Source organism: Phoca vitulina, unplaced genomic scaffold (genome assembly GCF_004348235.1).
Source record: "Phoca vitulina isolate PV1807 unplaced genomic scaffold, GSC_HSeal_1.0 scaffold45, whole genome shotgun sequence".
NCBI lineage: Eukaryota > Metazoa > Chordata > Mammalia > Carnivora > Phocidae > Phoca > Phoca vitulina.
In genome coordinates, this window is record NW_022589748.1 from 10,094,687 (window position 1) to 10,161,367 (window position 66,681).

Consider the following 66,681-nt stretch of genomic DNA (forward strand, 5'->3'; position numbering starts at 1 on the left):
TAATTTTTGTTTTTTTAAAGTAGGCTCCATGCTAGGCATGGAGCCCAACATGGGGCTTGAACTCATGACCCTGAGATCAAGACCTGAGTGGAATCAAAAGTCAGACACTTAACCAACTGAGCCACCCAGGCACCCCTAAAATAGATTTTTTATTACAGCAGTAATAAGTGTTTGCTTTTTATAAAAAATAAAATCCAGTATTAAATATAAACCAAAAAGTATGTCCTTTCCTTTACCCTTTTAATTCCACTCCCCAGAAGTAACTGGTGTTAACAGTTGTTTGCATTTGCTCAGGAATTTTCCATGAGTATGTGTGTCTTTTATGCCTGCAAATGATATCATACTATATATATTGTCCTACATTTTGTCTTTTTACACTTAATATATGTGTAACATCTTTCCAGGTTAATACATAAGACTTATCTTTTACTTTTAAATAGCTGCTGAAAACTCACTTGAGTGGATACACCATGGTGTGTAGCTAATTTTGTATTCTGCTGTGATGGCAACCTTGTACACTTATATCTTGAGCTGTACAAGTGAATCTATAAATTCTTTTTCTTTTTTTTTTTTTTTTAAGTAATCTCCATGCCCATAGTAGGGCTCGAACTCATGACCCTGAGATCAAGAGTCTCATGCTCTACTAACTAAGCCAGCCAGCCAGGCGCCCTGTAAAGAAAATTCTTTTTTTTTTTTTTTTAAGATTTTATTTATTTATTTGAGAGAGAATGAGATAGAGAGCATGAGAGGGGGGAGGGTCAGAGGGAGAAGCAGACTCCTTGTCGAGCAGGGAGCCCGATGCGGGACTCGATCCAGGGACTCCAGGATCATGACCTGAGCCGAAGGCAGTCGCTCAACCAACTGAGCCACCCAGGCGCCCTATGCGGCTGACTCTTGATTTCAGCTCAGGTCATGATCTTAGGGTCGTGAGTTCAAGTCCTGAGTCAGGCTCTGAGCTCAGCACGGAGTCTGCTTGAGATTCTCTCCCTCTCCCTCTGCCCCTCCCCCTGTATGCGTGCATGCTCTCTCTCTCTCTCTCTCTCAAATAAATAAGTTAAAAAAATCATCCATACGGTTATGTGTGGCTGTGACTCATTCAAATCTCACTCTGTAATATTTCGTTTGGTCAATGTACCCCCATGTATTTATCCATTCTGTTGAAGGGCAGTTGGCGTTCTTTTTGTTGTTGTTGAGGTTTTTTTTGTTTTTTTTTTGCCATTTATTCACTGCTGTTATGAATGTTCATATACACGTCTCCTCGAGCACACGTGCAAGACTTGCTCCTGGATATTTGCCCAAGAGCGGAACTACCGGGTTTTAAGGTATATGAGTGTTCAATTTTACAAGAAAATGATAAATTGCTTTCCCAAAATGGCTATACGGATGTACATTCCCGCCAGCTATGGACAGGAGACCTATTGCTCTTCTTCAACAGTTAGTGTTATCTGACTTCTTAATTGTTGCCACAGACTGCCTATAAATCGGTGCGCATCTCATTGTGATCTTGATTTGTATTTCCTTGATTACTGGTGATGCTGAGCATTGATCCCTTCGTGAGATTTTCAGCCACGTTTCCTTTTCTTTTAAGTGCATTTTCAAGTCTTTTACCCATTTTTTTTTTTTTACTGGTTTATTGTTCTTTATTGATTTGCAGAAGGTGTTTAGAGTATCTCGAAAGTATCCTTGAATGGTTGTATGTGTTTGCACGTTTCTTCTGCAAATTTATAACTTATCATTTCATTTTCTTTTCTTATATATTAAAATACATAACTCATGCATTAATATTTTCTTTTATGAGTACTCTTTTTTTTTTTAAAGATTTTATTTATTTATTTGAGAGAGAGAGAACGAGAGACAGAGAGCATGAGAGGGAGGAGGGTCAGAGGGAGAAGCAGACTCCCTGCTGAGCAGGGAGCCCGATGTGGGACTCGATCCCGGGACTCCAGGACCATGACCTGAGCCGAAGGCAGTCGCTTAACCAACTGAGCCACCCAGGCGATTCTTTATTGGGTGCCTGGCTGGCTCAGTTGCTGCGACAAGCATGCGACTCTTGATCTCGGGGTTGTAAGTTTGAGCCCCACGTTGAGTGTAGAGATTACTTAAAAATAAAAGTTTTGGGCACCTGGGTGGCTCAGTCGTTAAGCGTCTGCCTTCGGCTCAGGTCATGATCCCAGGGTCCTGGGATCGAGCCCCGCATCGGGCTCCCTGCTCAGCGGGAAGCCTGCTTCTCCCTCTCCCACTCCCCCTGCTTGTGTTCCCTCTCTCGCTGTGTCTCTCTCTGTCAGATAAATAAAATCTTTAAAAATAAAATAAAATAAAATTTTTAAGGGGCGTCTGAGTGGCCCAGTCAGTTGAACGTCTGACTCTTGATTGTGGCGCAGGTCGTGATCTCAGGGTCGTAGGATCAAGCCCTGCGTTGGGCTCTGTGCTAAGCGTGGAGCCTATTTGAGATTCTCTCTCCTCCTCCCTCTGCCCTTCCCAGCTCACACGCTCTCTCTCTGTAAAAATAAATAAATACATTTTTTAAAAAATTTAAAAAATAAAATCTTTAAAATAACTAAATAAATACAATCTTAAAAATGAGAGATTCTTTGTTACCCCAAGTCCAGAAAGAAATTCCCTTAGATTTTCTAAAAGTTGAAAAATTTTGCTTTTGATAATTAAGTTCTTACATCTGGAGCTGGGTTTTGTGGATAGTGTGAGGAAATGATCTAACTTCATTTTTTCCCATATGGATGACAGTTTTTGTTATAGTTCCATTTATTGAACAGTCCCTCCTTTGATGTGCTCTGCCACCCCGGTTTTTTATCAGAACTTTTTATATTCATGAGCTGGTTTTGGTGATTCCTATTGCTACCAACACCACCTTGTCTTCATTACTATAACTTTTTAACAATCCTGGTAGAACAAGTCTTTTCTTTTTATTCTTCTTTAGAAGCATCTTCCTGTTCTGGCCCCTCTACTCCTCTCTCTCTCTCCCTGTATGTATATATATACACACACACACACACACACACGTATATCTCTATATATAATTTATTTATTTGAGAGAGAGAGAGAGAGCACAAGTGGGGGGGGCGGTGGCAGAGGGAGAGGGAGAAGCAGGTTCCCTGCCAAGCAGAGAGCCTGACGTGGGGCTCAATTCCAGGACCCCGGGATCATGACCTGAGCTGAAGGCAGATGCTTAACTGACTGAGCCACCCAGGCGCCCCTATATATATATTTAAAGTTTACTTATTTAGGGGCGCCTGGGTGGCTCAGTCGGTTAAGCACGGCTCAGGTCATGATCTGAGTCCTGGGATCGAGCCCCGCATCGGGCTCCCTGCTCAGTGGGGAGCCTGCATCTCCCTCTGCATGCTGCTCCCCTTGCTTGTTCTCTCTGTCAAATAAATAAATAAAATCTTTAAAAAAGTTTACTTCTTTAAGTAATTTCTACACCCTACGTGGGGCTCAAACTCACGACCCTGAGATGAAGAGGCACATGCTCTTCTGACTGAGCTAGCCAGGCGCCCTCCTCTCTATTTTTTAATTGATTTGTTGAGTTTCATTAAAAAAAATCCTGTTGTAAGTTTTATTGGCTTTGTATTGACTCTTACAAATCAATTTGGAGAAAATTGTATCTTTACAATCCTGAGTCTTCCTCTCCATGAACACAAGATATCTCTGCTTACTTATTAATAATAAATCTTGAAGATTAGCCCAGATCTTCATGTTAGGATCCACCTTATATTTTAAAAAGCCGTATTGGTGGGCGCCTGGGTGGCTCAGTCATTAAGCGTCTGCCTTCGGCTCAGGTCATGATCCCAGGGTCCTGGGATCGAGTCCCGCATCGGGCTCCCTGCTCTGCAGAAGCCTGCTTCTCCCTCTCCCACTCCCCCTGCTTGTGTTCCTGCTCTCGCTATGTCTCTCTCTGTCAAAAAAATAAATAAAATCTTAAAAAAAAAAAAAAAAAAAAGCCGTATTGGTCCATTCATTGGGTGAATGTCAAATGATGTATTTAATCTGTCTCTTATTTTGGACACTGGAATTGTTTTCATTCTCTAGGATCTAGAAGCAATACTTTACTGGATACACTTGTAGTGAATATCTTCACGTATATGAAAAACACTATTTTTTTTTTTTTTTTTTTTGGTATTTCTCTATTGCTTACCTAACCAGCCTGTTCTGCGCCCAGCACCATGGCCCTAGGTGTCCTCATTCCTTATTCCTCACCCAGTTCTTCCCCCATGTCTTCCCCAGGAGACTGACGGCGGCTCTGTGATCCCCAAAGGTTGTGGTCGGCGTCCTCCTGAAGTTAAGCAGGGGGGAGGTTTGGGGTAAAATAAACTGATTTCTTTAGACAAGAAAAATTGCTTTGTTTCTAAGTGGTCCCAGGCTCTTCACACACATTTCACCAAAGCCCCGCCCCCCAGCCCTGAGGGGTTGGCATCCTTTAGCCTGAAACACTGTAAGGCCCCAGTTCACACAGCATTTTAGAGACCTCACCAGGAGTCCAGCCTGGGGTTGTCCCCGCAGGCCTTGGGAAATGTTTATTGACGAGGAGAGCAGGGTGTGAGTATATCAACAAATACTTGTGAACCGATTTTTCTCTTTTCAAACTTTTAAACATTTCCACCGTCTGTGTCAACGAGCTCATTGTTTTGTTAATGAAAAAGTCAACATTCATTTGCATCACTGAGCGCCTCTCCTCCTCATTCACAGTGGGGCTCGGGAGGGCAGGAGCCGCTATTAGGGAAAGAGTTAGAGACCACAAGACCTAGTCTCTCATCTGACCTCAGCACCTAACAGAGGCGACCCCTCGGTCCATAAATATTATTATCATTCAGAATATTTACGGAATAATTACTCTAATAGCAGCTATTTCCTGGACCAAGCGTTATGGGAGGCCTTTCTCTTTTCCAGCAGCTTTTTTTTTTTTTATTTTAAGATTTTATTTATTTGAGAGAGAGAGTATGAGAGAGAGAGAAAGCACATGAGAGGGGGGAGGGTCAGAGGGGGGAAGCAGACTCCCCGCTAAGCAGGGAGCCCGATGCGGGACTCGATCCCAGGACTCCAGGATCATGACCTGAGCTGAAGGCAGTTGCTTAACCAACTGAGCCACCCAGGCGCCCCCTTTTCCAGCAGCTTTTAATCCTTGAAGTCCTGTGAGGTCTGAGGCCTTGCCCCTTTTTGATGGTGTGGTTAACCCTCAGACTGAGAGAGCTAACTAGCCGAAAGTCACAAAGCAAATAGACTGCAGAGCAGGGATTCAAACTCATATTCTGTACGACCCTAAACTGTGCTCATCTTGAATTTTTCACTAAGCTCGAAAGCCCCTTTCATCTTCATGCCTCACTGTACTTACGTACAAAATGGGCATAGTCATATCAGCCTTGCCTGTCTCTCTGTATAGTTGTGAGAATAATTATACTCTTATTATTCAATAGGCAACCCAAGTAGGCAGTGCTGGAGGTAGATTAACATTCGCAGTATTTCTAACTACTTTTAGAACACCGATAATTCTCACAAATCCACTGAGATACGCTTTATCGTTATTCCCATTTTGCAGATGGGGAAACTAAGGTTCAGGAAGGTGAAGTCCTTTGGGCGCCTGGGTGGCTCAGTTGGTTAAGCGACTGCCTTCGGCTCAGGTCATGATCCTGGAGTCCCTGGATCGAGTCCCGCATCGGGCTCCCTGCTCGGCGGGGAGCCTGCTTCTCCCTCTGACCCTCCCCCCTCTCATGTGCTCTCTCTCTCTCTCATTCTCTCTGTCTCAAATAAATAAATAAAATCTTTAAAAAAAAAAAAAAAGGAAGGTGAAGTCCTTTGCTCAAGGGTCATTGCCTACTCCAGACTTGATGGGTCCTGGAGAAAAGGTGGGAGGGGGTGAAAGAAGGCAAGAGAGGACTCCCTCCAAGACCTGGGGCCTCCCCCCAACTCTGGGAGTTGGGAGGAATTGGGAAAATATCTCAATCTCACCCACCATGTAGAAAGTGCCCCACAAATGCTCGTCTCAGTCTGTTCTTTGATCAGTAGCCAGCAACAGCCATGCATGGCCCCTGGCTGATCCCCCAGTCCACCCAGCACATTTCCACTTCAGCCACTGGGCACTCCTGCTCCCTCTGCCTTAAGCATTCCTCTCCCCAGTTATTTTTGTATTTTTTAATTTTTCTTGTGATAATTCAAATGCATGTGTGCATAAAAGTTATACATAAACATATGTATTTTTAAAAGATTTTATTTATTTGACACAGAGAGAGAGAGAGAGCGCGCACAAGCAGGGGGAGCGGCAGGCAGAGAGAGAGGGAGAAGCAGGCTCCCCGCTGAGCAAGGAGCCCGATGCGGGGCTCGATCCCAGGACCGTGAGATCATGACCTGAGTCGAAGGCAGATGCCTAACCGACTGAGCCACCCAGGCGCCCCAACATATGTGTTTTTTAAAAGTAGAGGGGCAACTAGCTGGCTCAGTTGGAAGAGGGTGTGACTCTTGATCTCGGGGTTGTAAGTTTGAGCTCCACGTTAGGTGTAGAGATTACTTAAAATCTTTTTTAAAAATGAATAAAAGTAGGGGCGCCTGGGTGGCTCAGTCGGTTGAGGGTCTGCCTTCTGCTCATGTTGTGATCCCGGGGTTCTGGGATCGAGACCCGCATCAGGCTCCCTGCTCAGTGGGGAGCCTGCTTCTCCCCCTTCCTCTGCAGCTCCCCCTGCTTATGCTCTCTTGCTCTCTCTGTCAAATAAGTAAATAAAAATCTTTTTTAAAATGAATAAAAGTAGAGAGGGTAGAAACCATCAGTAAAAGTAAAACCCTATCTCCACTCCCTAAAAATTCCTGTTAAGAAATTCTCAACTATCTTTCCAGAAATATTCCCTGTGTATGAGTACATACTCTTCTAATACAAATGGTAGTATGCTACACACACAGTTGCTCACCTTCATTTTTAAAAACTTAACAGTCCAGGGGCGCCTGGGTGGCTCAGATGGTTAGGCGTCTGCCTTCGGCTCAGGTCATGATTCCAGGGTCCTGGGATCGAGCCCTGCATCGGGCTTTCTGCTCAGCAGGGAGCCTGCTTCTCCCTCTCCCTCTGTCTCCCCCCTGCTCATGCTCTCTCTCTCTCCGTATCTCTGTGTCTCAAATGAATAAATAAAATCTTATAAAAAAAAAACAAAAAAACTTAACAGTCCATCACAGAGAGCTTTCTCTGTCTCCCACATCTGCAAATGCAGATACACCTCATTCTTTTTAATGTCTCCATGTTTGCCCACTGATGATCCAGAAGTGTATTTAACAGATCCCTGTGGATAGACTTGTTTCCAGTCTTTGTCCTATGATGAACAGGGTTTCTAGGAATGTCTCTTATTGTTGTTATTGAATTACAATTCATATACCATAAATTCCGACCCTTTAAAGTATACAATCCAGGCATTTGTGGTATATTCACAAAGTTGTGCAGCTATTACCACCTACCTAATTCTGAGAACATTCTTGAACACACATATTTATGGCTTTGTACAAAGGCGTCAGCAGGAGGCACTTCTAGAGAGTGGTTGCTGAGCTTTGGGGAGATGAGTCCTTCCAATGGAAAAAAAAAAGGTAGGCTTATTTGTCACCCATGAGCAAAAGCTCTGGGACTAGAGGCTTGGGATCACCTCCTTAGCCCCGCCAAATTGAGCCCATGGTCATGGCAATGACTGCCCAGTCCGTTAGAGAAAATCAGGTCCATCTGAAATTGCACACATTGGATTTGCTTTTTTTTTTTTTTTTTTAAGATTTTATTTATTTATCTGACAGAGAGAGACAGGGAGAGAGGGAACACAAGCAGGGGGAGTGGAAGAGGGAGAAGCAAGCTTCCCACAGAGCAGGGAGCCCGATGCGGGGCTCGATCCCAGTACCCCGGGATCATGAACTGAGCCAAAGGCAGGCCCTTAACGACTGAGCCACCCAGGCGCCCCACACACATTGGATTTGCTTAAAGCAGGCCAGGCTCCTAAATATTCCAGCTGAACAGGCTGATGATGGGAAATGTCCCCAGTGACACGTGTACTGTAATGTCTCAATTCCTAGACCGTGCCACTGTATCGTCCTTTTTTTTTTTAAGAGCTTATTTATTTATTTGAGAGAGAGAATGTGTACAGAGGGAGAGTGACAGGGAGAAGCAGAGTCGCCACTGAGCAGGGAGCCGGATGCAGGACTTGACCCCAGGACCCTGAGATCACGACCTGAGCCGAAGGCAGATGCCCAACCAACTGAGCCATGCAGGAGCCCTGTATGGTTCTTTAAAAAGCTAAATTGGATAATGTCATTCCTCTGCTCCAAAACTGTCCAAAAAAAGAAAAAAAAAAAAGAAAGGTACAGCCAAAATAAACAAACTTTGCAATGGCTAGCACCTCACTCAGAGTAGAAGCCAAAGTCCTTAGAAAGGCCTGCAAGGCCCTGCATGACCTGGTCTCCACTTACCTCTTGAACCTCGTCTCCCAGCCCCTCTGCCTCTCGCCTGCTCTGCTCCAGCCATGCAGGCCCTTGAGCTGATCCGCCAACTCACCCAACACGTTCCTACCTCAGGGGCTTTGCCCTGCTGCTCTCTCTGCTGGAAGAATGCCTCTCGCAGACGACTGCATGCTTCCTTTTCTCACTTTACTCCCATCTCTGCTCCCTTAGCATCCCTCAGAGAATCCCTCTTGAATCCATCTATATAAATTAGCACCCCAGAACTTTCAAGCCCATACCCTACTTTCTCCCCCAACACGTATTGCCAGCCAACATGTATTTGTTCCTTTACTCTCTGTCTACCCCCTCTAGAATTTTAATCTCCCAAAGAAAAATACCTTCGCTCTTTGTGGTCACTGTCACATTGCTAAAACAGAGCCTGATATACAGTAGGTAAATAAATATTTGTTAGTGGGAGAAATGAATGAGTTGCTTTCACTGAGACACACAAAGATTATAAAAGACCCAAAGAGGGCGCCTGGGTGGCTCAGTCGTTAAGCGTCTGCCTTCGGCTCAGGTCATGATCCCAGGGTCCTGGTATCCAGCCCCGCATCGGGCTCCCTGCTCTGTGGGGAGCCTGCTTCTCCCCACTCCCTCTCCCTGTGTGTGTGCTTTCTCTCTCTCTCTCAAATAAAAATAAATAAATAAATCTTAAAAAAAAAAAAAACCACAAAACAAAGAGCAGGGGAGAGGGGAATGGGCAGAAGTTTGAAAAGGCAATTCACAGAAAATGAAGACAAAAAGGATTCGAAGAAACAGATTCAAACTTCTATGAATCACCTTCTTTCACCTGTGGGATTGGCAAAGATCAAAAAGCTTGTTAGTTCTCCGGTTAGCAAAGGTGTGGGGAAACAGGTCCTCTCTTACCTTCTTGGTGAGAGTGAAAACTGGCAATTGGCATGAGGTTTGTGCAGGACAATTTAGCAGCGTCTAAATTTTGAAAGCCTATGCTCTTCGACTCAGCCATTCTCTGCCTAGAAATTTATCCTGCAGGTTTATTTGCTCAGGTATACAAAGAGGTGGGTAGGCACTGCAGCACTCCTTGTTCTAGTAAAAGACTGGAAAGAACATGAATGTCCACTAATGGAGATTGGTTAAATATATTATGGTATAGCCTTACAAAGAAATGCTATAACCTGCAAGAGATAGTTGCTTGAGAAAAACAGCATACAGAACAGTGTGTATAATATGTAAATATTTGAAAGAAGAAAAGAAGGACTGTTCTGGAGACACAAACAAGAAATCAACATGGTATCTCTGAAAAGCTGAAATGGAGCAAGGCAGGAATGATCAGAGGAAGGAAGGAGACTTTTTACTCCACCTCCTTTTTAAAAAAATTTAAAAATATAAATAAAATATTTTAAAAGGTAAAAAAAATAAAATTTTAAAAATAACTTTTATTTAAGTCATCTCTACACCCAATGTGGGGCTCAAACTCGTGACCCCAAGATCAAGAGTCGCATGTTCTTCTGACTGAGCCAGCCAGGTGCCCCTATTCTACCTTCTTTTATCAGCTACAAACTTTTTATGTTAATTACACTGGCAGTTTTTACCTTTTAAGAACAGATAATACATGCACATGAGACAAAAACCGAAAGATACAAAAGGATAAACAGAAAAAAAATCAGCTTCTGCTAAAAAAAAAAAAAGAAGCAAAATAAAACCCCACAATGAAAGGGACACAGGAGCCAACTGCAAACCGGGGAGTAATAAATAAAATAGTACTGCAGTACAATGTAAAGTAGAAAAGAAATATCCATGAATTCATCATAATATAAATGACTGAATAAATAAAGGGTGAAGAGACAAATTTCCTAAACAGAATTCCAAGTAATTTATGTAGCTACTCCGCCCTCAAGGAGGTGGAGCATAATTTCCCAATTCCCACAGTCTGGGCTGCAGAGTGACTTCCTTCCAAAGAGTAGAATATGCAAAAAAGGGGGAAAGAGTAATTTTGCAGTGGAAACTGACAGGCCCTGCCTCAGCCACAAGGATGGATCATCTTGGAGGCATGTACCACTGACTCGATGTGATGAAAACAGCACTTTACCTCTGCTTCCTCCCCAAACCCATAACTCTAGTCTTATCCTAAGAAAAGCAACGTATGAGGGCGCCTGGGTGGCTCAGTCGTTAAGCGTCTGCCTCCGGCTCAGGTCATGATCCCAGGGTCCTGGGATCGAGTCCCACATCGGGCTCCCTGCTCAGCGGGAAGCCTGCTTCTCCCTCTCCCACTCCCCCTGCTTGTGTTCCTGCTCTCGCTATCTCTCTGTCAAATAAATAAATAAAATCTTAAAAAAAAAAAAAAAGGGCGCCTGGGTGGCTCAGTCGTTAAGCGTCTGCCTTCGGCTCAGGTCATGATCCCAGGGTCCTGGGATCGAGCCCCACATCGGGCTCTCTGCTCAGCGGGAAGCCTGCTTCTCCCTCTCCCACTCCCCCTGCTTGTGTTCCCTCTCGCTGTCTCTCTCTCTGTCAAATAAATAAATAAAATTAAAAATTAAAAAAAAAAAGAAAAGAAAAGAAAAGCAACGTATGAATCCCAAATAAGGGACATTTTCTAAAATACCTGACCAATACTCCTCAAAACTCAAGATCATCAAAAACAAGGAAAGTCTAGAAAAGTCATGGTCAAAAGGAGCCTAAGGAGACATGATGACTGAACGTAATGTGGTGTCCTTGTGGGATCCTGGAACAGGCAAAGGACATTAGGTAAAACTAAGGAAGTCTGGGGGCACCTGGGTGACGCAGTCCCTTAAGCATCCGACTCTTGGTTATTGGCTCAGGTCATGATCTCCGGGTTGGCCGTGCTCAGCGCAGAGGCTGCTTGAGATTTTCTCTCCCACTGCCCTTCCTGCTGGTGCAATCTCCCTCTCTTTCTCTCTCAAATAAATAAATCTTTAAAAAAAAAACACAAGAAAATCTGAATAAAGTTGGACTTAAGTCAATAATGCACCAATACTGACAGATGAATTGTAACAAATGTGAGATGTTAATAGGTGTTAACACGGGAAACTGAGTTCGGGGCATAGGGTAAGTCTCTGTACTCGCTTACTATCTTTGCCAATTTTTTTGTACATCTAAAGCTGTTTTAGTTTTTTTTTTTTTTTAAGATTTTATTTATTTGAGAGAGGGAGAGCATAGAGGGAGAGCAAGAGGGAGAAGCAGACTCCCCGCCGAGTAGAGAGCCCCGATGAAGGGCTCGATCCCAGGACCCTAAGACCATGACCCAAGCCGAAGGCAGATGCCCAAGCGACTGAGCCACCCAGGCGCCCCTCTAAAGCTGTTTTAACAATAATCAAGTTTATTTTTTTAATCTCCTCCCCAAATGTGTATGTCTCCTTTCTTCTCCTAACTCCATACCTCATACAAAGTTCTCTGAACTTCAACCTACCCATTTTGAAATATGGGATCTGTTCATAGTCTTTCCCGCTGCAATCAGTAACAACACTCTCATTTGGTGAATGTCCACTGTGTACTCAATTCTGTGCTCAGTACCCTCTACCTGCATGTAACCATCACAATGAACCTGTGGGCTGGGATTTTAATTTTCTTTGAAAAGTGGACGCAGGCTAAAGACCAAGGTCACAGAGCTAGTGGGTGGAGGCCAACTCCAACTCTGGTCTGTCTGATGAAGAAGGCTCTAAACCGGTGTTCTTCACTGGCTCAGACTCCTTCTGCCCCTATGATAGATGCTCCTCACCTCAAAGTCTGTTTTGAAAAATGTGCCTTCCCAATAAGCTTCATGTAAGTAAGCCATTCTCCTTAATTGAGCTCTAAGATCTGCTTCTTGGAGTTTCAAATCTGAAAGGTATTACTCAGGGCGCGTGGGTGGCTCAGTCAGTTAAGTGTCTTGGTTTCGGCTCAGGTCATCTCAGGGTTGTGGGATCCAGCCCCCTCCCCCACCACCGTCAGGGTCTGCGCTCACCCCTGAGTCAGCTTGCCCCCTCCCTCTGCTCTTACCCCCCTCCACGCACTCTCTCTCCCCCCTCTCAAAATAAATAAATAAATAAGTCTTTTTTTAAAAAAAGAAACAACTTAAATGTCCATCAACTGAAAAAGGGATAAACACAATGTGGTACATCCATATAATGGAGTATTGTTTGGCAATAAAAAGGAATGTAGGACTGATACCAGCTACAACATGGATGCACCTTGAATTGCTTATGCTAAGTGAAAGAAGCCAGTCATAAGAGACCGGGTGAATTATATGGTATGAGAATTATATCTCAATGAAGTTGTTTAAAAACTCTCCATTTTAGGAGCACCCCTCCATTTGCTAGATGGGATGCTGCCCAATCCATGTATCATTTAATAGAGTCAATCAGATCTTCAAATTAAAAAAAAAACCCTCTCCATTCTACAAATAAACCATGGCTCAGAAATAAGCACATTGCTCAAGATTACACAGCTACACTTCTGAGTTCATTCAAAACAACAACAAAAAAATGCATTTCCAAATAGCAGCCTCATGATGGTGAAACGATTTTGGTTTTGTTTTGCCTTTCCCTGGCATTCAGTCTTTCTGGATTCCTCTTTTACCTCTGCCTGAGGAGCTCCTGAGTTCAGAACAGATCACGCAGAGATGCGTCAATGAAGCGTAGCGGTTCTAAGGACAGGCCCCAAGGCAGCCCTGGGGAGTCATGCCCTTCACCCTCCTTGTCTTTTGGAAGCATGTGCTGTTACTCCTCCTAGGACCAGCGCATAAGCTCCAAGAGAGCTGGGGTTTTTTTGTTTCGTTTACCTCTGTATCCCCAGCCACGACGTCAGTGGCTGGGATGATCAAAAGAACAGTGGTAGTAGAAAGAATAAAACGCAGTTCTGACCATGAATCAAGTAAGGTAAGAGGGAGCTTTCTGACTTGGGTGCTGATAACAGGGATGGAAATGGGTCGGGCTCGGGGGCACAGCATCTGATCTAGGGGATGACTGGGTATCTAAGTTACTTTTGGGGGGGGTCTAGGAGACATTGGATATACGTATCCAGGAGGTTCTTCTGAGAGTTCCACACCCAAATGTGTACGGGGACCAGGGAGGTACCTCAGTAGTGACGATGACTCCTTCCTAAACAAGAGTGGAGGAGACAGTGGCGATCTGGAGAGATCTCAAGGGGCAGCCATGGAGAAAGCAGGTATAGTGTCAAAAGATTTTTAGATTTTTCTAAAGAAGCTGAAACAAGGACTGCCATGTCTTTCTGGTCAACCGTTTCTGATTTCTGTTCGAACAGTCAAGGCTTGGGCCTTCCCTAGAGGCCTTGGGCATGTGTAGCAGAGAATGCTGGCGGCCATCTTCCCTAAGGTGATGGGTACAGTGGAACAAGACAATTCTGGGCGGCTCGGGTGGGAGCCAGCCTCTCTAGCTCGGTTCAGTCACTTGGTTTTTAATGACTGCATCAAAAAAATAACATTAAGTGTAAAAAGGCAGTTGCAAAATCATACATCTCACAGGATCCCGTTTTTTTCACAGTATTTGAAGCATACAGCTAGAAAAATAACTAGAGGAAGATATATTCCTGACAATTAGTAGTGGTCACCTCTGACGGGTGAGATTATAAGGCACTTTCCCTTTGTACTATGTATTTGTATTCATTTTATAGTGACCATATATAAAAGAAAAACCAACAGTTTCTAAAAAAAAAAAAATTGTACGTCTTTTCTAACAGAACTACGCGTGTACATATGTGTAGGTAAACACACAGAAACGGGCCTGAAGAGCATAGACCAAACGATTGAGTGGTTACCTCAGGAAAGGCACAAGGCTTAGCATGGGTTGGCAGGTAAACGGGAAACTTAGTTTTGCTATTCTTCTGTATTATTTGAATCCTGTATAATATGTACTCCTCGGTTGTAGAAACTGTGAAAAACTTCAATGCCCAATGCTCCAATCTATCCACCCACAAGTAAAAGAACAGCTCTCCCAGGTGGGAGGCAGGGGGAACCTCCATCAGGACATGCCTAGTACTGTCCTCCCTCATCCCTCCCTGACCCAGTACCCCCCCCCGCCCCCCCCAGATGACCCACACACACTGAAAGAGCAGCCAAGGGGCCTCATTGTAACACTCATTTTTATATAAATATCCGCAAGTCATGTTACAGAATAAGCCCCAGCGGGGAAAAAAGTCAACGTTACGTTTCTGTTAAACTGAGCCCTGCCTTCTAGGTCGGGCCCCAGCCTGGGGGTGCCTGCTGCTTTGGGAAGGCTGGGGCTGCCGCCGAGAGGCTGCTGAAGGAGCTGCCTGTGTGGCCCGCCCCCGGGCCGACCCCCTTCTTTGGTGTGTGGTACATGGTGACCTTCTCTGCCCACCTCCCCAGCCTAGGACAGGGTTCTGGGGAACAGGGTTCTGGAGGGCAGGGCCCAGGAGTCCTGGGGGCACTTGGAAATGGAGTAGGGGGACTGAGCCACTAAGAGGTGGAGTCTGAAGCTTAGAGATTGAGCCTTTTGGGGGTGGTGGCACACAGAGGTAACAGGAACAAGTGGGGGGGGGACCTGGGCTGTCAGCCAAGCAGGAAGCATCTGCCCTTCTTTCCAGCCTAGGTACCCAGGTCCCTTCCCCTGTTGCTCTGTCTCCTGCTGACTCCATATTCCCAGGGATATAAGCCCTGGGTTCCTGCCTGTCCCCTCCCAGCTCTCCCTCTACAATCCCCCCTCCCCCCACAGAGAGGCCAGAGGCTAGGAACACAGCACCAGTCTGAGGATTTAATTAACCAGGAAGGGGGATTATTGGGAGGGGCACCCCTGTAAAAATGTACAAAAGGTCTGGGGGGCTATGTGGAAGGGGAGATAAATATGTACATGGAACCCCCCTTCCGTTAGCCCCTCCTCCCCCAGCCCTGAGAGGGCATGAGGACTTGGGTGGTAGGTGAAGGGGAGGGGGGGCACTTTGGCCTCTGGCTTAGTGAGCCCTTGGGGAGGCAGGCCAAGGGCCTAGGGGCCCTCAGAGGGGGTGATGGTGTACCTCAGGAGATCACGAGCTACGACCTCTGACATGACCCCCACTCTCACCTCTCGTACACACACACACACACACACACACACACCCCTCTCTCTAGAGGCTTGTGACCTCTGCCCTCCCGGTGACCCCAAGGTCCATCTGATGCTTGATCTTGTGGGGGTGGGGGCTTCTGCTCCCAGGTTCCATGACCTCAGAGGTGGCTGGTGAGGTCGTGACCTTTGCCCTCCAGCCCTGGCTTGAAACCTCAGCTCTAGGACCTTGTCAAAAGGAAAGGGGGATGGAGCTTTGCCCCCCCCCCGCCCCTCCCCTCCCCTCACCTGTCAGCCCGGGCCGGGCCGGGGGCCCTCGGTGGGGAACTGGGCCGGGGGGCGGGCACCAGCGGAGGCGGCGCGCCCAGAAGGGCTCCCGGGGGGGTCTTGCTGAGGAGGTGAGGGGTTCCCGGGGCCGCGGTGGGCGGCGGCGGCGGCGGCGGGGGCGCCAGGCGGCCGTACAGCAGGGGGTGGGCCGGCTCCAGGCCGTAGAGGCGGGCGGCGGCCACGGCGCCGGGGCCCGTCAGCTCCTCGCCGGCCTCGTAGAAGCGGGGCGGCCGGGCCAGGCGGGGCGGCCCTGCCAGCCAGGTGGGCTCCAGGAAGCCGGCGCAGCGCTCGGGGGGGCTAGGGCCCAGAAAGGGGGGCGGCCGGGGCCTCTCGAACAGCAGGTGAAGGCCCTGGGGCCCGGCCGTGGCGGCGGCGGCGGCGGCGGCGGCGGCAGCAGCGGCGGCAGCGGCGGCGGCGGCGGCGGCGGCGGCCTCCTCCTTCCGCTCTTCCTTTACCCGCACCGACTCCTTGGCCGGCCTGGCCCCTTCCTCGCCGGCCCGGGCCTTGGGAGTAGCGGGAGAAACGCGGAGCTGGGGCCGTGAGAAGGGGAGGTCCCTGGGGAGAGAACGGAGGGCCTCCAGCGGGCGGCGCGGGCGGCGGGGCGGACGGGGTGCACGGGGCGGGCAAGCACACCTGTCTTTCTCCTCCTTGGGGAGAGAGGGCTCCCTCCGTTCCACAGGCCGCTCCTTGTCTGAGCCTGGTGTCCGCGCCGCCTCAGGGGGCCGGACCCAGGCAGGAAAGGCCAGAGGACTGCGGTGCAGGCGGCCCCATGGGTCTGGGGGAGAGGCGAAGGCTGGCGGGGCCCCTGGGCTTTCTTTCTGGGCAAACACGGCGCCGGAGTCTGGACACAGGGGGGAAGCAGAGAGTGACAGGAGCCGCGAGGAGGAGGAGGCCCCACTCGGGGACCCCCCCCCCCCCCCCCCCCCCCCCCCCAAGCCCACTGCCAAGCCGCCCGCCTGCCCGGCCCCACCCGTACTCACTGAATGTAGGGCTGCCCAGGCCTCCAAAGGCCCCGTTGGAGAGGGCAGCCAAGGAGGCGAAGCTTGTGGGACGCCCAAAGGGATCTGTGGGAGGAAAGGGGGATGGTCAGAGCACTGGGCTGCCGGCTCTGAGCAGGCACCAAGGGACCAAGACTGGCAGGGAAGAGGCAGCTCGGGAGCAGGCCCCAGAGCCCCTGGCTGCCTGGTCTTGGTTGTAACAACAGGGTGCTGAGCACTCCCTCGGGCCTTGCAAGACACTGAGCTGTGACGCGCACAGTGTCGTTTAACCTCACAAACGACAAGCCCCACGAGGCAGACAGGACCGCTCCCACTTAAAGATGACGAAACAGGCTCAGAGAGGTGAAGTGACTTGCCAACGGTCGGTCATCTAGCCAGTAAGTGGTACCCCCCAAGCCGGGGCCTCTGTGACTCCAGAGATCAAGCTCTAACCCCACAATCCCCCACACCAGCCCCCCAGACCAGCTCTACAGCAAGCCATCCGCCTGAAGCTCCCTGCCGGCTTCCGCCCACCTGACATGCAGGGCCCTTCCCGACCTGACCCTAGTCTCATGCACGTAGCCAGTCAGAACAACTAACCTATTTATTCCACTACGGGAACGCCCCTCACACTTCCCTCTTCCAGGAACACCTTCCCCTACGCCATCAGGCTCCATACCCTCCTGTCGACCCAGACCCCGGTGAAATCTCCCCGCAAAGCCCGCCGAGACTGCTAGGAGCCGGAGCCGGCGCCGACGTTCTTCCCCGGGCCCGTAGAACCTTCCTCCAGCCTCCTCGCCCAGGTGGCACACTACCCCTCGCACTGGCTAGTTCAGAGAGCATCTGAGCTGGCAGAGCCTGGCAGTCCCTCTGCCCTGCCCTATCCCATTTCATAGGTGATGAGATCAAGGCTCAGAGGGATTAGAGTAACTCGTCCAAGGTCACAAACCTAGTGATCTTATTTCTGGGGCAACTTCAACCCCCATTCCGGCTGCCTCTCTGGTCTAATTTCCATCCCCAGCTTGAGAACGTCTGAAAGTCAGGGACCAGGCTGGGGTTGCCCAACATGCCCTTGGCTCTTACCAATGTGGGTGCTGGGGCTCAGAAAGGGTCCGTGGGCCCCGGGAGCTGCCGTGAAAGGGTTGGCTGCAGCGTGGACGGCACCTGGGGCAGAGAGGTGGGAGATTCTGGTGAGGCTGAGTGGGCGCAAGGTGGGCCTTGGGCTAGAGACAGGGAACCTCAAGCCCCGAGAGGGCTGGCCAGACTCACCAGTCGCAGTGAAGAGGGAGGCAGCCGGGTGGGAGAGCTCCTGCCCAGGGGGCAGGGCCCCATAGGGCCCCGGAAGGCAGGGCAGGAGGTCGTTCCGAAAGTCAAGCTTGTGGGAGTCGCCCTGCATGGGACAGGGAGAGGGGTGGTGAGTGAGGAGCCAGGTGAGGTCCCGCTCTTGCTCTTCCACCCCTAGGTCCCCTCCAAGGGCTGGCTGGCGCCAAGATGGGGCTTGGGTGCCTAGCCTCCGCCTCTCTCAGCGCCTTCTCGGACCATCCCCCCTAGGTAGCCAGAGAACCTAGTGCTAACTGTGAAAGAGCTCAGGCAGTGACCAGGGACAGGAGGGGATGTTTCTGGCCAAGATTCGGCCAAAGGCAGATGCCCAGGGCTCAGGCCAGCCCACTCGCCCCAGCCCTCCAGCCCCAGTACCTTCATCTTTTCCTGGTGTCTCAGGATCATGTAAGCCACGCGCACGTGCATGGCACACCACTTCCCTGGTTTCTGCCGCCCCAGAAGGATAACCAAAGGGAAAGGGAAGGAAAGAACGTTCACTCATCACCCACTCCAGGCCTGGTCCTCAGCCCAGCCTTTCCACACAACATCCCCATTCATCATCCCTACAACTGAGGGATGACTAGATTCATTTCATGGCCTAGGAAACTGAGGCTCAGAGAGATAAACTGCCTTGCCCAAGGTCCCATAGCCAGTTACGTCGGAACCCAGGTCTGTGGCATGTAAGCCTTGCCCTTTCTGGTGTTCCACATGTGGCTGCCTCCACGTCTTGGGCTGCTCGCTCAGTGGACTTCTCGCTCATTCCCAAGCAAGACCCGCCCTCAGCCAAACACCCTGACACCAGCCCCCAGCCTCATGCAGCCTGAGGTCCTCACCAAACTCACCCTCAAAGGTGGCCGGAAATGGTCGGGGATCTGGGGATGGCAAAGCAGAGATTGGCGGCGATTCAGACCTGTTTATTGTCCTGGGCACCTCATCTCCATAGTCCCTAATCCCCACCCAAACACTGGAGACCTTGTGTGGCTCCCTCACGCCCTTCCTGCTCCTGTCAAGACCCCTTTCCCCATCTTTCCCACTCTGGGCATCTCCCTTCCAGCCTTAAGTTCCTGAATCAGACCCCAAGGACGTGCCCTGCTTGGAAGACTGGGGAGTGGGTTAGCGGGCAGGCAGGACAGGTTTCTCAACCAGAGAAACTCTCCTATTAACAGCTTTATGTCATGAGGCTCTGCTTAAGATTTCTTTAGAAAAAAACCTTTACTGCCACTACAAGACACTGCATGACATCTGGTCTAGTCTCCCCTTTAGGAAACACATCCTGTGCTTTTCCCGATGTTCCCAGAACCACGGGCTGGAAGGCTGCTCCCTGTGCCACTTCACAAAGGGACAGCTTATCTTTTCATTGTTTTACGGACAGGACTTCCTGGTATGATGTCATTTGAAAAAAAAAAAAAAAAGATTTTTGTGACTTAAAAGATTTGAACACTCCTACAAAAACCACTGTCCTAGTGATCTTATTTCTGGGGCAACTTCATGAAATTCCTATTCCTCGTGCCTGGGAAACCTTGTCAGTTACAGCCATTCCCTCTCATCAGATTCTCAGGGATACCCCCGATCGTACATTAAAGGGAACGATCAGTGGTTTGCTCTCAATCAACCCTGCTCTCCCTCAACAGATACTCTAGTTCCCCCAGGACCTGCCTCGGCCCCCCTCACCTGTGTCCCCTTTTGGGGAAGCCCGCTTGGCACTGGCCCCAGTCGTGGTGGCAGCTCGGGGTTCGTGCTCTGGGAAAGGGGAGGGATCAGTCAGGAGAGCTGGCACCAGGCATAAAAGGGGTCTGGAACCAAGGCTGGGGGCTGGGACAGGGAGGGAGCATGGCTCTGAAGAAAGCTGGGTCCACAAGGGGAGGGCAGGAGAACAGGCATGGCTTTGGGAAATGGAAGAAGGTATGTGGATCTGGGGGGTGGGGGGTGGGGGGTGGGGTGTGTGGTGTCTGGGTTTGTAGGGGGTGGGAGGTGGTGGTGTTTGGATTGGGAGCTCACCTTGGGCTGGAAGGCCCCCTGCAGGGAGCCAAAGGAGACAGCCGGCGGGAGGCCCGGAGGTAGGCCGGGCACTGCGGGAGGGAAGGCCGAGTACGGCTGTGGAGAGAAGGGGACTAGTCCAAGCCGGGGTGGAGGTGCAGCCCACGTCTGGTCTGCCCATCAGTCCTCGGGCCTCCACCCTAAAACCCCCCAGGGAGCTGTCCCAGGCTCAAGGCTCTTGCTTTCGAAGCTGAAGACTGGACCCCAACAGTCAGGGCCACACACCTTGAAGCGTCTGTGCCCACACGCCACGCCACACACACACACACACTCACATTATGCCGGAAAAGGCCTTCCATCTTTCCTGGATATTTCTCAAACTAGGGAAGAGAAGGGAAGAGTAAGCTGCCAGCCAGGGACCCAGGACCTTCCCCTGGAAGCCACGCCCTCCCCCCAGTCTCCGGGCCTCATCGCTGGCCCAACGAGGAGCTCACCATGTGGGGGCCGTGGGGCGGCAGCAGGCCCGGGGGGTAAGGGGTGAAGTGCTGGTGGGTGTGCTGGTGCGTGTGCTGGTGCTGGTGGTTGTGCTGGTGGAACTGGAAGGCCAGGGGCCGGGCCGAGCCCCCTGCCCCCACCACCTCGGGGCCACCCTGGGCATTCAGGTAGCGAGAGTTCAGGTCCTGGCCGATCAGGTCCTGCTCTGTGGGAGGGGAGGGGGAGAAGGCTTTAATGTCTGTCGCCACCAGGTCAGCCTCCTTGGGCCTGGGTGACTGGCCTTCCCTTCTGGCCTTGAGCCACTCCCTCCTCAAGCCCTGATATCTGTTGAGGTCCAGATGCCCCAAAGCCGACTGGGCCCAAGCCCGGGGCCATGGCCCCCCCCGCCACCCACCCCGGCCAGGACCCCAAACTCACCAGAAAGGGCGTTAGCAGCTGAGGCCCCAGGGTGCCCTGGCACCTGCAGCAGGGGTGGGGGTGGGGGCAGGGTGGGGCCAGGGGAGAACAAGGAGGGGTGGTGGGGTGGTGGGGGGGGCCGCAGCCCAGGAGGGGGAAAGCTGTGGGTGGACAAAGGCAGGGGCAGTGAGGGCGTCGGGGGCCGGTGGGTGAGCTGCGCGGACGAGGAGGAGGCAGATGAGGAGGAAGAGGACGAAGAGGATGATGAGGGGGGAGGCTGAGCCACGGGAGGGGCCAGGGCCTTGGGGGGCGGCCGTGAAGAGCTGGGGAGAGAAGTGGGGAGATGAGTGAGGGGTTGGGAGGTGCCAGCTCTGACGGGAGGGGGTCAGAAGCCTGGGCGATACCTTGACCCTGGTTCTCCAACATGGAAGGTGGTAGAACCCGGCCCCCAGGACCCCCCACCCCCACCCAGGGAGCCCATCCTCACACTGAGGTACCCCCCACACCCGGCAACCCCCTCTCTCCCCCTCTCTAGGTCTCTTCCACACAGCTGCCTTGGACGTCTCCGGCCACATGACTTGCCCTTTCCTGACTCAACCGCAGCACAAAACACGTCACTCACTTTGACGCTTCATTACAACAGGCCACCTGGGTTCCCACCCTAAGACAGTGGAAGCAGCACCTCACTAGCCTGGCCTAGGCGTCAGACGACCTGAATTCTAGGCCCGTCTGGCCATTAACACCCTGGGTGACCTTGAGCAAGTCACTGCCCCTCTCTGAGCCTTAGTTTTCTCAAGAACAAGAAAAAGGACGGTAACGATGACATTAATAGAAACAGCACCGATAATAGTAATGGTATCAGTGACTCTTACCCTTTAGCGAGCACTTACTGCAGGCCAAGTGCTGGCACCTGCTTTACACGCTAATCCAAATCTCCACCATGTCACACCACCTTCCCAACTGCTGCCGCATCCACGTAACCACCTGTACCGTTTACTTCTTTCTTTCACTTAACTCAGTTTCTTGCTTTTTTACTGAGCCTCACCCAAGCAATACGTGGGAAATCAAAGGGTTGAGGTACTAATCGTGTTTTTCTAAAGCCCATTAACAGCTAAAAAAATTTGCCCCCGTAACAGCTGAAATGATCTCGCATGTTGGTAACAACACACGTACGCACTTTGGGAAACACTGAATGAACTCATCATCGATCCTCATGATGGCTTTACCAGGATAAAGGTACCATTACCGTTTCTTTTTTACAGAAAGGGCAAGTTGAGGCTCAGAGAGATTAAGTGGCTTGTCAAAAATCACACAGCCGCTAAGTGGCGGATTAAGAATTTGAAACCAGATCTGGCTGACAGCAAAGCCAGCACCCTTAATCATCATGTCAGCATTTCCCAAAGTACGTTCCGAAGAACACTATTCCTAGCAGATGTGTCTTGCAAAAAGGTCTCATCAGCACATAAAGTTGGGAATCGGCACCAAGCAGGCTCCCCTGCACGGGAACGCCAGGTGAAACGGTTCTGCTAAGTCCTGTCAGCAAGTGATCACTTGACGTTTCTTTCACCCAGTGTCTCTCAAGCTTTTCAGCCTCAGAATCCTTTTTTCAAGTCACATCCCGCAGGTACCCTCCCATGTCCCAGCCACACAGGGGTTGGCGCCCAAGTGGCCAGGCCCTTGCAGAGCAGACCAAACCCCGGACCACCCACCTGCCAGTGCTGAGGTCCAGACTGCTGCCGTAGGGAGAAGTGCGGAGGCCGAAGGGCGAGACCCGGAGCTGCAGCTGGGGCTGGGGGGGGGGGTGGCAGACTGGGGGTGGCCGGCAGGGCTGCAGGGGGTGAGACAGGAGGCCGAGGGGCCGGTGGAGGCGGTGGTTCCTTCGGGGGGAAAGGCACTAGCAGCGGGTCGGGCCCTGGGGGCTGTTCCTGGCTCCGCTCCAGGCCCGACACTTTAGGGACTACGGAGAGTTTTGCTTCACAGTTCCCATTGAAGGCGCCGTGGGGGCCCGAGGCTGGGAGGAAAGCACAGCAGATGTACTCAGCTGAGGCCCACACTCCCCCAATTTCCCTCCCTCGTCTCCAACCCCAGCCCTTAAGACCAACCTTTGCTGGTTGAGACAGTAAAGGATGGGTCGAGGTCATCATCGGAGACCTGGGGAAGAAGGGCAGGGACAGGGTCAGGTTCTGGTCAGGCGAGGCCCTCACCCAGGAAGGCTAACAGCCCCGGAGCCTGCTAGGAAGTGGCAGTGGGGGCAAGTCTATTCCGTCAGCGTAGATGAAATCCAGCAAAGACTGTGGGCTTCGGGGGGCCTGTGCTTGGGGAGAGGGGTAGGAGAGCTGAGCCTGAGAATTTGATAGGCCAGGAGGACTGAACTGAGGCGGCATTTACGTTGCAGAGAAGTAGGCACATCAAAGCCAAGACGTCAGGTACCGCTAAGCGCTGGTCCACGTGCCTGCCTGCCTTACAGATCTGTTTGGCTCACGCGTGTCAGCAAAAACCTTTTAAACTAACTGCTGATATTTACAAATCCACGAATTGCTCATAAACACTCAGACTTGCAGGTTCTCTTAAGAATTGGCTCCTCTTCTTGCATGGCAACAATTAGCTAGGACCAGACAGTGCTCACCTCCTTTAGACAGACAAGAACTCTGGTTTACCACAGTCCCTGTCCAGCCAACTTTTTAAACTAAAACAAGACACACATCAGGGAATACAAATTCAGTTGTTACAGGGGTAGAGCATGAGTTGCTAGAACACATTATTTCAAAACAAGCAAATCTGACCTAACGATAAACTGAAATGCAACATTCTAAGACACGTTCTTACGCTGACCACAATGGTTTAGTGTCCTCGCTGCCACAACCGTGGTCTCTGCTCAGATTCTAATCTGTGAGAGACTAACAGCAAGCAGGAATGACCAGCTCAGTTCGACAGCCACCTGAATTTCTGTGGAGAACCACTGGTATCTCCAAGGGCTTTGGAAAAGATGGTACTCCAAGGCACAGGCTTTCTATTCTTTGGTCAACTGGCTCTAGTTACCAAAGAAAAAAAGTCTTTTACCCATTCAATCTGCCCGCCCTCCGACTCCCCGATCCAGTCATGGCCCAACCTACGTTCCCCACTGAAAGGCAGGCTCTGTCTGCCGCACATAGGAGACCTCTAAGCTGGACTTCACTTTACAAATTACAACATTGCCCACCCAACAAGTTCTAGCCCTACTCACCCTCTCGTCCAGATCGCTTTCTGCATCACACTGGGGAAAAGGAAAGACAGGTGTCACAAGAGGGAAGAAGAGTGGGGCCCAAGGGAGAGAGGGGACTTTCAGAGAGGAATTGAGGGGGGGGGGGCCAGTACAGGTGGAGAGCACTTACTATGTATCCAGCTTCCACAGAATGACGGGAGGAGGCCTGAGAAAGACCAGAGTCCAGACATAAGGAAGGCTGACTGGCGAGGCCTTTGGATAAAGTCTAAACTCCCTAGCAAGGAACTCAAGGCCCCTCACGACACACTCTCAATCTCTTTCTAGCTGCTTCTGCTATGGCTCACCCCTGTTCCCAACGCTCTCGCCATTTTCTGAATATATTCTCACATCTCTGTGCTCTTGCTCAAAACAACTTTGTGCGTTTCTCCTCTTAGCAAACTTATGACTATCCTTCAAGGCCTGACTAAGACATCCTAGGGGGCTTTCCCTAACCACAACCCTCCTCCCATCCCCCAGGCAGAATGAGTGGCTTCCTCATGTGGGTTTCTGCAGCATCTCTCCCAGATCTCTGCCTTCTGTAGCTTCTCAGGTTTTGATCTAGGTATTTGCTCAGATTGTTTCTTTTTTGCTAAACTGCTATTGCCTGGAAAGATCTGAGACCATATCTAATTCATTTAGAATTCCATTAAGTCTAAACATCTCTGATTAATCAACATGTTTGAAATAGACAAGGCCAGCCAAAAGCGGAAAAGTCTGACTGTGGGCATGTCTCCATCAGACCTGGATTGAGGAGTGAGGGCTCAAATTTGCTCTGCCTTCTTCTCTGCTATTTGAGAGTAAAATCACTGTTTATGATGGGCAGTAGCACTGCTGATGGAAAACAAGTCTATATGAAGGACATTCTATCCAGAGTTTTAAAGGACAAGGATCTATGACAAGCTCACCTCTTTCCTTCTCCGTTTATTGGGCCATTTTCGGGCCCGATCCCCAGAGGGCCGGCCAGGCTCCCGATCAGAGCTGTCCCCTGGCTCCCCAGTGGCCCCACTGGAACCCCCCCTCTTCCGCTTCCCAGAATGCTTCAGCCGATGTTCCAGTCGCTCTGGGGGCTGAAGAGATGCATCCTTCTGTGGAGGAGGAGGTGGGACTAAAGTAGATGGAGAAAGAAATCTCCCGACCTCTCTAGGGGTGACCAAGCTACCAAAGTGGCTCTCAGGCCGGGTAACCTGGCTGGTCCCTGGAGACTAACTCTACCTCCTCCCACCCCAGGGTGGGGCGGAGACCCGGCCAGAGGAGCCGGTTGCTCTGGTTTGGGGTGCCAGCATTCCCCCCCCTCAACTCCACCCACTCCAGGCACCATACTCTTCTCTCCGCCCCTCTGAAGCCCCCAAAGGTCCCCAGCTCCATCAGGCCCCACCTGCAAGGCCTCAAGGCTGGCGAAGCTGGCGATGGCGAAGCCATCGATCAAATCCTCCTCCTCTTCTTCCTCCTCCTCAGGCTCCTCCTCGGCCTCCCCGTCGTCTGCGCCCCCCTCCTCCTCCTCCTCCTCTTCCTCCCCGCGGCTGCCCGAGCCGGCAGGCCGCTTCCGAGCTCGGGGTCGCGGGGGCCGAGGCCTGGGACGGGGCCGCCGTCGTCTCGGGCCTCCGGGCCGCTCTCCGGACGAAGCTGACGACCAAGGCCTGGCGGGCGGTGGCGGCGACGAGGAGGACGAGGAGCCGCGCGGGGCGGCCAACAGGGCCCGGGGCGCATCGCCGCCGGGACCTCGGCGGCGCCGCTGCTCCCGGTCTCGGTCTCGGCGCGAGCAGCGCCGCCGCCGCCGCTCCCCCTCGGCGGCCCAGCCCGGGCCCGGAGCCGCGGCCGCTGCCGTCTCCATGGCGACCGCCCTCAGCGCCGCATCCGGAGGCGGCGGGGCCCGAAGCGGCCTGTCCGCAGGCCCGGGGTCGCAGGCGCGGCGCTGGCGGCTGCACAGGGACGAAAAGGCCACGGCTTCCCCTTTAAAGCAGGATCTACTGGCCCCGAGCTTGCCCCAAGGCCAAGGCCCGGGGAGCCGGCGCCGCCCCCGGGGCGACAAGCCCGAGGGCCCCCCCTGTGGGGCCGGCGGGGCCGAGAAGGCGAAAACGGGGCGGCCGTCCCTTTAAGGCGAGGCCTCAAGTTGTCCAGCCCCTGACCCCTTTAAGACGACCCGATGGTGTCCAGCCGGCCTAGTGCGGTGGCCGCCCCCTGCCAGGGGTCGAGACAAGTCTCCCCGAGGAAGAGGAAGGGCCACCCCTTTAAAAGGGACCGAAAGCTCGTCCCGAAACGCAGACCTCCCCTTTAAAAGTGTCTCCAGTCCTCCGGCTAAAAGAGGCCACCCCTTTAAGGAGTCCAGGGTCCTCCAAACAGCAGGCCGCCCCTTTAAGGGCTCGGGAGTTAAGTTTCTGGTCCTCCACCAAGCGGCCACTTCCCCTTTAAGCTGAGTTTAAAGAACTTCTTGCGTGGGGGAGAAAAGGAGGTGAGAATCCCCACTCGCTCCAGCTCTCCCAACAGCACAGTTCTCAGTTTGTCAGCTTCTGTTCGATGGCTTTCCCTTTAAGGTTGCCGATGTAGTCGGCCGAGTTCACCGGCCACCCCTTTAAGGAGATTTAAAGGGGCCTCCTCCAGACCCGGCTCTTCCAGCCTCCGCCTCCGGTCGCCATGAAAGGCTGGGGGGGGGGCGGGGCCGCGGGGCCAGCCCTCCAAAGCCCCGGATGTGAGGCAACGGTGACGGGTAGAGCTTCTCTGTCTGCCGACATAAAAGTCTCTTCCTCCTTTCCTCCGTCTCTGCCTGACTTGCGCCGTAAGGGATCCGGAACAGCCGTTGGGAGGCGGGGGAGCTCCAGCGCACCCTCCTGTTTTCTCCTTTGGCGTCTTGAGCCTCCTCTCCGCCAGGACTTCCCTGCCCCTCCTCCCTCTTCCTCCTCAGCCTACGCCTCCTTCCTCTCTCGGCCTCCTCCCACTCTCCGCCCCCTTCCCCCTCGCCCTTCCACAAGCTTAGTCGTTGATAGGTTGAGAAGTGTACGACAAGGCGAAGGGCGGAGTCAAGCTCCGGGGAGTGGGCAATATGTAACCGCCCTCAAATCTTGGATTGGGTATACGTCAGATTAGCCCCGCCCCTCATCGGGTCTTGTGACTCGACTGGTTAGAAGTAGGCGCTTGGGGCGGTCCCCCAGGTGACCCCGCCTCTTCCTGCTCTCTGTTCATTGGTCCGTCTTCAGACAGCGCCGAGACCAAGAGTCGTGATGTAGTGCGCGAGTCCTAGGGGCGGTTGGCCGCTTGGGGGCGTGTGGCCGCGGAAGGTTCCTCTCGACTGCCAGTTACGTCGTCTCCGCCTTTCCGCCGCTTGGCTTAGCCCACAGGCCGCCTGGCTTCTCGCGCACGCGCGTGGTGGTACTGTTGAGCGGCTGGCAGCTCAGCGGGATCCCCCGCGGTGCCGGGCGGCCCGAGCACGCGGCGTGCCTTGCGAGCGCCAGACGCGCTGGGACGGAAACTGCGTCCCGTTATCGCTCCCTTCAATGGGAGAGTGCTGGCTTGTGGTGTCCGCGTGCTAATAAGGAAACAAACACCCTGCGTTCGTGCGCCGGCTACTTTTGTCACATGTTAACTCACTTGGCAGTAAGAATTCTTTTAGGAAGGTACTGCTATTAGCCCCATTTTACAGAGGGGGAGGGGAATTGATGCACATTTCGTTTCCTACACAGGATTTGGACTCAAGCCTAACTCCACAGTCTGTGCTCTTAGCCACTGCTCTAGTCTGCCTCTAAGTTTCAAAAGATGGAGAACGCCACTTCTGGCCTCTGGTTGCCTGGGTTACCGTTTTAATGAGGACATTACATTATAACACTCAACTTGCTTGCTTTTTTTTTTTTTTTAAGTAATCTCTACACCCAACGTGGGGCTTGAAGTCATGACACCCCGAGATCAAGAGGTGTGTGCTCCACCAACTGAGCCAGCCAGGCGCCCCTCAACTTGCTTTCTTATGTGTAAAATGGGTGTAATTCCCTTTCACAGGGCTATGTGCAAGTCAAGTACATATGACAGGTTGTTGGAGGTGCTCAATTACAGCTGATTACTTTTATCTCTTGAATCCAGAAGCAAGTCCTGGCCTGCATGTTAGGAGGAATTCAGAGCCATCTTGATCAAGGCCTTGGTCCACTCTGGGTCCCTCAGTCTCCTCCTTGCTGTAAGTGAAGTTAGAGAACCCTGAGCAGGGTCCAGGGTCACAGTATCTTCTGGAGCAGGTTCCGAAGTATCCCTCCACACAGGAAAATTCTCAAATCAAGGAAGTAGCTCCGATGACCATTCCCCCACTTCTTCCTGTACCCAACCCTCATTGTCTTCCCTGGCACCTCCCCCATTTCCCAGTCTTTGGGGGCCAAAGTAGAAACATCAGGCAGTACCCTCAATCAATCTCAAACTCAGCTAGAGACATACAAAAGGATCAGAAACATATCGAAAACTTTACTAGAAATATAGAGAAAAATATATAACTGCCCCAGATGCTTCAGGACGGATGAACAAACAGATGGAGCTCCTAGGTCCGATGGGGCCGCTCCCTATCCACTTCCTCCTCTTCCAGGAGTAAGGCATCCAGCTCCTCCAGCCGCTGCTGCAGCAGAGGTTCCACATCTGGGCTGGGGGCCAGGCTGGGGGTAAGGGTCCTGCCAGCTGCAGCCCGGACCCCACGAGAGGGCCGCCGGGATCGAGGAAGGCTGCTGTCCCGAAATTCTACAGCCCGCCGAAGCTTCTTTGAGCTGGTGAAAATCAAAGTCCCGTTGCGCTCCCGGGGTTCCTCAAAGATGGTCTCAAAGGTCCTGGACCAGGCAGGGAGGGGTGCTGGTTACCAGCATGGCCCCTGGTTCCAGCCTTCCCTCTATCACCCCCAAGCCTTCAAAGTTTCTCACCTCCTGGTTGTAGGCGACTGATAATTCTTGTTGGTATAAATTTCTTCTAAGCTGAACTCCTTCTTGTTCAACCTGGGAGCAAAGGGCAGAGGCCATTGAAAAACCCAGGGCCATTGTACCCTGGAAAAAGGATAAGCAAGGCCTGGTCTATATTTCAGTTTCTGGGACATGCTACGGCCAGGAGTGCTGCCTAAGGCAGACAGATAGTTCTAAATGCAAACCATGTCCAGACCAGATTGACTCCTCCAAGCTGGATTGTGTTCCCTGAGAGGAGACAAAGCCACACTTCAGGGGATCTGAGCCTACAACCTGTTTGGCCAAGGCAGCTCCGTGTACACAGAGCCACTCACCTGATTGGTCGAGGCAGCCCCATTGGTGTAAGGTTGAGCTGAGGACGGGCTGGTGTCCTGCGTATTCTGAATCGAGAAACCTTTCCCATGGTCTGCAAAAATAGGGCAGAGGATAAGGGTGCAGCATGGCCTCAGGTTCCCACCTATCTCCTCCCCACATCTGTACTCCTACCTTGGTCTCAGGGTCTGAAAGCACCTGGTCCTCTGAGGCCCTTGGCTCCTTCCCCTTGGTTGAACCCAACCTGCAGAGAAGGTCAAGGTTCAGGGACAAATAACATTTATAGCAATATCCCCATCTCCTGCCCACTGGATAACAGGGAAGGAGGCTGAGCCCAGACTGTGCCAGGGCTTTAAGACGGGTTTATCGAGGGGCGCCTGGGTGGCTCAGTCAGTCAGTTAAGTGTCTTACTTCCGCTCACGTCATGATCTCGGGGTCCTGGGACTGAGCCCCACGTCGGGTTCCCTGCTCGGCGGGGAGCCTGCCTCTCCCTCCCCCCCACTTGTGCACGTGCTCGCTCGCTCGCTCTCTCTCAAATAAATTAATAAAATCTTAGGAAAAAAAAAAAAAGAAGGGTTTATCGAGAGCACTACCTGGGTTCTGCAGGTTCAGAGAAGGAGGAGGAAGATGCGGTGGACGAGCAAGATGTGACAAGGGGAGGAGAGCCTCCCACTCCTCCAAGAGGGAAGACCTCTTTCCGGAGACAGGGCCGAGGGGGTGGTGGGGCTCGGGCCATCTCTCCACCACCCACAGTGTGCCGCCGGGGCCGTGACCGGCTTGGCTGGTGTGGAGCAGGGGGCCAGCTGCAGGTATCTGGGCCAGGGGGCCCCAGATCAGGGCAGGAGTGGCTTCGGCCCAGAGAAGGCTTAGAGAGAGGTGCGGGGGGATTGTGGTCCTGGGCCCGCCACTGGCGGATAGGGGGCCGGGGACTGACAGATGCAGTGTCCTCAGTAGCCCCGGACTGCTCGGCCTCTGAAATGGCAATCTTCAACTCCAACTTCATGGGGGGTGATGGGGGTGGGGGCCGTGGGGCTTTGTTGGGTGTGAGGAAGATATCAGCAAAGCTCTCCAGCTTGGAGCGGACGGAACGGAAGAGGGGGGCCAAGCCCCAGGGACTGAGGCGGGGGCGTAAAAGGCTGGACGGCGGTGGGATCGATGGGGGCTCCAGTACAGGATCCCGGGCTGAGGAAAAGGAGAGGCTCAGGTGGGCATTCCTCGGCTGCAAGTGCCTAAGCCCTACTTCACTAGCTTCAGCCCCTCCCCCTAACACTAAGCTTTGCCCACAGAGGTAGAAGCCCACACCTTAAATACTGAGCCCTAAATTTAGGAGTTGAACGTCAGGCCTCTGAAGTCTATACCCCAACTTCACACACCAAACTGCCCTCAGGGAGGGAGATAAGCCTCACCCCCCGCCCCTGCCTTGCCCCTGCCCCTTTTAAGCTCAGCCAGGATTTTCCAGAGCCCTAAATCTCATCCCTCTGAGTCCTTACCTGGTGGTGGGGTCTCTGGAGGGTCTTCAGGCAGGGCAGATGGCTGGAACGGGGGATCCAGGTCCCCGGACGGAGGCATTGACTGGTGAACAATCGTCATGGGCTCAGCTCTGGGGTGAAGGGGCAAAGTAAAGGCTGAGGGAGCTTCCAGGTTCAGATCCCACCTGAGCCAACACCTCCCCCGTCCCTTAAGGCTTCAGAAGGTGCTACAAGGAAGGACTGGACAAGTAAATTCTTGATGCCCTTAGCTCTAGCTGCCTGGACATTTCGGTAATCCCTTCCCCAGCCCTCTTACCTTCTTGCTGGGATGAGGAAGTTGGGAGTCTCATCAGCAAAGCCCTGGATGTAAACAAAGGATGTTCTGGGGGAGGCAGGGAAGCCCCCTACGGCCTCCCTAGCTCCCCACATTCTGACCCTCTCAAGTGTCCAGAAGCCTGCCAGGATTCACACCAAAGACTTTTTCATATAGGTCTTTCCTCCGCATGTTCCATCTAAAATGCTGTTCTCCTTGCTCTGGGCAAAACTCATCCCAGCTGAACCCCTGACATCCTTACCCCCAAATTCTCATACCTCAGCTGGGGGTCTTGGACTGGCAATGTCTTCTAGCATCACCACCAGAGTGGGCTGGGGGGTCCAGTCCACCTTTTGTGAAGGGCCCTCCTCTGGGCCAGGGGTTGTCCTTGATCGCCGCCTCAGGGTAGAAGAGGGCCGGTGGATGCGGCTCAAGGGCTCTCGGCATAAGCGCAGTGGGTCGGGAGGCCTAGAGAGGAAACAGGAAGATCAATGGGGCTCCGGTATGCCCCTGGTTTACCCTCCATCCCGCCATGCTCACCTGGTCTGTGAGGACCACGTGGCCTGTTGGGGTGGCAAGGCAGGTGGCTGGCTGCGGACAGAATCCCGTTGGTTGCTGCGGTGCCGTGGGGTGGTGGTCTCTTCTTGGGGCACCAGGGGAACCTAATTGAGGAGGAAGTGTCAAGAACAAGATGATGAAATGAGGTCAGACTGGACAGGGCCTCCCTGAGCCTAACAGTGCCGTATGCCACAAAAGTGACAGAGATTATGGCTAGAATTCACTTAAGAACCCAAAGAAGTGCGTTGGACCGAATCAGTTCCAGGGCCAGATACTACAGCATCCTGAGCAGCAGTAATCTCAGCCAGGCTGTTTGGAGAAATGAAAAGGAGTGACCTTGGGTGAGTCACTGCCCTATTTGGGGCCTGCTTTTCTAACCTGTGCAATGGAGCCAAAGACCTCAGCCTGCTTCCCAAGAATTGCCTAGACGTTGGGTTGGGAAGAAAGCAAGGGTTTCTCATACTTAAGAGTTGTAGAGATGTGGTTCCAGCCCAATAGGGTTGATGGTGGGGAATGGGCACTGGAGACCCTGCCCAAATCTAGATTGGATTAAGTGAGAGCCAAGTAGGACTCTAGCATTAGGGAGGCTGCCTAGCAATGGGTGTGAGAATGAGGTATTTGGATCTCAATTATCCTCACTAGTGATCTGGTCTGACTTTGCTACTGAAGAGGGGGCCTGAGGGAGAAGGGGGCCTCTCAGTTCAGGGGGCTCACCATGTGGGCAGCCATAACATCTTCCAGCACCACAGCCAAAACCCGCCGAGAGGCCTTTTCCAAAGGTGAAGGGGTCGCTAGAGACTGCAGTCTCGGCCGTTTGGGGCTCCTGGCTCCCCATAATGCTCGAGCCAGAGGCTGGCGGCACAGACGTGGCCGGCCAGGTGGACTGGAGGATGAGAGAAGCAGAGGACGGTCGCCTGAGCCTGTCGTTGGCTCTGTGGTTTCCCCGGTACGGCCGCTAGGCTCCCCGTTTCCCGTGCTCAAGACAGGCGGGCGGGGTGCGCTCTCACCTGGAGTCCCCGGGCAAGTCCATGGGGGAAGCGGCGGCTCCGGGGAGTCCCTGGGGGATCCCAGGCTGCAGCCTGGGATGGGGGGGGAGCGGGGGAGCGGGGAGTGAGGGCCAGCCCCTCCCCTGGGGCTCCGCCCTTCATGGTCCGCCCGCGGCTCCCGGTAGCCCACGGGCCGAAGCCCTGGGGCGTGAAAGGGCGCCCCCGGCTGGCCGCCCGGAGCGGATGTCTTCCCGCTGCAGTCGCCCGAGATCAGTGGATCACCCGCGCCCTGACTGGCACTTGCCGGGAGAACCTGGCTTGCAGAGGCCCCAGTGAGCTTCTGGGGCCTTTGTCCCTGCAGAATCCGCCCTGAGATCTCCCGGGATCGGCTGGGATCCCGGTCCTGGGAGGCTCACTTTCCGCCGGATCCCTCTGTAATCCTCATCCACTGCCAGCGAGTGGCCAAGAACTCCGAAGCAATACTCCCACACACCGACGGTTCCCCCTCCCCGCCACACCAGATCCCCTAGACTAGATCCCTGCGGAAAGAATCCTACAGCGCGGTTCCTCCAATGAGACGCCGCGAGGATCCTCCTCTCCCTGTGAGTTTGGGCTCCGCAAAGCTCCACTCAGACAGGGGCGGCCCGAGCTTGAGCATCACGAACTCAGTCCGGATCCCCGGGGATCCACTGTCAAGCAGATACCCCCTTCACTCCAATCCCGGGAGGTCCCGCCCACAGACCCCCTCCTTTCCCCCCTCCCCGGCTCCCCGCCCCGCGCTCTCCCCAGCCCGGGACCAGATGGTTCAAATGTTTCCTTCCCTCCCTCCTCCCGCCCTCTCTCCAGCCGCTCGGTGCCCTCCCCCGCGCGCTGCTCACCGCCGCCTCCCGCGGATCCCGGGTCTTCGACGGCTCCCACCTCCGGCTCCTTTAAAACTAGCCTTAGCCAGCACTGCCCAACCGCCGAGGGCCTTCTTCTCCGAGCCCTCGGGCACCGCCCAATCGCCGGTCCGGGTCTTCCGGGGTGGTGAGAAACTAAGTGAAGCCACCTGGCAGCCATCTTCCCTAGGGGCAAGAAGCCAAATTGGGCAGCGCCGCCATTATAGTTGAGGGCAGGTAGATCTGTACCCGATGAACCGAAGTGGACCGGATGGTGTCATTTTCTGAAGGCCAGTCAGTCAGTGGCTGAACACCAGGCCAAGTTTCTTGAGCTACTGAGGCAGCTGTAGTGAATAGAGTGCCGCCACGTTTTTTAAGGGCATCTTCCGGTTCTTTCGTTCTTAGGCCAATAAACGTGAACTGAATACTAACGACTTGTGAAATTCCCAATTTCCTAGAGAGGCCTCACTGAGGGCGGTTCCGGTACCCTCCGGGAATCCTCAAGCGGGTCCCCAGGTCGCTGAGAAGATTTTGGGGCGGGACTAGGAGCCGGAGACTAGGGATAGTGCCAGCTCCGGCCCCAGTGTTTGCGCGACGTCCCGGAGAGCCCGGGCTGAGCCAAAACTGGGAGGAAGCTGGGGGCGTTGACTTTCTTCCCGGAGTTGTGGGGGTTTGTGTGGCCGGCGCCGAGGGCTCAGTATAGGGGCGTCATTGCAGGGCACCCGTAACCACCTTGAATTGCTCGGTGGTGGTCGGCAGCTTTCCTCTCTGAGTTCCGGGCTCCCACGAGCCCTGTTTCAAGGGAAACAGTCCTTAGTAATAGTAGTAGTAGTAATAGTGGTAGTCTTTAGTATTAAGGGATCGGGGGTGGAATCCCCCTGCTTGAGAGGCTGTATCATGAAACGTTTAAACTGGAGCTGGGCTACTGGTGGGGAGGAAGTGGGCATGCACGAACTTCTTGCACTGTGAAGGCGCCCCCACCGCCAAACCAGAGCCTGCGCTTCCACTAGTTCTCCTTCCCCAGAATTCTCTGGTCCAAACCTGTACTTATTTTCTTGGTGGAACAAGAAAGCCTGAAGCCTAGAATCCTGGGTCTGAGATGAAGGTGCAGAGTACCCAGCCCAGCAGAATTCTCTCTTCTGGGATTTAGTGGTAAAAGTAATGACACAGGATGATATGGAAAGAGCAAAATCCGTAAGAGCTGGTGTGGAAAGTGAAGACTCCTCCCCAGCTCTGTAAGCAAGGACTTATCCAGATAGCTCTCCCAGGACTACAGCCAACTCTTTGTAACACAAGGCCTGCAGGGACCTCTGGAAATCCATGATGAGACTTCTGATGAGGGTAGGCAGCAGCTCTTCCAGCTAGAGGTGTTCTCTCCCCTGGATCCCGGCTGGCTGTATGGTGCCTGAAGATGTTCCTTAGGGGTATGGTGATGCTTCCAGCTGTGAGTGCTTGGAGAACCTTCTCAACCTTGGTGAGTTGAGAGCCCCTCTGCAGGCTCTCACTTTTCTCTTAAACAGGTGCTTCCTAAGCCCCAGGGCAAGAAAAGCTTTCAAGGGCAGAGCATGCCTGATGCGAGTTTTGATTCTTTGGGTCTCCTGAAGAAGTCAACACGAAGGACAAAGGAAGTAGCCTAAGGAAAGGGCCTGGGCCTGAGAATCTGGTAGGGAGGGCGCAGCCCTAAGACCCTAAGTTGGGGCGCTGGAGTTCATCCAGTTGAAGTCTAATGTAGACTGGGGTGTCTTGGCCCTACGCCCAGGCCACTAATGGTGAGCCTAAGAGCCTCACGGTCTCACCTCTGCCTTCTTTGTGACTACCATTTCAACAACTCTTACCTTACTCACCACCTGTGTACATGCTCTAGGGCATGGCCAGTGTGTGCTGATCCAGTGGCAAGAGGCCCCACATAGCTTTCAGTGGGGCAGGTGATGTGGCTGGAGATTGACACATGGATGTTTCATTCTCCGGAAACTCTGGGCCCCTTTAGACTCTGGGCCTCACTTCTGCTTAACTGTAACGGGCCTCAGTGGCCTCACTTGTAAAATGGGAACAATAAACGCTGTCATGCCTATCTCAAAATCGACTTGAAAGATCAAGATCAAATGAGAAGTCACATCTGAATGTGCCTGATAAAGTCTCGGGTTACAGGCAAATGCGGGTGATAAAACTATCTCTCTCTTCTTTCTCTCAGAGTACACTATCCCTTCTGGCCCTCGAGCCAGCTCTGCTCAGTACCTTTGTCTGCAGAAGCTTCTAGGCTGAGCTCCGGATCACCCAGGGTAGGGCAGGTTGGGTTGGGTTGTGGCTGCAGGGTATTGGGACGGGTGTGATGGTCAGCTAGAGCTCCTTTGCTAAGAACCGCCCCTGAAAAATGACAGGAAGCTTTGAGTTTGGGTTGCTGGTCTGGTTGGCATCAACCATTTAACAAGATTTCAACACCTCCTACATGCTGTGCCTGGGGATAGACAGGTGCTTACCCCCAGGAAGTTGGAGTTTACGTCCCTGTATACAAAATTGGCATTGACTGCTACTTCCCGCAGCTTCAGCTCTCTTTCCCCTTAAAGGGCTTGTCCCAGCCAGGTGTCAGCAATTCCTGATCAATTTAATTCCCCAGGTGAGGAGCTTTCAAGACCCACCTCTGGGGGCTTTCCACTCTGGTCAGCTACTATGAGTTGCCAGAATTTATATTGGTCTGAGAAAGCTGGTCCTGCCTCTGGTCTAACTCCGCTTGCCCAGTTAGAGAGCCACCTGCCACTGGTACTCTATTTGTCCCCTTTTTCTTTCTTTCTTTCTTTTCTTTCTTTTCTTTCTTTCTTTCTTTCTTTCTTTCTTTTTTTGAGGGAGAGATGATAGGAAGATGTCAAGTTTAGACGAACTGAATGATAAAGTGATAGGGCTTATGGTGAGATGGGGAGAAGGTTGAGGAAAGTAGAGAGAGAATCAAGAAGGGTGAAGGGAGATGTCCATTAATATCTGAAACAATGGAATGTCGCTATACCAGTTGCCAATTTATTACCTTTCAGCTCCAAATTCATTCTTCTTGCCTCCTCTGTGAAAAGGGATCTGAGCCCTTTAAATATATTTTCTTTGCCAACTGGCAAGACAGCTGGGGAGCCATTGCAGAAAAAAAGGTGTTCGCTTCCTGGTTCCAGTGAGCCCTATTGGCAGGCTCCTGGGGTACAAGTGGGTTCCCCCGCTCCCAGGTTCTGAAATGCAGGCAGCTTCTCCAGTGCCAGGCTCCTGGTGGGCCCAGTGGCCAGCAGCTCCCCCCGGTATATTCCTTGGACGGTTCTCTGCTGGAGTGCCTCTGAGACACCTTCCTGTGAACAGTTTTCCCTGGCATCCCAGCAAGTTTCCCTGATTTCCAGCAAGTTCCACCAGTGGTGGCACCCCAGCAGCTTCTGTGCTCTCTCCAAAAAGTTCTGGATCTCACCCCAGGGAGGCCCAGGTAGAGGCTATTCCTTGAGTGCTATATCCCCAGCTGGGGTAGTGACTTCTTACATCTGCTATTCCTGCATTCTTTAGAATCTTTACTTCCTATTATCTGTAGGGGGCAGAATGGTGTACCCCCACCTCAAATATATGTTCAAATCCTAACCCCCAGTTCCTGTAACTGTGACCTTATTTGGAAATAGAATCTTTGAGGATATAAGTGAGGTCATATTGGATTAGGGTGGGTGCTGATCCAATGACCGGTGTCCTTGTATGAAGAAGGAAATTTGGACACAGATAGGAAGGAGAACGCCATGTGAAGGCATGCACAGAGACACAGGAAGATGCCATGTGGCGACAGAGGCAGAGACTGGAGTGATGCATCTCCAAGCCAAGGAATGCCTGAGATTGCTAACAATTGCCAGAAGCTAGGAAGAGGCAAGGAAGGTTATTACCTGGGATCTCAGAGGGAGTGTGGTCCTGTCGTTGCCTTGATTTCGGATTTCCAGTCTCCGGAACTATGAGAGAATAGATTTGTGTTGTCTTAAGCCACCTGGTTAGTGTAACTTGTTAGGGCAGCCCTGGGAAACTAATGCACATTCCATTCCCTCATTTCTCTACCCTGTTATAGTTGATAATTCTTTTTTTTTTTTTAAGATTTTATTTTTAAGCAATCTCCCCACCCAGTGTGGGGCTCAAACCCACAACCCTGAGATCAAGAGCTGCATGCTCCACTGACTGAGCCAGCCGGGTGCCCCAATTATTCTTCTGGTTTTTTTTTTTTAAGATTTTATTTATTTATTTGAGATAAAGAACAAGACAGAGCATGAGTGGGGGGGGGGCAGAAAGCAGACTCCCCACTGAGCAGGGAGCCCAACATGGGGCTGGATCCCAGGACCCTGGGATCATGACCTGAGCGGAAGGCAGACGCTTCATCCGACTGAGCCACCCAGGTGCCCCTGCCCCAATAATTCTGTAGAATAAACTTGTCCTTGTTCAAATTACTGTGTACTTTCCCTCTCCTGATTGGACGCAGACTTACGCTGTCACCAACAAAAATACTAGTGTTTTAGCATTAAATAAAACAGAAGATCTGAGAGTCCCTACTGTAATTACATGCAGATACTTGAGAGAGTAGGCCGTTTTCAAGAGAGGCTTGAAGTTTGCATTGCAGACATATTCCATAAAGGCATTTTGAATGCTCCTTTCACAGTTGAGGAGAAAAAAGAAGGCAAGAAAGGAAGAAAGTGAGCACAGATGGTGCCTGTGAGAACAGCTGGCTCAGCTGGAATGGAGGAAGTTGAGCTGGACAGCCGCCATGTTGTCTAAAGGCAATCCCTGGCACCCTCTGGTTTCAGATGCAGGTCAGCTTTAGACAGCACTCAGGAAACAAGTGTAGGTAGAGGTTTCTGGAAATGACTGTGCTTGGTGTTGCAGGCTGGGAAGGCCGAGGGACAGTGATACTCAGGGCTAGAGTGACAATGTTGGGGCAGGGAGGTCCGTCACACACACACACACACACACACACACACACACAGATTCACATCTCCATGATCTTTCCTTCAGAGAAAGAGGCCTAGATGGGGGACAGCAAGGGCCCTGGCTGGTGGAGAAGGCTCTAAATATGGGCTAAGGTGTCCATTTATTTGCTCAACACATTTGTTGAATCCCAAGCACATGCCAGACGCAAAAGCTACCATGGTGAACGAGACAGAGAGAGACAAGTAAATAGACACAGAGCATAGTGAGATAAATGCTGAACTCAACTTGTGTACAGGTTCCTGAAAGAGCACAGAAGCAGAGCTGGAGAAGGAGACTTCTCTGAGAAAGTGATGAATCATCTGAGAATTGAAGGAAAGGGGGTCAGGAAGGGAGACTTTCCCTGGATTACCTCAACTGTGCAAAGGGCTAGAGGGCAAACTCAGGAGGCTGCAAACAATTTGGTCGGCAGCCTATCAGAACTACTGCTTGCCTTTTAGAGTATTTTGAATGCTCCTGTTGCTACGATGAAATGAATGGAGAAGTAACACATTTACAGTGCTACTTTTATTTTCTTTTATTTTAAAAGATTTTTATTTGAGAGAGAGAGGCAGAGGGAGAGGGAGAAGCAGGCTCCCTGCTGAGCAGATGCGGGGCTCGATCCCAGGACCCTGAGATCATGACCTGAGCTGAAGGCAGACGCTTAACTGGCTGAGCCACTCAGGCGCCCCCAGTGCCACGTATAAAAACCCAATATAATCCTCACTATAAAAGACAAAGTCATTTATTTTAAAATGTGTATCCAATAGTATAATATAATAATTAAATACATAATTTAGAATCAAAATTACAATTACAGGCAACGATATGAATTTTAGAAGGAAAAGAATCCAGACACAAAAGAACATATATATATACATATATGTGCATATATGTATATATATAGTGTGATTCCATTTGTATTACATTTAAAAAGAGGCAAAACTAGGGGTGCCTGGCTGGCTCAGTCAGAGGAGCTTGCGACTCTTAACCTTGGGGTTGTAGAAATTAATAAAAAAATAATAAACTTAAAAATATATATTTAAGGAGTGCCTGGGTGGCTCAATTGGTTAAAGTATCCGACTCTTGGTTTCAGCTCAGGTCATGATCTCAGGGTCCTGGGATCGAGCCCCACGTCGGGCTCTGCACTTGGCATGGAGTCTGCTTGTCCCTCTCTCTCCCCCACTGTGCCTCCCCCAGCTTGCGGCTCACTCGCGCTCTCTCCCTCAAATAAATAAATAAATCTTTAAAAAATATATATATAGGAGGCGCCTGGGTGGCTCAGATGGTTAAGCGTCTGCCTTCGGCTCAGGTCATGATCTCAGGGCCCTGGGATCGAGCCCCACATTGGGCTCCCTGCTTGGCGGGGAGCCTGCTTCTCCCTCTCCCTCTACTGTTCCCCCTGCTTGTGCTCTCTCGCTCTGTCAAATAAATAAATAAAAAATCTTTAAAAAAAAAAATTAAAAAAAATATATATATATATAATTTTTTTTAAAGAGGCAAAACTATAATGTTAGAAAGAAGAAGAAGAAGAAGACTGTGACAAAAGACAGAAGAGCCAGAAAAGTAAAACCAAAACAAAAAGGGATTCAGAAGCCAATTAAAGGCAGACGCTTAATGGGATCTGGACCCTACCCTTAGCTTCCTCAGACCAAAAATGTTTTGGTTTCTTGATCTGGGTACTGGTCATGTGGATGTATTCACTTTTGTGAAAATTCATTGAGCTTACACTTAAGAATTGTGCACATTTCTGTATTATATTATTCTTTAAAAAATTAAATAATGTATATCGCAATATGTAAATGCTTGGGGAGGGCTTTGTCATAAGATTTAGTGAAGTGGTCATAATGAAGTCATCATACGCGTGCATCTGCATACAGGATCTCTATGAATTATTTATAAATAAATAAAATCTTTTAAAAAAATAAAAATAAAATAAGTAGATAAAATTCACTTTTTATTTTTTAAAGATTTTACTTATTTGACACAGAGAGAGAGAGAGAGAGCAAGCTGGGGGTGGGGAGAGGCAGGAGAGGGAGAAGCGGACTCTCCACTGAGCAGGGAGCTCTACACAGGGCTCGATCCCAGGACCCTGGGATCATGACCTGAGCTGAAAGCAGACGCTTAACCGACTGAGCCACCCAGGCGCCCCTAAAATTCACTTCTTAATAGGTAGTACATTCACATGGTTTATATTTTTTAAATAATTTTCTAGTCAGTCCTAGCCCCCTTTAGGAAATCATTCTTATTAGATTCTTATCTATCCTCCAGAGTTTCTTTGTGCATATAAAAGCAAATATCCAATCTACTCTTCTTCCGCCTGCCTTGTTTATACTTAAAAGGTAGCATTCAGCACACACCGTTCTGCTCTCACCCATACATCCAGAAGCCTTTTCCTCAGCAGTGCGTAGAGCACTTCTGTGTTATTTTCAACAGCTGCCTATTGGTCATTGTGTGACTATACCACAGTTTCTTTAATCACTCTCCTATTGATCGGATTTAAGTTGTTTTCTACGTTTCAGTACTATAAACAATGCTTCAATGATAACCTTTACATATGTGTCACTTAGCACCTGTATTTTATAGTGGAGATTTTTTAAAAAAAGATTTTATTTATTTAACAGAGAGAGACACAGCGAGAGAGGAAACACAAGCAGGGGGAGTGGGAGAGGGAGAAGCAGGCCTCCTGCTGAGCAGAGAGCCCGATGCGGGGCTCGATCCCAGGACCCTGGGATCATGACCTGAGCCGAAGGCAGACGCTTAATGACTGAGCCACCCAGGCGCCCTGGAGATTTTTTTTTTAAAGATTTTATTTATCCACTTGGCAGAGAGAGAGTGCACACAAGCAGGAGGAGTGGCAGGCAGAGGGAAAAGCAGGCAGAGGGAGAAGCAGGCTCCCAGTTGGGGATCACTGTCCTAGAGGATAGAATGACAATTGAACCCAAGGGAAAGGGGTTGGATCCCTGAATCCTGGGGAAATGCACTTTAAAAATGAAGATTGTCAGGGCACCTAGCGGGCTCAGTCAGAAGAGCATGTGACTCTTGATCTCTGGGTCATGAGTTCGAGCCCCACGTTGGGTGCAGAGATTACTTATAAATAGATAAATAAACTTTAAATTTTTTTTTTTAAAGATTTTATTTATTTATTTGAGAGAGAGAATGAGAGACAGAGAGCATGAGAGGGAGGAGGGTCAGAGGGAGAAGCAGACTCCCTGCCGAGCAGGGAGCCCGATGCGGGACTCGATCCCGAGACTCCAGGATCATGACCTGAGCCGAAGGCAGTCGCTTAACCAACTGAGCCACCCAGGCGCCCTAAACTTTAAATTTTTAAATAAATAAATAAATAAAGAGGAGGGCTGTGGGGCACCTGGTGGCTCAGTGAGTTAAGTGTTGGACTCTTGATCTCAGCTCAGGTCTTGATCTCAGGGTTGTGAGTTTAAGCCCCGTGTTGGGCCCCACACTGGGTATGGAGCCTACTTAAAATTAAAAAAAAAAAAGAAGAAGAAGAAGAAGACTGTGACAAAAGACAGAAGAGCCAGAAAAGTAAAACCAAAACAAAAAGGGATTCAGAAGCCAATTAAAGCAAGTGGCAGAGTGTTTTAATGAGGAAGTTGGCAGGACTTGGGAGAGAATTGTTTTAATGGAATCGCATGACAAAACCCTGTTGCAGTGTGTCTGTGCGTGCTTGTGTACAACTAGGTGAGACAGGTCATGAAAAAGTAGATGCAGTCTGGTAGCTAGCAACAAGAAAGCGACCAGGCAAATATGGAACAACATGGTCAAAAGCAGAGAGAAAGAATCAGAGAGGGTGAGGCTGCAGGGAAGTTGGGAAGAGAGAAAGCAAAGGTGTATTCCACCGCCATTCTTCATTCCTGGAGGGTCTTGGAAAGGACAGAGTATCAATCTTTCCCCTTCTCAAGAGGGAAAGAGGATGTTTGTTGAAGGAAGGAAGAAGGGAGCAGAGCCCTAAACAAATTAAGTTGGAGAAAAGCATGAAATGGGATCTGGACCCTACCCTTAGCTTCCTCAGACTAATTTCAAGAGATTGGCTTCCTGGATTGGGAGCCCTAAGAATTTTCTCTTGCAGCACCTGGCTGGCTCAACTGGAAGAGTATGTGACTCTTGATCTCTGGGTCTCAAGTTTGAGCCCCATTTGGGGCATAGAGATGACGTAAATAAATAATACTTTTAAAAAATAAAAAGTCAATTTAAAAAAGAATTTTCTAAACAGTATGAGACCATGGCATTCTTTTAGAACACAGTAGACCACAGAAGGTTCTGGAAAGGATACTCCTGTGCATTTCTACTACTCTTCCATGAGTTAAGACCCCTGTTTACTCTGATGTGAATGAACAAAAGCAAAAACCTCTTTTCACCTCCAGGTTCTCCTCTTCCAAATCTTAAAACCATATAACTCCCTTGCTCAAGAACATTTAATACCTTCCTGCCACCTACAGTGTAAGGACCAAAATTCTTGTTTCATTTTCAGAGAAAGGGATTCCTCCCTTTTCTAGGGCTGCTGTAACTAAGTATCATAAACTGGTTTATGGTTTCAAACAACAGAAATTTATTCTCTCACAACAGAAATTTATTCTCTCACAGTTCTGGAAGCTAGAAATCCAAAATCGAGGTCCCAGCTGGGCCATGTTCCCTCTGAGACCCTGATCAGAATTTGCTTCTTCCCAGCTTCTGATGGTGGCCACCAATCCTTGGCATTCCTTGGCCTGCAGCTGCGTCATTATAATCTCTGTCCTGTCATCACATGGCATTCTCTTTGAGTCTGTCGTTGGGTGTCTGTTTTCCCTTCTTATAAAGACACCAGCCACTGGGGCACTTGGCTGGCTCAGTCGGTACAGCATGCCTCTCTTGATCTTGGGGTCGTGAATTCAAGTGCCAAGTTGGGCATAGTGCTTACTTAAAATAAATAAATAAATAAACAAACAAGTTCTATTAGATTAGGGCCCACTCTAATTGGGTGTGATCTCATCTTAACAGGATTACATTTACAAAGACCCTATTTTCAAATAAAGTCACATTCTGAGCTGTTGGGGATTAGGACTTGAACATTTCTGGGGACATTTGCAAAAACTCTCCCTCAGATACTCTACACTAGAGCCAAAGTGATCTAATTATTACCATGCTATGTATCCTATGCTTTCCCACCCTCTCCCAGGCCATCCTCATGTCTCCATTTGTCCATCCTTGAAGGCCCAGATCAAATGGCACCTCTTCCCTGAAGGCTTCTTCAAGTGCCTTCCTCTGATCTTCTAGGGCATTTCTCACTGTCCCTTCTGCCCTGCATTTATTTGTGTTCCTTTCTAAAATGCTGCTCAACTCAAAGAACTGGATGGAGGACAAATTAGATAATACACGGGGAAGTTTTGGAATACTAGAGTGTGCTCAAATTTTAGCGAGGTGACAAAGAACTTTCACACACTTTAAAACAGCTTTACTGAGGTAGAGCTCACCTACCACATAATTCACCTCTTCGAAGAGTGCAATTCGAAGGCGTCCTATTAGCATCACTACAACCTAATTTTAGGACATTTTCATCACTCCCAAAAGAAACTTCATATCCATTTACTGTCACTTTCTATTTCCCAACCCCCCTCCCCAGCCCTTCTTCTACAGATTCGTTTATTCTGGACATTTCATATAAACCTTCACACATTTTAATTTGACTCCCACAAGGACTTCTCTTCGTGGGAATTGTTTACAATGATCTTTGGGGATCAACACCCCTATTTTTCAGGAGTAAACTGACCGTTGTTGAGGATGTGTAAAACCTAAACTTGCACATGGATTTCGGATTCACTGCATAGAGGAGCTGCTATCTTTTTTTTTTTTTTTCGGATTTTATTTATTTATTTGAGAGAGAGACAGACAGAGATAGTGAGAAGAGAGCATGAGCAGGGAGGAGAGAGAGAAGCAGGCTCCCACTGAGCGGGGAGCCCGATGTGGGACTCGATCCCAGGACCCTGGGATCATGACCTGAGCCGAAGGCGGACGCTTAACTGACAGAGCCACCCAAGTGTCCCAGAGGAGCTGCTATCTTGAGCTCCGGAGTGGGAAGGCCGCGGTCCTCCATCCAGCAGCCCCGTTGGAATCGAAGCTGCGCCGGGAGGAGCTAACCCCGAGCTCCGCAGGGAGAGCCGCCTGGGTTCTCCCCCCTCACTCTGGCCGCTGCATTTCAAGTGAGAGCAGCCACCGGCCACCTTTTCCTCCAGGCACCGGGGTCACCCGCCCCACTAGGATCCAGAGAGGCGCGGCGGTAGGTCACACCCAGCGGCGCCCAGAGTCGCGTGCCGCAGCGCCCAGGGCGGCGAGGAGCCCGGAGTCCCAGCCGTGCTTGCTTCAGTAAGGTGAACTTGACCTAGCGAGGAAAGGTCATCACACGGCTTTGGCGGGACCCGCGGTGAAGCTGGCGTCGCCAGGTTTGCTACGGGACTTTCTCAGGATACGGATCCAAAATGAGAGATCCTCCAGGGGCTCATAAACTTAAGGGGCGGCCTGGGGCTCCGAGTGGGGAGGATCGCAGGACGAGAAGGAGGCGTCCTGGGTGCGCTGCCCCAGGCCGACGTGGGTCTAATTAAGAAGTAGGCAGAAGTCCTAGCCCTACATACCCACCCCCTCGCAAGCTGTATTTTTTAAATGGGCGGGGGGGGCGGGTAACGACTAAAAAAACAAAACAAAACAAAAAGTACAGCAGTGGTGTATCTTAAATGCATTTAGCATACTGATGCTTTTAATACAAAAATGCACTGCAGTGTAATTGTGCTATTCACAAAATAACTATAAGAGAAAAATAATACATAGGTAAGGTCTAGTAATAGTTTCTGGGTCCAGACTACTTGTTTGAAGATAAAATCAAAAGTTTACATTCTAGAGGCGCCTGGGTGGCTCAGTCAGTTAAGCGGCTGCCTTCAGCTCAGGTCATGATCCCAGGGACCTGGGATCCAGTCCTGCATTGGGCTCTCTGCTCAGCGGGGAGTTTGTTTCCTCTCCCTCTGCCCCTGCCCCTACCCCTGCTCTGCTCTCTCGCTCACTCTCTCTCAAATAAATAAATAAATAAAATCTTAAAAAAAAAAAGTTTACATTTCAGTTTCCTGAAAATAAGGCCTGGGGCCAAAGACCCTCTGCCTCCGACCAGCCTAGGCCATGCTTCTGAAGCCCCAAAGCTGTGGGTCCCAGAGGTAGCATGTTCCGTACCTCCAAGTGGTTAAGTGCTTGGGCACTGATATTAGACAGACTTGAATTCTGATCCTGATTCTCTTACATGTGGTGTGGGCTTGGGCAAACCAGTTAATTTCTCTGAGCCTCCAGTTTTTTTTAATGTTAAAATGGTTCCAGTAATGCCTACCTGAGGCCTCGCAGGAGTTATACGCCCCGCTGCCGACACGAGTGCGCACGCACACACACACACACACATTCACACACACTTCCTCTGGGACTCCTATACCATCTCTGACTCATTTCTTCTTCCCTAGATCTGAGAGAACCTTTGTCTCTTGGGTAGGACAAAAAATTGAGGTCTGTGGTCCTCTGAAGCTCCAGATCCCAAAGACAAGGCACATCCCAGACAAGTCTGTTGAGTTGAGGGGATCAATGTATGCCTGAAGTCAGACTTCTTGGAAAGCCTCAAGGACCCATCCCTCACAAAGATCTCCTTCTAAAGGAACTATCTGGTGCAATTTCAGTACCTTTTCTAGGTTAGTTCCATTTTCTCAGATTACAAGTGGTACCAAGCTGCTTCTAGTTTTGGGGAATATAACAATAAGTTTCTAAAAATAACCCTTGACTATTCTTTCTCCACACATCTTTTCTCCAATGAATGAGATAGAGAGAGGGAGTCCTGATGTGGAACTGGGGAAGAGAAATAAATTTTCTTCAGCACTTACTGAACTCAGGTCCTGAACCTCAGTGTTCCTAAAGAGAATCTTTAATTACATTATCTCATTTAACCTTCACAACATCCATAAGAAAAAGAAATGATTATCCATGTTTAATAGGTAAGAAAACTAAGGCAGAGAATTTTAGTCCCTTGCTAATGGGGAGCATAGGATCAGAGTGCTTTATAAATGGGAATTCACAAGGAAACAAACTCTTTGGAAAGGGTCCCAAAAATGAATTAAGTGTTGGAGTTCAGGGTACATTTTCTTTGGTTGGGGTGGGAGAGTTGTATGAGGTCAGTTGATGTTCATGATCACTTCAAGGTGAAGATCAGGATTTTAGTATGCCACTCACTAAAAAGAGGTTAAAATCTAGTGGGTTTTTTTTTTTTTTTTCAGGTTTCCAGCTACACTTTTCTGAACACTCATGTGTTACTAATCTTGGGCCTTTAGAAACCTAAAATGGAAAGAGTATTGAAGTAGTTTCTCTATAGGGTGAGGATCTCAGGACCTTGGTCTTTTCCTGAGCTAATCCTAGGAGGTCCCTAGAGGGTTCCTGTTATTGGAAAGGAGTGTTGGGGGGAGTCTACCTTCACAGGTGGAGAATAATGCCCTCACTGAGGTATTCTATCAATCCTCATCAACAAGATGGGCTCTTGGTGAGGGATCAATGGTCCCAGGATTCTATAGGACTGTGAGCCAACTGTGGGGACTTGGGCACCTCTCTTAATCAACTATCCAGGGGAGCTCTGACTCAAGTGTTTGGATTTGCCCACTGCCTCCATGGACCAAAAGTGGTTACAGACTAAGTTCTGAGATTCTCCTTATTTTCTGCTGGAAAAATAAGGAGATGCAGAAGGAAGGGACCAAAAGCCAAAAAATCTTGGGAGGTAGAAATATTAGGGCCAGAGCAGGTGCCTCACCGTGAGACTGAGGACCGTGGCCTGGCATTCATGATGCTCTGACATCTTAGAACCTACAGTCCGCATCCATCTGTGTTAATCCCCCACTATAAACCCTGGAATCAGATATGCTACCTTGACTGTAACTGGGCCTTCTGGAAACTCTCTACCTTGGATTTGCACCAAGGTGCATGGCCTTGCCTCTTTCCTGGGTGTGACTGTTGCTTCTCTAGGGCCTAGGAACTGATTAGCCACAGAAGCAGTGCCCAGAAATATCTCACTACTGGTACAGGAAGTGCTGGGCCCTTTTTAGCTCTTACAAGGACATCACCTGAATGAGTAAGTGGGGAGTGACCTCACACCTTTCCCAAGGGTCTGAAGTATTTTTCCATGTATTAGCTCTGATTAAGCATCAACAGAATCACCCTCAGTAGTAGAAAAAAAAATCCAGAAACATGTTAAGACGTAGCAAAAATAACTGGGGTCTCAGTTCTTAGATCCAGACTCACCTGAGGGCATTAAGCACTATCCAGATATCTTCCAGAAGTCTAGGTTCGTTGAGTCTGGGAGAGTGAGGGGGACACCAAGGATATGAGTTTGGGAGATACTTGAATAGCTAAGGGATGGGACTCTGAAGAAGATGGGGCAAAGACCATACCCCCAACCTTCAAGGCTTCTCCAAGAATAAAAAATATAAACTTATGGCATTTCTCACTGCTTCAAGATAGTAGAACATGGTAGGAAGCATCTGTCTTGTTGGCAAATTCCATCTCCCTCAGATAATAATTCTCTTGAATTAACTTCCTACCAGACCCCAAACTTTACCCCGTTAACTTATTTAAACCTCAATGACATGTCTGTGAGACAGATGATACGACCCCAGTCTTAAAGAAACCTACCCTGGCAAGGTAAAGTAACTTGCTTACATTACCCAGCTGCCAAAAGGTGGAGTCAGGGCTCAAGAGAGGTTCCTTTCTCCTGAGCTCTTCCCGCTGAATTAGGAGCCCATCACAGGTCCTGTGTCTTATATCTGTAATGGGAGTGAACTACAGACTGAGGGTCCATTGCAAACCTCTCGAAGTAGAAGGACCATCTCTTTTGTAGATGGGGGTAGAGCACAGGAGCAAGGGGAAAGCAAAGAAAAAAATGTTTCCTTCCTTTGATTTTTTAAAAAAAGATGTTTTATTTATTTATTTGAGAGAGAGAGAGAGCGTGAGCACGGGGAGGAGAAGAGGGGGAGGGAAAAGAAGGGGGAAAGAACCTCAAGCTGACTCCTCACTGAGCCCAGTGCCTGATGCGGGACTTGATCTCACAACCCTGAGATCATGAGCTGAGCTGAAACCAAGAGTCGGATGCTTAACCAAGTCACCCGGGCGCCCCAATTCCTTTGATATTTTTGAACAATTGCTGTGCTTAGGCGTAGCTGTGTAGCACAGTGGTTAGGATAAATGGGCTTCAAAGTCGGATACATTGGATTCTAATGCTGGCTCCTTAATTTAGCAGTGTTACAGAGGAGGGTATCTTACTGGACTGAGTTTGAGTGCCCCCACTCAGAAAGTGAAATGATCAGCCTCATGGGGTTGTTTCAAGGACTAAATGAGATAACGTATTGAAGTGTTTCTGCAGTTCCTGGCACATTGTGCGCGTTGTTGTTTTGTTATTACACTACAGTTATTAGATGTTTAGGAACAACAAAGAATAAGATTCTGCCTTTGCCCACTCAGCCTGCAGAGCGGTGGGTAAAAGGGAAGAGGGCGCTTCTGTAAGCCACTGCAGTGCAACTGGTGGCCAGGACTTCTATCCCAGGAGTGTGTGTGAGCTGCTCAAGGGCTGAGATGGCTCAGGACGGAAAGTTCTAGTGATTGTATCAGTAGAACGAGCACTGGACTTGGAGTCAGATAGCCCCGAGTACCAGCGAGCCAGTCTCAATGTTCTTATTCTTAAACAGGGACCACACTCCCTATCCTCACGAGGAGCGTTGCTCAGAATTAGATGATTCACAAGAAGGCTGTTGCGTACCTGGGATAATGAAGAAATTCCATAAATCCCATAAATTTCCATAGATAATGAAGAAAGTCCATAAATTTCCCTAGAATTGGCTTCTCTCGGGACAGGAACGCGGTTCATTTTGCAGCCGGGAAGCGCTCCCGGAGGCCTGGGGGTCAGCGGAACAGGAGCCGAGGTAGAATCGGGCAGAGGACTCTGACCAGTGCGGGCTCACTACACAGTAACCTCGTCGGGGCGCCTGGTCCTGCGCGTGTGAGCCGGCCCCCTGCCGGGCGTTACCTAGCAACAGCGTCCTAGAGTCTGGCCCCAGGGACCAACCAGCGCAGACCTAGTTATTTCAGTGATGGAGTGGTCCAATCACTGGGCGCTGCCAGAAGCAACGTCCTCTAGCCAATCTCCGCCAGCGCCAATACGGGCTTAGGAATTGTAGGAGCTGAGTGTTCGGAGCTGACACTTGACAGATAAGGTCAACCGGAACGAATAACAAGCTTCCGAGTGCATCTGAATGACGGTTGTGAAGGCAGGTCGCCGCCATATTCTCTTGGGGCATTTTCCGGTCCCGTTGTCCACTCTGAGTACCAGAGTGACCCACGATGCCGTGATTCCTCCGTTGCAGCCGGAGCTTGGCCCCACGTCCGGGCCAGCTCAGACGCCGGGCCCAGTGGGGCAGTGTCTCCTCAGCCCGGAAAAGACAGTGACCCTGGGGTTGGAGCATCCAGGATCTGGGGACTGGAAGAGTCCAAAGCGCCGCCTCCAGCCCCGCTCCCCATCTGGAGCGCAGAACCTGGACCGGAACCGAGGAGGCTTGCCGCGGTGGTCGTGTATTTTTTCCTGGGGGAATGGAGAAATCCGAGGCTCAGAAGGCCTTGTGCCGGATGGGATGCCGGAGACCTAAGGCCACGTGGGGGCGCTCGCTCTGCCCATTTTTGCTGCCCACTCATTCATTTTTCACAATGTATCTAAACCAGTTCTCGGGCGACAGCTGCAGCCACGGAAACCACCCAGACGTGCAAAAGGCCTAGAGGGGATGGGGGACAGAGGGGGTAAAGTGGCGGGGCTGAGACTTAGGGAGGGACTGTTCTAGAATGCCTCCTGGAAGCCTTGGGGTTTTTTGTTTTGTTTTTTTTAAAACAATTTACATAACCATCTTTCCTTGTCTAAGACTACAACATAGTTGGGTTTTTTTTTTAAACAGCTTTATTGAGATATAATTAACACACCATAAACTTCGTCCCTTTAAAGTAAATAATTCAGTGATTTTTAGTATATTCAGAGAGTTGTACAACCATCACTACAATCTAACTCCAGAATGTTTTCATCACCCCGGAAAGAAACCCTTTAGTCATCACGACCCTGTTCTCCACCCCCTTCAGCCCCTGGAAACCACTAATCTACTTTCTGTCTACTGATTTGCCATTCTGGACATTTCATATAATTGTAATCATAAGATATGTGGTCTTTTGTATCTGGCTTTTTTTCACCTGGCATACTGTTTTGAAGGTTCATCCATGTTGTTCCATGAATCATTTTTAAAACATTTTTAATATATTTTATTTTTTAAAGTAATTTAGGGTTAAGTTGAAAGTACCGAGAGTTCCCATATCCCTCTACCCCTATCTCAGCCTTGCTACTATCAGCATCGCATACCAGATTGGTACATTTGTTATAGCCTATGAATCTACATTGATATATCATTATCACCCAAAGTCCACAGTTTAAATTAGGGTTCAGTTTTGGTTTTGTACATTCTATGGGTTTTGGTAGAGGCATAATGACATGTATCCACCAATTATTATAGTATCATTACCCTAAAAATCTTCTATGCTTCACCTATACATTCCTTCTTCCCAAACCCTGGCAACCACTGGTCTTTTTACTGTCTCCAAGGTTTTGCCTTTTCCAGAATGTAATATAGTTGGAATCATACAGTATATGGCTTTTTCAGATTGTGTTCTTTCTCTTAATAATAATCATTTAAGGCTACTACATATCTTTTCATGGCTTAATAGCTTATGTCTTTTTAGTGCTAATATTTCACTGTATGAATGTACCACAGGTTATTTATCCATTCACCTACTAAAGGACATCTTGGTTGCTTCCAGGCTTTGGCAGTTATGAATAAAGTTGCCATACACATCTGTGTGCAGGTTTTTGTGTGGACGTAAGTTATCAACTTATTTGGGTAAATACCAAGGAGCATAATTGCTGGATCATATGCTTAGAGTATGTTTAGTTTTGTTAAGAAATTGACAGTCTTGGGGCGCCTGGGTGCCTCACTCGTTAAGAGTCTGCTTTGGCTCAGGTCATGATCCCAGCGTCCTGGGATTGAGCCCCACATCGGGCTCCCTGCTCAGCCGGGAGCCTGCTTCTCCTTCTCCCACTCCCCCGCCCCCGCTTGTGTTCCCTCTCTCGCTGTGTTTCTCTCTGTCAAATAAATAAATAAAATCTTAAAAGAAAAAAGAAATTGACAGTCTTATAAAATGGCTGTACTAATGGCTTTTTTTTTTCTTTTCCTTTCTCAAAGTGAGCTTTACACCCAATGGGGGGCTTGAACAAATGACTTCGAGATAAAGAGTCATATGCTCTACTGACTGAGCTGGCCAGACGCCCCAGTACTAATGGGTTTTTCAATGAATTCCTCAAGAGTTTGTATATCATGTCATCTACAGATAGTCTTACATCTTTCTAATCTGGATGCTTATTTTATTTTCTTGCCTAATTGCTCTGGCTAGAACAGTACAATGTAAGAGAATAGAAGTGATTAGAATAACAGTGGTGAGTAGAATAGAATAGAAGTGGCAAGAGTGGACTTCCTTGTCTTGTTCCTGATCTTAGGGGTAAAGCATTCAGTCTTTCATCAGGTGGAGGACATTTTCTTTGAGTCCTAGTTTTTGAGTGGTTTTATCATGAAGGGGTGTTGGATATTATCAAGTGCTTTTTGCACTTCCGTTAAGATGATCATGTGGGTTTTGTCTTTATTGATATATGATGTATTATATTAATTGATTTTCAGATGTTAAACCAACTTTACATTTCTGGGTTAGTTCTGTGCAATTCTGGTATATAATCTTTTTTATACATTGCTTGATTTGGTCTGCTAGTGGATTTGGTTAAGTATTTTTATTTTTATTTGTGGTAAAATACACACAACATAAAATTTACCATCTTAACCATTTTTTAAGTGTACACTCGCATTGTTGGGCAACCAATCTCCAGACCTTTCTCCTCTTGCAAAACTGAAACTCTATACTCATTAAATAACCCCCTTCCCCCCCCACCTCAGTCTGTGCCAATCACCCAACCTCCTGCTTCTGTGAATTTGATTCTATAGAAGATACCTCATATAAGTGAAATCATACAGTATGGCTTATTTCACTTTGTATAATGTCATCAAGTTTATTTTTTTTAAGATTTTATTTATTTGACAGAGACACAGCGAGAGAGGGAACACAAAGCAGAGGGAGTGGGAGAGGGAGAAGCAGGGAGCCCAATGTGGGGCTCGATCCCAGGACCCCAGGATCATGACCTGAGCCGAAGGCAGACGTTGAATGACTGAGCCACCAAGGCGCCCTTAATGTCCTCAAGTTCAGTCCAAGTTGTAGCATGTGTCAGAATTTCCTTCCTTTTTCAGCTGGATGGTATTCCATAGCATGTTATCTACCACATTTTGTTTCCCCATTCATCGGTCCACAGACACTTGGGTTCCTTCCATCTCTTGACTGTTGTGAATTTGCTGCTATAAACATGTGTAGACAAATAGCTCTTCAAGGCCATACTTTGAATTCGTGGGGCACATACCTGAAGTGGAATTGCTGGGTCATAAAGTAATTTTTAATTTTTTAAGAACCTATCATACAGTTTTCCATTGTAGCTGCACCATTTTACATCTCCACCCACAGTGCACAGGATCCTAGTTACTCCACATCAGGGCCAGCACTTGTTCTTTTTTTATTCTTTTTGTTGTTTTGTTTTGTTTTGTTTTGTTAGTTTTGTTTTGTTTGTACTAGGCCTCCTAATGGTTTGGAGAACAGCGCAGCTTTTTTGAATATTGAACAGCTTTATGTAATCATCCCTGTTTTAAACAACTGCTTTAAAAAAAAAAGATTTATTTATTTTAGAGGGAGAATGCGGGAGGATGTGCTCGAGCATGGGGAGGGGCAGAGGGGGAGAAGCAGACTCCCGGCTAAGCGGGGAGCCCCACACGGGGCTCAGTCCCACCACCCTGGGATCAGGACCTGAGCCAAAAACCAAGAGTCAGACGCTTAACTGACGGAGCCCCCCAGGCGCCCCTAAACAACTGCTTTTAATGTAATTTCTCTAGCTCTTTCTCCAGGTTTCAGTCAGTGAGGAGCTATTTGCCTTTTTTTCTTTCTTTCTTCTTCCTAATTGATTCACAATGCCTGTCTTTTTCTGCCTTTCTCAGCTCCGCTGAGAGACTGTCTTATAATTCCCTGGAGTGAGTCAGGGCTACCACTGTGGCTTTCCCAATGGTAGATCCCGTGTGAATCTTCACGGGTTTACCAATATGTTGGGAAAAGGGAGTCACCCGAAGTGAAATATTCAAGAGGCCGACTGGCCTGCCTTCAGATGCTTCTAGAAGTCATACTAAGCTAGGAGTGAAGTCTGCACTGCATTATGATGTCTTTATTACCTTGGGACTGCTGGCTCCGATCCGGGGCTTTTCCAGCCCTTGAGGCACCCAGACCTTTGTATATTTGTGTGTCTGCCTTAAGGGGTTGTAAGCACCGCTGAGAGCGGGCACCCTTAGAGTTCATTCCTCATTCCAGTCCCCCGCATGATGTCTGGAGATGCCACGTTTAATCGTCACCAGACACGCAGAGCTGCAGGTGCTCAGCGACTGAACCTTGGGTCCAACCCAGCGGAGACCTGAGAATCTGGAAGGCTGTGGAGCGCCATGGAACCTCCATGGCCGGGCACACTTTGTTTAGGTCCCGGCTCCTGGCCCAGCTCCCAGCGCTGTGCTCAACACGAGTTCGCGCTCAGTGCAAGCGGGAGCGTCGTTCGAGTCTGAGCGCGAAGGCGGCAGGGAGCCCCCGCAGCGACGCAGGCGGGGCTCTGGCGAGACCGGGGCCGAGCGGGCCCGGGAGGAGGAGCGCTGCTGTGGGCCCTCGGGCAGCCGGGCTGCGCCGCCCCGTCCCTTCGCACGCGCTGCCCGGCACGGCGCGGGGCACGGAGCAGGTGCTCGGCCGGGGAGCGCCCGAGGTTCGCCGGGGCTCCGGGAGGAAGGCCGGCTCGCACGCGGCCGCCCGCTTCCCGGCAACCGAGTGGTTCGCCGAGACCCAATCAGAACGCGGCTCCTGGCTTCCGGCCCCGCGCCACCCAATGGCCGTGCACGGGAGGGAGAAGGGCGTGAAGCCGGGTGCTGCCATTATCCTTGAGGGCGAAGGGTTTGCGGACCTGGTGCCACGCACTGGGCGCTCCGCAGGGACGTGATGCGCCTGACCCCGGACCACCTGGGCATGATCGAAGGGTCCCAGCGCTCCCCTTCTCCGCATTTTAGCGAAAAGGGGTACCATTCGGCATCGGTCCGGATGCGCCTGTGTTGTTGGGGAGGGTCTTCTCCGCTCGGGTTCAGGAGGCTGTACCCACCCCTGCAGAGGAAGCGCCTTGTCTAGGCTCCATCCTCGCACCCCGCCTGTTGTTGGCCTCTTCTCCTTAGGATTCGCAGGCCCCAAAGCCGCCTTCGTCTCCTGGAAATGGAAGAAGGAAGCGTGGAGCCTGGAGACCAAACGTCTGCAGGAGGGGGCGAGGCACCCAGGATCTGGGCTAGGTGCGGAAAGTGGGGCTGAGGCGGACTGCAGGCTCTCTTGGGAGCGAGCCAGGGCAGGCCCTTTCTTCCCGCAGCCACACCTACACCGCACCCTTCTCTTTAAGGACCCCAATTCCTAAGAATCCGATGAACCTTCTCTTCTAAAATTCTCTTTCCCAGACCTGGAGGCTTCCTTGCGTTCAACGGTAGCGGGTCCCTCTGGCCCCAACTAGAGGTTGGGACGAGGCAGCAGTTGGGGTTTGAGGTCTTTTGCCTTCTTTCCTCTAGGTACTTAGATTATTGCTTCCAATGGAACTTGCCTCAGTTATGGGAATGTTCTACCTGCGCTGTCGAACACAGAAGGCACTAGCCACATGGGGCCATTTAGCACTTGAAATGTGGCTAGTGTGTCCAAGGAAGTGAGTTTTTCCTTCTAATTAACTTAAGCCTAGAGAGTAGGCATGGTGCATTTCTGAGGCCGGAAGTGCACTTGGTTCACTGGCCTGCCCCCGTTTCTCAGGGCATACCTGCCATGGGAAGCTGCCTAGAGCCCTCTGTAGAATTTAATAACTGCCACCTTTCATTTAGGATGAAAACAGGTGTTTTTGTGTGCTCCAAAGGCACTGAGGTGTGGGTTTTTTTTGTTTTTTTGTTTTTTTTTTTTGAGAAATGTTTCCACTGAAATGTCCATATGTAAGGTCTTGAACCAGGGAGACGTGCCAGCTTCCCTCTGAAAAAAATTCAGCCCTTCTTTATGAAAACCCTCTACAGTTCTGGAGGCCTGCGGTGAGAAGGGATGGGGTGCTCTTTCTGAAAAGCTCCAGCACCAGCTTATCCACACGTGACAGAGGCCCTAGCGATGCTGGGGCTGTTCGTGGTGCTTCTGCCACAGGCACCTTAGGCCATTCACAGGTACACACACACACACCCAGGAAACTACCCCTGCCCAGAATGTGGCATCTGCTTCTCCTGCTCCTCCCTCCTGCTCAGCCACGGGCACATCCACTCTGATGGCACCGAGCGTGGGGAAAGCTCCCAGAGAACGTTTGCCCTGAAAGCCTGCCAGGGGGTCCGTTGGGCAAACATGGAGAAGCCAAGGGGCGCCTGGGCGGCTCACTCAGTTAAGTGTCTGACTCTTGATGTCAGCTCAGGTCATGATCTCAGGGTCCTTGGGATCAAGCCGCATGTTGTGCTCTCTGCTCAGCAGGGAGTCTGCTTCTCCCTCTCTCTGTGTGCTTTCTCTCTCTCTCTCTCATAAATAAATAAAATCTTAAAAAAAAAAAAAGAAAAAGAAAAGGTGAGATTCCTTCATTATTCATGGCATGACTTTCTCCCAGGACTAACACTGCTTGCTGGAGTCTGAGTCTGGGTTCATGGTTCAATGACATTTGAGGCAAAGGTTGGGTTCCAGTTAGTCTATAAGGTGAAGTCCGTGTGTGCTGTAATCGAAGGTTGCACTGCCAATTACTTCCCTCTCACTGAGCATGAAACAAGGAGAAATTAATCTCAAAGCCTTGCACCCAGCTTAGAGCTGCCAGTGGAATGCAGAGGACATTCTAGGTTCAAATCTCACCTCTGCCTTTACTAACGGGTTTTGGGCAAGCTGCTCAACTGTCTGATAACTGTCCTCCTAAGGACTCTGAAAGGTGAGTTTCTTTTTTCTTTTTTTCTTTAAGTTTTTATTTATTTAAGTAATCTCTACACCCAACATGGGGCTCGAACTCACGACCCCAAGATCAAGAGTTGCACACTCCTCCGACTGAGCCAGCCCGGTGCCCCTGGAAGGTGAGTTTCAATTGAGATCATCTATATCGATGTGCCTACAAGGTGGCACCTGGTACTTAGTTGGCCCTCAACACCATTTTCCTTTATCCAAAACAAGGTGTCTTTGGTCTTTATGTGGCCTCTTGGTGTGTAGACTCCCTAGATCTTCTCCATCCTTCTCTACGGTGGGCAGTCTTCAAGAGGAGCCCTGCTTGTCCCTGTGCCCAATGTGGATCCAGGAATTTATACAGAAAAGGAGCAAGAACCTCTGCTCTCACATTAAGTCCTGGGCGCTTCTCTCTCCAAAATATTTCCCTGCAGTTAAGAGCCTCCGACTCTGCCTGATTCCTCGGTCCTGCCTTAGTAGCTCCCACCAGGATGGTGGCAAGCCAGGCCAAATGGGGCCTTCCCAGCCCAGGGCCAAAGGGCTAGGCTGCACCTCAGCCCAGCCTGCCCTCCCATTTCCTGCATGTGGGAAGAGGGCTCAGCACCTTTTCACCTCAGTAGTTAATCATCCTTCCTGGGCAACATCAGCATCATTGACAGTACATCATTAGCATTTAGGCAAAATGTCCACAGATTCCTTTCCAGCCTCTGTTTAGTCACTTTCTTCCAAATGAAATGGTTTGCTGTCCATTGGCCTTTGTATTCCCTTAGCAGCCTAAGTTCTTATTTCTCCAAACTGAACTATGTATAGGCAGAAAGCATAGACACAAAGCTATCAGTTTGCCCTGCAAACAAGACTACCAGAGTAATTTTCCGAAAACATCGGAAGGTAATTCACTCCTGTAGCCTGATTTGGAGCTCCCCAATGTGCAGGATGAAGCCGTCCAATATCTGGTGCCAACTTGCCTTTCGATCCTTCAGTTTTACCCTAACAGTATTTTGTACTGCCTCAGAAAGTGTCCTCATTCCCTCCACACTCAGAACTTTCCTGAATTCCCGGCTTTGTACCAGAGATCTTTATGGCCATGGAATTCAGCTGTTTATTCAACAGATGTACACTGAGCACCACTGCCCTCCCTAAATCCTACTCATTCATAAACCAAACTCATTTCCCACCTGATGCATCAATCTGGGAAGTCATTCAGAGGGACTCTGTCTTACTTATTTTGGCAATCTTGACATTCCACCTGCTCCCCCAGTAGTTTGTTCAATAAACCATCACTGTGCTTGGGACAGAGTAGAACTCAATGTTTACTGCAGTTGTGTGTTTCCTACTTCCTCTGTTCAAAGTCATCTTCCTTGGAATCTCTTGCTACCTATGTTATCTTGTGAATTCCTGACATGTTGTCTTTACTCCTTGCAGGCTTTGGGGTAGCGTTTTGCCCAATGCAGGTGTTTTAAAATTTTTGATTAATGGGTTGAAGAGATATGTATGTAACCAGCTGAAGTATGTAGCAAATGGCATATTTCCGACCCTCAGATCCCCTGGGAGATGACCCTGAGCTGGTGAAAGTCTGCACACTTACACAGGAGTGGGGGCCGATGGAGTGGGGGCTGACTGGTTCCATCAGCAATTTTCCTATACCTTTCACATACATGCTTGCGGCACTGTTACCAGTTGTAAATGCATATGCCTCCCTCAGCTATAAACTCCATTCAGAGCATGGTGCATGACTTATTTCCAAACTGCCTAGCGCTACGCTTAGTACATTGGACAGATGTCATGTAAAAATAAAGTATGGCGAGATGTGTAGAAGACTGAACCTGAGAAGAGGCCAGGAGCTCAGACTGTGACAAGCGAATTCGGCGAGTGCGGGGGAAGGGAGCCGAGTTCAGCGGTTTGAATAAAGGCCCGGTCAGCCCCGGGTTTAAATCTTTGTTCCTTCCCCTTACTAGCAGTATCCCTCTGAGAGTTTCCTTATCAGCGGAACCGGATGATGACCATCACTCCATACAACGGCAGCAAAGAAAAAAAAAGATGAAATGTGTTAAGAGGGGAACAGTGCCGGCGCGCAGGAAACGCCAACGTTAATTTCCCTCCCAAAAGGGCACCAAGGAAGTTGTCCCAATTCTGAGAAAGCCACCCGGGGTCCTCTCAGCCCCGGGTTGGTCGGAGCGGCTCCGTCACTCAAATCCTTCCCTCCGTCAGCGAGGCAGCGCCCGCCAGAGAGCAGGGGCCCGTCACTGACGCCTGGCCAGCTCGCCGCCGCCCGCCGCCGATCTGGCCGCAGGCACCCGGCGCGGAAGGTCGGCTTCCTGCCCTTACGCTTGCGTCGGCTTCGTTCAAACAAGCCGCTTTCGCCAGCACCCAATCAGAACGCCCGATCTTCGGCCGCCACCCAATGAGCGCGTGTAATGGGGGAAAAAAAAGGGCGTGAAGCCCAATCGCAGCGCCATCACACTTGAGGGCAAAGAGGTTAGGAAGCCGGCATGGCGCTCCGGTCAATAAAATCGATAGCTGGAAGCTGCCTGTGTTCCAGGCTAAGGCGGTGCGGTAGCGGCGCCGCCATCTTCCCCGAAGGCATCTTCCGGTGCCTTTCACCCAAGTTCGGGCAGGAGTTTCCTGAATAACAGCAAAAGGTTTCCGTTAGCCCCGCAAGGCGGCTGATTCCGATTCCCTCAGGGCCTCCCCAGGCACGCTCAGCTCCGGCCCGGCGGGGGTTCCCAAATCCCGGGGTCGGCCGGGGGTCCAGGCCGGGACGGCGAAGGCCGTGGCGCCGGCTTCTGGGGTCCAATGGCGCCACCTTCGGCTCCGCTCTCCGCGCGGGGACCAGGAGAGGCCGGACCCGGCCGGAGAAGGGGAAGGAGGCCGCGGGCGGTGAAGTTCGCGGACGTGGCCGTGTACTTCTCCCCCGAGGAGTGGGGCTGTCTGCGGCCCGCGCAGAGGGCCCTGTACCGGGACGTGATGCGGGAGACCTACGGCCACCTGGGCGCGCTCGGTGAGGCCCGGCCCAGTTCGCTTCCGCGGGGCCCGAAGGCTTGGAGGAGCTTAGGGCGGGGGGGTGGGGGTGGGGGGCGACGGCAGTTTGTCCAGAGTGTCCGGGGACCTGGCCCGTGACCCGGTTGTGTCAGGGGAGGAAGACAGGGGCTTGGCAGCAGGTGACACCGGGTAGATCTTTTACCCAGCCTTATCTAGGAGCTGGACGTCTGACTGGTTCTCCTTCCCCAGGGTGCGCAGGTCCCAAACCAGCCCTCATCTCCTGGTTGGAACGAAATACCGATGACTGGGAACCGGCCGCCCTGGATCCGCAGGAGTGCCCAAGGGGGTTAACAGTCCAAAGAAGTGAGTGAAAAATGCCCGTGCAGGGCCTGCAGCTTCTAACGACTCCGTCTAGAGTGTTGGTGGCTAGGGGTACCTATGGCCCATGCTGTAATGCTTTATTTACTGTGATTGTTTTCACAGCTTCAGGGTCTTGTCTCTCTGATGGTGTTGGGTGTGTCCACCATACAGTGATTTACATGTCAGTTTGCAAACTAAGGGTCCGCAGTTCTCTATTGTGTGAATGAATCTGTGAGCTTTTGAAAGGAGCTACCCTCTTGGCCTCCTTCCCAGGATCCCTGTCCTCAGTCTGCTCTGAACTGTGCTCTGAGACACCTGGTACCTCTCTGAGTTTCTGGATTTTGGCTGAAGGGATCTCATGGGGAACAGCTGCCTGGGGTGCAGGGCTCTCTTTCTGCCCTTTTGGAGGGGTGACCCCTAATCAGTGAAGGAATCTGCGCTCTCCTCAGGATCAAGCAAGGCTCTGATTAATGCCATTCAGGTTGAGCAGCCCCAGATCCACCCACAGGGGTGGATGTAACCGTCTGGGCTGCCGTTTCTGTGCTAGATTCTCTGAGACCAGGGCTATCTTTCCAAGATTCAGATCTCACCATGATACTTCCTTGCTAAAAACCTTTCAGTTTTTGCCATGGCAGGTTGTCAAATGGCTGTCAGTTATCTCTAAGTCACTTGGGGAACTCGGTAAAAAAATACAGATTCCTAGGGGCACCTGGGTGGCTCAGTGAGTTAAGCATTTGCCTTCGGCTCAGGTCATGATCCCAGGATTCTGGGATCGAGCCCCGCATCAGGCTTTCTGTTCCATGGGAGCCTGCTTCTCCTTCTCCCTCTGCCTGCAGCTGCCTCTGCTTGTGCGCTCCCCCCCACACCCCCACCCCCGTCAAATAAATGAATAAAATCTTTAAAAAAAATACAGATTCCTGGACCCAGAACTATTGATTTACTCTGATGGATGTCTAGGACCTTGTATTTCTTTTTTAACAGCCCCAGTTGATTGGCATGCATGTTTAGGTTTGAGACCCATTGGATAAAATAGAGTCCATGGTCCTGAACAGCCCTGGTTCTGAGAGTGTGGTCCTCAGACCAGCAGCAGCATCATTCAGGAAAGAACCAGATACAAATTCTTGGGCCCCGTCCCAGACCTGCTGAATCCAAAACGGTATCAATGAGCCATCCAAATGATTCTGATCACAATAAAATTTGAGAACCACTGGCTTAGAGGGCCTTATGACCTAGTCTCTGCCAGCCTGTATCTCGTATTTCCACTTCCTGCCTTAACACTTACCTCTTCAAAAACTCCTAATTTCTCAAGCCTGCATAACCTGCAAGAAACGCTTCCCGACTTCTCCAGATTGAGCTTGGGACTGCTGGACTACCCTCCACATTTCTGTAGTGGTGCGTCACAGTGGGATGTCTGTGGCCCTAACACTCCCTGAAGACGGGCTGAGCCTGTTTGTCTTCTAACCTGTGACGCTGTCATAGGCAAGGGGAGGGCCCAGTATTTGTTAATATCTCCCTGTGTTTCTGTAGAAACCAGAACCAGAAAGAAGAACGGAGAGAAGGAAGTGTTCCCACCTAAGGAGGCGCCCCGAAAGGGCAAGCGAGGCCGGCGGCCCAGCAAACCCCGCCTGATCCCCAGGCAGACTTCTGGGGGCCCCATCTGCCCTGACTGTGGTTGCACCTTCCCTGACCGGCTGGCCCTGGAGAGCCACAAGTGTGCCCAGAATCTGAAAAAGCCTTACCCTTGCCCAGACTGCGGCCGCCGCTTTTCCTACCCGTCCCTACTGGTCAGTCACCGGCGGGCACACTCTGGCGAGTGTCCCTATGTCTGCGACCAGTGCGGCAAACGTTTCTCCCAGCGCAAGAACCTCTCGCAGCACCAGGTCATCCACACAGGCGAGAAGCCCTACCACTGCCCTGACTGTGGCCGCTGCTTCCGGAGGAGCCGGTCCCTGGCCAATCACCGGACCACGCACACCGGCGAAAAACCCCACCAGTGCCCCAGCTGCGGGCGGCGCTTTGCCTACCCCTCCCTGCTGGCCATCCACCAGCGCACGCACACGGGCGAGAAGCCCTACACCTGCCTGGAATGCAACCGCCGCTTCCGACAGCGCACCGCCCTGGTCATCCACCAGCGCATCCACACGGGCGAGAAGCCCTACCCGTGTCCGGACTGCGAGCGGCGCTTCTCCTCGTCCTCTCGCCTGGTCAGCCACCGGCGGGTGCACTCCGGGGAGCGCCCCTACGCCTGCGAGCACTGCGAGGCCCGCTTCTCCCAGCGCAGCACGCTGCTCCAGCACCAGCTCTTGCACACGGGCGAGAAGCCCTACCCGTGCCCGGACTGCGGCCGTGCCTTCCGGCGGAGCGGCTCGCTGGCCATCCACCGCAGCACGCACACCGAGGAGAAGCTGCACGCCTGCGCCGACTGCGGCCGCCGCTTCGCCTACCCCTCGCTCCTGGCCAGTCACCGGCGCGTGCACTCGGGCGAGCGGCCCTACGCGTGCGACCTGTGCTCCAAGCGCTTCGCCCAGTGGAGCCACCTGGCGCAGCACCAGCTCCTGCACACCGGGGAGAAGCCCTTCCCCTGCCTGGAGTGTGGCCGTTGCTTCCGCCAGAGGTGGTCCCTGGCCGTCCACAAGTGTAGCCCCAGGGCCCCAAACTGTAGCCCCAGGGCCGCTGTAGGGGGCGCCGGCCAGAAGGGCAGTGCCCTTTAGTACGGGAAGGACGGTAGATTCTCACTTCATTTCATGGAGGGGTCCAGGGAAGGGAAGGAGAAGCCCCGGGTCGTACAAGGCAGAGTCCGCAGGAAAACCCGGGTCTCCTGCTGCGGACACCTGAACTTTAGTATATTTCACCACACTGGCTGCCGGACCGGTTGTGTCTAGAACGGACAGTCCCGTTAGGACAGGGGACATCGCGTGGCTCTTTTCCAGGCTACCCTATCCTGAAAGAATTTCTGTGTGTGGATATCAGGGCTAAAAGTTCTCCCATCTATCTTAGGGGCTGTTTGCTTTTCTAGTTTGTGCATACAGGGATCACCTGTCCCCTTGTATACAGTCCGGAGAATCCCATTTGTGGGGGGCGGTATCTTGCCCTACTCTGCCCCTTCCTCCATACCAGGGTTAAACAAACCTGGTGTAGCCCCCTTTTTTCAACACTCCTGCCAAGTGGTTTTTTACCCTTGCTTTAAAACCTCCCTTGACAGGGAGCTCACTACCTCACAAGGCAGGTCATTTCACTGTGGGATAGCTCTGATCTTTAGAAGGCGGTTAAGTACCACCTTCTCCTTCCCTAGAAGCCTTGCCCAGAGTATGTAATACTTCATCTACATGACAGCATTTCAGATAACTTAACCACAGCTGCTTTGCCCATGTTTTCAGGTTAAACGGCATTATTTGGTCAATCATTCCTTAAAGACGGGGTTTCAGTCCCCACACGTGCTTTCTCTCCAATGTCCCTTTTAAAGGGTCATGCAAAAATAAGCCAGCACCACAGTGTGCCCGGTACACCTCCTTGGTCTCTACTTGTTTTAACAGCTCTAGATTGCACTGAATTTGGGGGTGGTGACACCGTAGCAGGGCTTCATTGGGCTGTAGACACATACATACCTAAGCCTTTTTTTTAAACCACATACTGTGAAGCTAAGTCTTCTGCCCCCTGTGTTTGGAAAATTGATTCAAGTTGGGTCTGGGACATAGGCAAAGTGAGCTTTGGGAGGAGACTGATTTTAAGGAGAAGGAGGGGAGCTGTGGTCTAGCAGCAAGAGGTAAAACTGGGACTAGTCTGTACTTCATCCAGTGGATTTGGATTAGTTCCAGGCAGCCAGTGGCTAGAAAATCCTTGAGAACTGGGCCTCACTCCTCCCTGATTCTCAGCCGAATAAGGAGACATCAGCACAGAACCTTCCATGAGTCCTCAGTCAACATTTTTCATAAAGTGAGATGAGGCCATTCAAGGAGGGTAGAAAGTTAAGTAATTGAATACAGGGCAGGAAGGAGTCTACACTCATCAAGTTGTGTTCATGCCTGCCTTCCTTACAGAAGCTCCCAGGGCAGTGGCTGCAATGTGTCTTAATCTTTGATATGCCTCCCTGGCACCCACCCCCGCGTAGATGCTCAGTAAAGCTTTACTGCATTCAATGAACAAGGCCTACCACTTTGCCTTGGGTAGCTGCACCAAATTGGAATTTTCAAACATGACTTCTCTCCTATTCAAGAGCTGGAGTGGGTCATGTTCCTACCCCTGTTGCTTGTATCTTCAGCTCTCCCAATCTCAGCCCCAAAGTGGGAGAGCCACTGGGGAACACAGTGTTTGTAATTACCTCTGTGGTATTTAGCAAGTTGCATTGTAACTGTTGGTCTATTTCTCCTTGGATGAATGGATGAGCTGCCCCAACACAGGGGTCATACCAGATTGGGTTTCATTAAAATGTCGATAAATGATGTTCCTTGTTGAATCACTGTTTATAAAATATAAGTCTAGGTCCTTGACTGGGTAAAAATTTTTAGTTCTGATGGAGACCTGCCTTCTCCTAACAGAGCTATTCCAATGTCTGCCTAGCTCTGTATTAGAGCTGGCTATTCTACTTTTATCACCAGGCTGATCCAACTCTTTATCTAGGAATTTTGTAACTTTCTTTGGGCCTGGATTGTAACTCATAAGACTTGGAGGCCAAGTTCCAGTGTGTGTGCAGTCAGTGGAGGGCCAAGATGATCGACAACTTCCTAGGTCCCCTAAGGCACTTCCGTCCCAGCGTCCATTCCTGACCAGCTGTGATCCTGGCCCTGTTTTCAGTGGCAGATCCCAGTATCCTTCCAATTTGTTCCCCCTTCTGTTTCAGGTAGTTTGTTTCTGTTACTTGCAACCCAAAGAATAAACTAATCCACCATCCCAATATGGATTTATTGCCCATGAGCTGTGAAGAGGGGAAAACTGCAGTGCTGCTGAGAGGAGCCAGCACACCCTTTCCTGATCTCCAACCTCAGTGAGCCTTCAGTATGACTTAAGTCTTCCCTGCATCCTTAACCAGTGAATACCTTCTCTTTCACTAAAACCCAAGGTTTCAAATAGGAACTCTTAACATTCCATTCCCCACTGACTCCACATTTACCAGTATTTACTTAGGCGTGACGCTCACCAACATGGCTGTGCTTGATTTCATCTACTGCCCTCTCGGGGACTTTGCTACATCTGTTATTCTTTCTCTCCTCTTAGTTTTATGGTTTCAGAGTCCCTCTCCTGTCTGGAACACACACATGCCAGTCTAAAATCTGTCTTTTTTTAAGATTTTATTTTTAAGTAATCTCTACACCCCACACGGGGCTCGAACTCGCAGCCCCAAGATCAAGAGTCGCATGCTCTACTAACTGAGCCCGCCAGGCGCTCCTCAGCTAAATTTCTTGAAACAGTAGCCTACATTCACTGTATTCTTTGGCCTACTGCAACAGCATTTATGATGGGCCAGGTACTGTGTCTTAACACTTTATATACATTCCAATGTGATGTGTATGAGAACCCCACAAAGTAGTTGTTTGGAGATACGCTTCCAAGTGTCTCTCACATTGCCCTGTATCTTGCTGAGTATGCCAAAAATGCAAGGCCTTGCCTTCAACAAATTGTTAGATGAGCCGATTCCAGACCTAGAGCCTCTTGAGTGAGGAAAGGTTGAGTCCCTTGATGAAGGACTATGTTATGTTGGCAAAAACATGCTGTATATCTTCCTTTTAGCCTTTTCCAAATATACCATTTCCCAGGGTGGCAGGATACAGGAAAAGGGAAAGTAACTAGAGTTGTCAGGGATTACTGGACATTGGATCTAGACACATTCTAATTCTTGGAGATCCAAAACATCACTGTAGTTCACAGTGGATTCATGAAGATCAGGTGTGTACAGAAAAAGGTTAACTCAGCAGGCCTACGTTGCTCAAACCCTGAACATTCCAAAGAAAGCTCATCTTCAGGACTAGCACTTGGCTCATTCCTGGGAGATAAATTCTGAGCCCTTGTAATATTTTGCCTGATTAGGGTGTTTTCGTATGCTGGAGGCCTCGAGCCATGCTGTACCAGTCTGACCAGATGAGTTTATCCTAACAATGTGGTTTATGATGAATGCCTGTTTTTGCTCTGGGAGACAGAGTCTGAGTAGCTGAGATCAGTCATGTGAGTACTCCATGTCTGTGTAACTGACTCCCCAGTAAAAACCCCAGACACCAGGCTTTGGGTGAGTTTCTCCAGTTGGCAACAGTTCACACATACTGTCACAAATCATTGTTGGGAGAATAAAGTGCATCCCTGTGCAACTCCACTGGACAAGGACACCTGGAAGTTTGTAAGTTCGCGCATGTCTGGTTTCTCCTGGACTTTGCCCCATGCACCTTTTTCCTTTGCTGATTTTAATCTGTATCCTTTTCCTTTAATAAGCTATAACCTAGAGGAAAGAGGAAAGAAGAAAGAAAGAAAGAAAGAAAGAAAGAAAGAAAGAAAGAAAGAAAGAGAGAGAGAGAGAGAGAGAGAGAGAGAGAGAGAGAGAGAGAGAAAGAAAGAAAGAAAGAAAGAAAGAAAGAAAGAAAGAAAGAAA

General features: G+C 50.5%; 3 protein-coding genes across 3 annotated transcripts; 1 reads left to right on the forward strand and 2 right to left on the reverse strand.

Moving 5' to 3' along the window:
• Positions 1-14,508: 14,508 nt before the first annotated feature.
• FBRS (fibrosin) lies at positions 14,509-26,001 on the reverse strand. The gene is given in 19 exon segments (XM_032431094.1): positions 14,509-16,319; positions 16,398-16,605; positions 16,745-16,828; positions 17,825-17,905; positions 18,011-18,131; positions 18,437-18,508; positions 18,904-18,933; positions 19,733-19,801; positions 20,060-20,155; positions 20,374-20,418; positions 20,533-20,738; positions 20,951-21,252; positions 22,639-22,730; positions 22,732-22,940; positions 23,032-23,080; positions 24,153-24,182; positions 24,301-24,336; positions 25,076-25,255; positions 25,546-26,001. Coding segments are annotated over 19 exon segments (2,964 nt in total). The 3' UTR covers positions 14,509-15,721.
• A 2,123-nt stretch (positions 26,002-28,124) lies between these two features.
• On the reverse strand, positions 28,125-33,665 carry PRR14 (proline rich 14). Its single transcript, XM_032430827.1, has 12 exons — positions 33,600-33,665; positions 32,743-32,814; positions 32,450-32,618; positions 31,718-31,839; positions 31,456-31,645; positions 31,181-31,224; positions 30,886-30,995; positions 29,989-30,577; positions 29,570-29,639; positions 29,398-29,489; positions 29,048-29,119; positions 28,125-28,957 (listed from the first exon to the last, which is right to left on the reverse strand). Exons 2-12 carry the CDS (start codon positions 32,763-32,765, stop codon positions 28,678-28,680), a joined length of 1,761 nt encoding a protein of 586 aa, XP_032286718.1. The 5' UTR covers positions 32,766-32,814; positions 33,600-33,665; the 3' UTR covers positions 28,125-28,677.
• A 25,569-nt stretch (positions 33,666-59,234) lies between these two features.
• Positions 59,235-66,469, forward strand: ZNF689 (zinc finger protein 689). The gene is made up of 3 exons (XM_032430964.1): positions 59,235-59,766; positions 59,997-60,110; positions 61,635-66,469. Exons 1-3 carry the CDS (start codon positions 59,562-59,564, stop codon positions 62,816-62,818), a joined length of 1,503 nt encoding a protein of 500 aa, XP_032286855.1. The 5' UTR covers positions 59,235-59,561; the 3' UTR covers positions 62,819-66,469.
• Positions 66,470-66,681: the final 212 nt, after the last annotated feature.

What these genes read in the sequence shown, in the direction of transcription:
- PRR14 (XM_032430827.1), bottom strand. Translation starts at nt 32,765, where the DNA reads ATGGACTTGCCCGGGGACTCCAG. An exon ending in GGGCTGCCTCGACCAATCAG is followed by an intron (nt 29,120 to 29,397) that starts GTGAGTGGCTCT and finishes CTTTGCTCCCAG; the next exon opens with GTTGAACAAGAAGGAGTTCA. An exon ending in CAGTCGCCTACAACCAGGAG is followed by an intron (nt 28,958 to 29,047) that starts GTGAGAAACTTT and finishes TGCCTGGTCCAG; the next exon opens with GACCTTTGAGACCATCTTTG.
- ZNF689 (XM_032430964.1), top strand. Translation starts at nt 59,562, where the DNA reads ATGGCGCCACCTTCGGCTCCGCTCTCCGCGCGGGGACCAGGAGAGGCC. An exon ending in CGGCCACCTGGGCGCGCTCG is followed by an intron (nt 59,767 to 59,996) that starts GTGAGGCCCGGC and finishes CTCCTTCCCCAG; the next exon opens with GGTGCGCAGGTCCCAAACCA. An exon ending in GGGGTTAACAGTCCAAAGAA is followed by an intron (nt 60,111 to 61,634) that starts GTGAGTGAAAAA and finishes GTGTTTCTGTAG; the next exon opens with AAACCAGAACCAGAAAGAAG.